Source organism: Amblyomma mixtum, chromosome 7 (assembly GCF_055824585.1).
Source record: "Amblyomma mixtum isolate Tamu chromosome 7, ASM5582458v1, whole genome shotgun sequence".
Classification (NCBI taxonomy): Eukaryota; Metazoa; Arthropoda; class Arachnida; order Ixodida; family Ixodidae; genus Amblyomma; species Amblyomma mixtum.
In genome coordinates this window covers 139,183,883-139,255,971 of record NC_143018.1, presented here as the reverse complement: position 1 = coordinate 139,255,971, position 72,089 = coordinate 139,183,883, and the positions used below count along the sequence as shown (strand labels likewise).

Below are 72,089 nucleotides of genomic sequence, written 5' to 3'. Positions count from 1 at the left end.
CTCCGCTTTCTCTACGCTTGCACTTCTATTGCATTAAACCTGGGGCCGCCAGGATCTGCTGATTCTTACAAGGGGCCCTAATGCGGTTGCTTCTCCATCAAAATAGGCGGCTCCGTTGCGAAATCAAAGAAACCACAGCAACTACACGACAAATGGGGAGGCGTGCCTAACCATGCCCTATTGCAATAGTCAGCAGCCAAGTTTTTATTGAAGATATAATTAACCGACGAATACAATAGAAATCATTGAAGAAGCGTAGCTTGTTGGGCCAGTTGGTGCATGTTACAAAGGAATAGAAAAACCAGCAAAACACAACGCGTTCACACAGCGAGTAAAAATGCATATGCAGCGCTGTCCATGTGTATTTCTTCGCCATGTGAAAGCGTCTTGTTTTTCTGGTTTTTCTATCACCTTGTAACAATAGGAAGCATTTCTGCCAATTATTTGGTTTTTTATCCCACGTTACTCTTAGACCAGAGATGAAGATTTAAACGAGTCGTTTAGTAGATCTTGGTTCTGGACTAAAATCTGAAATCGTGGTTCTTAGGGTGTTGTATGGGTGAAATTAATCCAGAAAATGCAACACAAACTAGAAAAAATGTATACAGGCCACGGAAGCTGCAGCAGTTGACCGGACCGAACACGTGTTCGGCAGCCGGCAGCCGAAGAAGAGATAAGATACAGCAGTGAGCGAGAAAAATAATGCGGGAAAAAGACAACCGTGAGAGGGTGAAATACACTAGAAGATGGTAGCGGTTCTCGGTGACGCGATTTTTAAACCCAGGTGCTGCGGTCCTCGAACCACAGGTGACCGCATACGGAACATGCAGTGCCGATATGAGCAGTGACTCCAGGGTAAATTTGTGAAAGACTGGTAAAGAAGAAGAAAAAAGAGGCTCCATCAGACAACCGAGGTGAATCGCGTAGAAACACTCTGGCCATCACGTACGTTCACGGCGGTTCACACCGCTTGAAGAAAATCGGGAAAAAATGTGATCTGAACGTGGTTTTCAAATCAGAAAATAGGTTAAAGAAGATTTTTTTCGGCGGTCAGTAACCGGGTGCTGAGCAATACGGAAAGCTACACCAGAAAGGGGTGCAGTGTTAACCATGATGAGGAATTTTTGCCATGTAGGGTGGGCGTAGTATATTGTAACCCCCTGTCCATGTGGTAAAACGTATATTGGGCAGACGAGGCGTAGTGTGAATACACGCCTTATTGAACACCGTGATTCACTGGAGAAACCGCCCAGTTCTAATCTTGTTCTGCACTGTCAGGCTTGTGGTGGTTGCCTTCCAGACCTCAAAGGCATGCGCTTATTATACGGGAATCGAAATCAACTATCACGCGAAGTGGTTAAAGCCTTCTATATTCTAGAAGAAGGGGACAAGTGCGTAGCAAAACTTTCGGTTAACCTTCACAAAAATGACATTGCGTTCTTGCTGACGGTGTTTCCGACACGACAGTGAATTTTTGAGTGTGCTTCTAACAAGCGTCACCTGCTTCTGTTTCTTGAGGGGGATGGGGCAAGTTCTCACCTCGAGCCGATATCTGGGTTTTGGCGTTTCTTCCATGAGTGCACACTTATCGTTTGTGCTATTTCTTATCTATAAAGGCAGTCCTTTCTAAATAAAAAATTCAAGTTGTTAGCCAGCGACGTGTTGTCCCCGCCATCCCACGTGCCTGTCTTTCGCGCTGTGCCACTATGGCTAGTAGAATTGAAAATCAACTCGCCCAGCTTTGCGTCCTACAGATGGCTCCAGACTTCGACTTGCACAGCGTGCACAGCGTTCCGCCGCCAGTGAGCCCTTGGATTTGGATAAATGGCCGTCGCATTCACAGCGTGCGCTGCTCTGGTGTGCTCACCAGTGGCGACATCGGCGAGCAGACGACGACGGCGGGCGCTCTTCTGGTACCACGGGCCGCCGGCGTGCAACCTGGCTTCAAGCTATTATCGATCCCTCCTCCTCCACCTTTCTTCTCGCATTATCATCGCTATCACCGCTTTCATCCTCCGCGCTGAGTTGCGCCATCGCGCCACGCCGCTGAACCCGTGAATAGTATAATTGCACGCTCTAAAATGTCACTTTATATAAACATGAGCCGATATACCTTGGTAAGAACAGAGCTGCGTAAATGTAAACATCATGTCACAAGATTACATTCGCCAGCACACTAAAAAAACTACACGATCGCACTTAAATATGCTTAAAGGTGCACTGGAGTGGAATCTGAACTCGTATTTTTACCGCTGGAACTCGATTTAAACGTTCCGAGCGTTCCTGGAAACTTCGATTTATTACCCTGTGCGGCCGATTTCCCTAATTTAAATCGAATTAACGTGGAGCTCCCGCTTTTTTTTTTAATTCCCCGCAAACAGTGGGAGGAGTCGACCAACCTTTCAGCCAGTCTCGTGGCGGCTTGCCGTTGTGCCATCGGTGGAGTGATACGTAGTGATCGGGGAAAGCAAAATATCCACGCGTATTTTTATTTCTGTGGGCCTAATTTGCGTCTATGTCGTCTCTGACTAGACCTATCTATTGACGGAATCCTAAAAGAAACAAAATAAAAGCGAAAGCAAAGTCGCCAGGTGACCGCCTAAAAGGCACTCCATGCGTTGGTCGCCTCCTGCCACCGTATGCGAGGAATTAAAAAAAAAAAGGCAGGAGCCGTACGTTAATCCGATTGTATTAAGGCAATCTGCCGCACAGGGCAATAAATCGAAGTTGCTAAGAATGCTGGGAACGTCTACCTACATGGAGTTCCCGCGGCAAACAGACGAGTTCAGATTGCTCTTCAGTGCACCTTTAAGAACAGAAATGAGCATGCCTTTCGCTATGCTTTCGCCCTGCGTTTTTTCAGTTTATTTTTTCTTTATTATTTTTGTTTTTGTTCTTTTTCTTTTTTATGATTAGGTTTCTAGACAGTCACAGTTTGATTTACGACTGACAGTTCGTGCAGACAACTTCCGTTCATGACTTCCGTTTGCAAATTCCGTCCGTGTCACTCTTGAGCCAAGGAAGGCTTACACCTTAATGTACTCGCAGAGGCCCTGGACACACACATGTTGCTTAGAGGTACAGGTCACACGCAATGGCTCATTGTTTCACAGCTGCGGGGGTTGAATACACCGGGAGTGCGCAATACACGGTACCGTGCAGTTCGCTCCCATTCTGTCCGTACTTCCCAGTGTGCACGCCAGTGAAAACAACATGCACAGTGGCAACGACGAAAACCCCTTACTTGCTTAATACGCAATTTAGTGCTTGCTTTCAAACTAGTATAGAGTTCCTTGTTGTTCCGAGAAAAGCTTGGACCTAACTCGTATTGACACTTTTACTTGTCATACATCTAGTTAGATGAATCGTCTTTTGATAGAGGCGTCCTTGGTGAGCAGTCGCTAACCTCTTAAATCAATAATACACGCGGCAGGGCGCTTTTAATTTTATAGTTGTGCGCCATTGTGTTGCGTTGATGTGTTTGAAAGAGGAGGCATAAATGAATGCGTCGTAACCATAAAATTTGCTCTATGGCGTTTTAATACCTAGGCTTCATGAACTCAGGTGGTTGGGCAGTCTCGTAAGAAGCAAAAATTTTATCAGCGCGGTAGACGCGATACGTGAGTTCTCTTTATGCACGAACAAGCGGAGAAAAGACTTAGTGCAGTTTTTAGGAGAACCGTACCTTCACGTTACTGGAAACAAGCACTGTACAAGTTACAGAGCATAACAATTAGACTCTCTCTGCGTGCTCTTGTGCACAAAAACAGAAAGTATTTTTATTAAAAATAGGTTCAAGGTTAATGCGCATTGTCACAATGCATTTGCCTTACAGCTCAGAATGTCTGTATTTATGATCAAGAATGTTTTTATTTCTGCTTATATTAGGCGATGCTGCGGATTATCAGCCGGTGTCGATTTTTAGAGTTTGTGCTTACTTTTCCTCCTTTTGTTTAGAAGACCAAGGCACATACTATACGAGTGCCGATCCGAAAAAACTGCTGCTTGTAAGGCAGTGCCGTGTAGCGCCCCGTGTTTGTTTTTTGTTGCTGTGCCGCGCCATTGTTTCACCAAGAAGAAACATTGCACTTGGGACTGTCCGGGTGATTGGTCTGAGAGAAGACGCACAGACTAGCGTAAGAGCACACAGGGACAATCAAGAATCCGCGCGCACTCTCGTGTGTTCCCTGTGGTGTTGCGCTATTTTGCACCTCAAGTGCTGTCGATAAGCCCAACAGAACGAAACACGTCACCCGCAGGAGAGCCGTTTGCGCTGTCTGTGTGAAGGTCATCACCACTACTTGACAACATGGTTACGTAATGAATATCTACAGCAGAGGCAATCTGCTAGGCAGAGGATTGGATGGCCTGGGACAGCCGTGCAGAACAGAAGTGCGCACCATAGCATCGTCGTCGCTCTAGACACTTCGTCGTCCTCCCAGCGTCTCCCCCCCCCCCCCTCCGCCCAACGCGGCAAAAGCAGTCACGGTGAGCACTACAAAGGCAAGGTAGAGTGCGAGTAGTATGGCTTGAAGCGTGACACATGTACGATGTCGGTGCCGGGTGTAGCTGGCGGGGACGGTGAATGTAGCGCGGAGTTCTCGTACGTCAGAGTCGAATGCTGAGAATCGTAATTCCATTTTAAGTCAGCAGATGGTCAGTTCTGTTGAAATATTCCTTGGAAATCTGTTACAGGAAGTGCTTGTTTCAATGTTTTCTGTATCACGAAGCTAAGTGTTCCTAATTGTTCATACGTTTTCTTGCTTTCTCACTGTGGAAACACATGATTTTATGTTTTGCTTCTCTGTGTTGATTTTGACCGCATTGATGAAAATGTCTGTACACCTTGTCTTCGAAAGACCAGCCCTAACTTCATTGCAAATGTACAGCTCTATTTACAGCACTCTTATGCCAGTGATGCACAGCACGGAAATAGCTTACCACACTCGGAGGCTGTCAATTTCGAACTTGTGTCGTGGGCTAGTTCAGCTACTTGTTGCGACACTATTCTGAGGTGGGTTGTGCACCGTGGTTTTCAAATGATAAAAGGTGACATAATGAAAACCTGCACTGCTGTTCGTTTCTATGTGACAAAAACTCGATGAGCAGGAATATACGACAGTCCATTGCTCGCTTTCTCATGTGCTCTAAAACATCGAGTAAATCACATATAAATGTAGGATTTGGATATTAAGAGAAATAGCTGGGTTTGTTGATACGGTCACAACTTTAAATTCAGCAATACACGCTAAGGAAAGACGGCGCAAGACTTAACGAGCGCTGACAATAAAAAAGTTGAGTTTATAGTCAGCGCCCGTCGTGGGTCCTTTTCTTGTACTTCTCTCACGTGTCCCCCTGAACGTTGAAACGTCCCAGCATTCCGCTTACGCGCCAAACGACTTGTATACCTGGACGACCCACTTTTATTTACTGTGATGTATTGTTGAGTTTTCTACTACTTTCACGGGAGAAGGCTTGTCCGCACCAGAAGCCACCAAGTTTTGAACATATACGGTTATAAGGAAGCTACACTATGACTATCAATGTACCTTGCATGAATGTACCTTTCCCCTCAAAAGATGTCCCCATGGTGAAATGCACACATGCGCAAGAAGGAGGTCGATGTGCTTTTGAACTTTTCTCTGCGTAAAAGTGAATAGTCCAAGAATACCTCAGCTCCATAGAGCTCGCTACCTACCGTATCTTGCATTTAATTCATGCTTTTGTATCCCTCTCCTCCACCTAACCCCACTATACTTTCATATGTTTCTATATATCCACAGGGCCGTCCTGCGACCCTTTCGCCCACGATGACTCTTGGCACTTACATAGAAATGACCGGAGTCAAGAATTCAGATGACTGGTAAGACACCTGCAGTACCCATTCGCATAAACAGCAATGCTCTTGCATTTGGATTATTAGCTATGCTAAGGTTGTGGTAGTTGCTGTTGTCCTCAAGAAGATTATGGCGTCTACCCACTGCCGGGGTTCTGCCAAGGCACAGGCGGTGACTGATAGGTGTAAAAACGGTAAAAAATAAGATAAAAATGCGAAAGCTAATAAAAGTAAGAAATACATAAAAATAATAAAAAGAAATGCAGATTTGCTGATGTAAATTACAAATCAAACGCTGTGAGATTGATAACTAAAAATGGGAATGAGGCTAAACGTGCCATGTGTGGGAAGCTTCGGTTAAAGACAAATTTTGAACATGAGTAGCCAGAACATGGCATTATAAAGATTTTAGAATTACAGCAGTTACCGGTTCAAAAAGGAAAGTTTGAATGGCAGGGAACCCATTCTCGGTGCTGCAAGGGAGGAAGCACCAAGAGACAGAACAGCCACAGCAGACAGACTTCGAATGAGCTGTCAACGATTGCTCTAGCAGGCGCCTCCGTAAAGAGGAGATGCGGTGGCAGGTCAGCAAGAATTCATCTATCGTTTCGGGTTCAGCGCTGAGCATTTAAAATGGGGAGACCGCCAGACGAGACCTACGTAGGTAGGAGTTTAATTGAGGCATGCGACAATGCAGACGGTTTAGAAGAACGTCAATTTGGGCTAGATGGTGCATTATTTCAGACAGAAATGGTAATAGCGCAACAGCAAGACGTACACAAGAAAGACTGACACAGGACATGCGCAGACTTCATGTGAGTTTATTTACTGAAAAGCCAGCAAATATATAGAAAATTTGAGGCATGCGCACAAAGCCGGTACAACAACGCATCAACAAAACTGTTCATAATATAATATCTCATTCTTCAAAAGGCGGACGGAAGTATCACTCAGACAATCTACTCCCTTATATATAATGTGGAATGCTTCCAAAAGCTCCCGTGCCTTCATGTCTCCACTCCTGCCCAGAATATTTATATCCAGAAGCCGTGGCTCACACTTCTTGCATTGGTGACATCTTTTTTGCCCCGGCCCATGTTCTGCTGCACGATCACCCACGAAGCACTCAGGGCAGTGCTGCGAAATATGTGCACCTTCTAGATTTGCTAGCGATCGTGCTCAGCCGCGCGGTCATTAACGCAGCGCCGGGTGAGGCCCACAGAGGCGCTTCCGCTGGTCAGTGGTATCTCGTACACCACACCTGTGCAGCACTTCACGTACTGCTTGCCATGCATTTTGTTGCAGGAGCTCTTTTTATCGCTCCCAAGTCGCGCGCATAGCTGGCCAAGCTTTCGCGAAGCAGAAAACACAACCGGGATGCCATGTCGCTTTGCCACCTTCTTCACATTGGGCGCGACCATGTGTACATAATGCACCACTTCTGGTCTCACGTACTGCTTGTTTGGCTCAGTCGACTTCTTAAACATTGCACACTTGATTTTTGTTACGACGGCTCCAGCAACTGCTGTGATAACCAAGCATGAGAACCTCGCCGACACCTCGCCGACACCGCCGACACCAACCGAGAGCTGACCCAAGGAAGAGGGGAGCAATGGCGCGTTTTAAAGTTTTTGAATGGGCTGATGTGATACTCCCCTCTGGGCTCGAGGGGAGTATCGCCAACAAACAAGATCTTCGTCCAGGGTAATGTTAAGATCCAAAAACTGTAAGCACCCGCTCTTAGGAAGTTCGTGAGTGAACACCAAACCCCTCCCTTCTTTTTCAAAGTTTCCTAAAACCGCGCTTACAGCAGCCGTGTAAGTCAAGCCTTTGTTTTTTTTAAAACAATTAGTAGTAGTAGTAGTAGAAGACCTTTATTCGGCCATAATTTACAGGCCAAGCATGTCGACCGCCTGGGCGACCAGAAGTTGTTGTTCTTCCTCACCTTCAGCGCCAAGCCAGTCAAGCCAGGTGGTGATGGATAAAGAAGGTGGGGGGTAGCAACCCGACTGCTGAGCAGCCGGGCAATAGAAGAGGCAATGGGCCATGTCCGCATATATACAGGGGCAGTTGGGACAGGAAGGGTGCGATCGATAGCGATAGAAAAAGAGGCGAGACGGGGTGATGACTGCTTTCATTTGGATATGCCGAAGAAGGCGAGCCTTCGGCACAGAGAATGATGGATGAGGGGGAGGGTAAAGGCGTTCGTCGAGGCGGAACTCGAGATAGACCTCTTTTATGGTGTGGCGAAGGGTGAGGCTTATACCGTAAGCGAGGGCTTGGGCCAGGGGATCAACGGTGGCCGGAAAAGTGTGTCGCGGGCGAGCTGATGGGCCGGCTCGTTGCCGTCAATCTCGGAATGCCCAGGGACCCAATGGAAAACAATGGAAGGCTGCAATGAGGAGACCGCTCGTTCGACCTCCTGAGGAGACAAGGGGTTAGGGTTCGTTTCTGTATGTGGTGTATAGCGGCTTGTGCGTCTGAATAGACTGTGTACTCTTGAAGATAGGGCACGAGGGCAAATGACTGGAAGGCATGAGCAACGGCGAGAACCTCGAGAGACAGTGCATCCGGAGGGCGTAGATACGGACTGCTGGTGTGGGTTTCAGGAGAGGGGAGGTGGGGATGGTACAGGGAGTAGCCGCAGGAACCTCGAGGAGCCACGAAGGAGGCATCTGTGTAAGCTGCACCCTGGGTAACAAATAGAGGCTAATGGTGCTGCGCGGCCGCATGACGACGGCCGGCGTGCAGTACGAGGGACATGTCGGTCGGGAGGGGGAGGATATGAACATTGGGAGCCGGGGAGGGGGGATAGGAGAGGTAAACGGGGTGATCGGAATGGGCGAGATACCCGCTTGAGTCAGCAACCACTGACCATGACGGGTAAGGGAAAGCCGGTCATGCTGCGAGTCAGGATGGAGAGAGAGAAGAGAACGGAGAGGATGAAGGAGGCCTGTGACAAAGATCTTAGCGATAGAGGTAGTGGTAGGGAGGTTGAGAGCTGCCTTGTAGGGGTCCGCAAGGGTAGTCTGGAGAGCGTTAAGTTGAGTCTGATCGAAGGAAACGTAGGGTACAAAGTACAAGACCTTGATGATGGCCAGCGCGTGGGCAACTCGGCACGCATGAGCCTCGTGGAGACCTGCGCGCCGAGTGACGACGCGCCGCAGGAGATGAGTTACCGCGTGGCAGGTGGTGACAGCGTGGTGCAGGGCTTGCACGTTCTGGACCGCATGCAAAGAGAAGCCAAGAACTTTGCACTGCGTGACGACAGGAATGGGAGGGCCAGAAAGGTGGAGAAAGACGAAGTGGTTGTTTGGGCGCTGGTATGAGGAATGGTTGAGAAGGAGAAACTCAAATTTTTCAGGAGCAGGAGAGAGGCCAGCGGTGGTGAGAAAGGAGTCGATGAGATCTAGGCCACGTTGCAGGGTGTCCTGTACATGACCGGGAGAGGCAGATGAACACCACAGACTGATGTCATCGGCGTAAAATATATGATGCAGGTCGGGAATTTAAGGTAGCTGGGAGGCGAGTGGGGCCATAGCAAGATTGAAAAGGGTAGAAGAGAGAACAGCACCTTGAGGAATGCCACGGGTAAGGTGGTGTTGGTTGGACACTTCGGTGTCCACTCGAAAGCGAGCCACACGTTTATTGAGGATGGAACGAATTTATACAAGAGTACATGCGGTAACCACAGTCTAGGGAGGAGCGTTGTGAAAGGTTGTGGCCGCAGCAAACACCGTCGAGGGCCCTGCGAACATCGACGGTCAAAAGTGCGTGAATTCGAGTGGGGGTAAGTGACAGGAAGGTGTGAAGGAGAATCATAAACATGTCCTGTGCACAGACGTGGCATCGGAAGCCGATGAGAGAAGGGGGAAGAACTCCCTCGCCTCGAGAAAATTAGAGAGGCGAGTCAGTGCCATTGGCTCAAGGGTCTTACCAACACACGATGTGAGGGAGATTGGCCGCAGGTTAGAGAGAGAGGGAGGTTTGCCCGGGTTTGGAGTCATAGAAATGAGGGAGGAGGTCCAGGAGCTCGGCAGGTAGCCATTGTCCCAGGCCTCATTGTAGGTTTGAAGGAAGAATTCTTTGGCACTTACAGGAAGGTTGCCTAGTGCGGTGTACGCAATGGCATCTTCACCGGGAGGCGGACGTGTAGCATTAGCAGCCAGAGCCGATTCAAGCTCTCAGAGAGTGAAGGAGTGGTCCAGATCGGGGTTAGGTCCGCCCGAGTACGCCGGGTATGAGGGCGCCAGAGGGGGCGGGAGGTAGAGAGAGGTGAGCTGAACAAGAACGCCGGAGGGAGTCCCCCGAGTGAGGGCTTTAGCTAAAGTGGGAGCAAGGGCATTCTTAGTGCCAAGGAGGGATTTGAAGAGAGACCATGTGGATCGCGAGTGCAATGCAGAGTCAAGACGGTCACAAAGAACAGTCCAACGAGAGTGCTCGAGTGAGCCGCAGTGGGCGACGATCTCGGCCCGCAGAGCAGTGATCCGGTAAGAAAGTTGGGCATTGTGGGGTTGGGAGCGTAGTGAGCGTTGAAGACGTTTGCGGCGACGCCATAAACGGAGATGAGAATCTGGGTCTGGGACTGGGTGACGAGAGCGAACGCGACGGCTGCTGGACGTGAGCACTGCAGTGATGCGCGACGTCCAGTCGTCGTAGGATTGAAAGTAGTCCAAAAGGGTTGAAAATTGGGCGAGTTGGTACGAAATCATACTGGTGTGGCACCACACCAGTAGTGAGCACTTGTGTTGTTGTCACTCTGTCTCTGTCCCTGTCCCTGTGGTGCCACACCAGTTTGAAAGTAGTCGGAGGCCAGATTAGCGCGGAAGGCGTGCCAGTCAGTGTGAGTGACCGGATGACATCGAGGGATGTGGGAAAGAGAGGTGGAAATATGGATGAGAGAGTGGTCACGGAGAAGAGTTTCGGCTGCCACCTGCCAGTGAAAGGAAAATGAACCCCGAGAGAAAGTGAGGTCAAGCGTCGTGGGGCGCTGTGAGGCAGTGCCCGCTCGAGTAGGGGAGCCAGGAGTATTGAGAAGGGTGAGGTGGCGTTCCTGGGCCAGACAGTGGAGGAGGCGGCTGGATTTGCGTGTAGCCCCAAAGTGTATGAGGGGCATTAAAGTAACCACCAAAGAGGAGATGGGAATTAGAAGGAAGACAGTAAAGGAACTTGCCCAGGACAGAGAAAAAAGAGGAGGTGACAGGGGGTTAAAGAAAGACAAAAGGGCGAGTGAGACGCAGTATGAAGGGTGGTACTAGACCACACCAACTAAATATTTGAGGAGGGTGGAGGGGATTTCCAGTGGCTCCACTAGCACGTCGCTGCGTTCATGAATAGACGCAAGTGGTGTCGCCGTAGTGGCATGGTAGGCGCTGTAGCCTGGAAAAGTGCGGGCCATCCGAGTCTTTTCTAGAAGGAGAAAATGGGGCAGGGAAGTGCGGGCGAGTAGATATTGGTGGAGGGGGGTCTTATTATTGCACGGATATCGGCAGTTCCACTGCACAATCTCGCGGTCCTCGCCAAAGGCCATTATGATAGGGCTGAGGTAGAGGCTCGGAGGGTATTTGGCCAGGGGCAGTGACTCATGCAGGGAGTGGAGTGGAGCGTTGAAGTGAAGGTTTCCAATTGTTTGGATTGTGCTTGGAGGGTGGTAAGAATCTTCAGAACCGATGTCTCTAGCTGAACCAAGCGAGTGTGGTGTGCGTGTGTGGTGGTTTCGACAAGATTAGCCAAAGGGGCGACCTGGGCGGTGGAGGAGGGAGTGGTGAACGTGGCAAAGTGCTCATTTAGCTTTGTAAGCTGGGAAGTAAGAGAGCAGGTGGTTGTCTGGAGGGTTTGGGTCAAGGCATGGATCTGCTGTTGTAGGTCGTGGGAAATGCGCTGCTGCTCTCGCTGCTGGCGTTCCAGCATAGCGAGCGGGAGGTCGAACGAGCGGCTCTCGTCAGTCAGAGATGGAGAGGGTGGTGTAGTAGGATAGAGGGACACTGGAATCGAGGATCCTTTAACTTTGGCGGCGTAGGAGCCTGGTGGTGACGTGATCGGTGCTGATGCATGTTCATGATTACAGGCCACGCCACCCCCTCTTCCTCCTGTAATCATGAACCTCCATCAACAATTAGAAAATTGTCAAAATGTCTAAATACGTTTAGTACTCCCTTCCCTGTTAAACTTTGTTCTAGGGTGCGGTCAAGAAATGCTAGAAAAATGTTAGTAAGCACTGGAGCTTACGCAAATCCCTTGTCTTGGGCGGTAAAATTTTTTGACAAAGGAGACAAACGTCACACTAAGATAAAGTTCAAGAAACTTGATAAAATCACAAACTCACACCCCTGAGGAGTCCCGGAATTCAACAGCACCGCTACTTTCTATAACACCCCTTACGGAATTGAACAAGGCATCGTGGGGCCCCGAATAAAACATCTACATCCACTGAAAATACCTAACCAATAGAGGTGTTCCCTCGAGAAGCCTAACAAGATGTTTCGAATTTTTTGGGCGCAAAAAGATCATGAACACTAAGTGAGCTCAGATGCTTCTGTAGAAATTTACTGAGAACAACCTGGAATGTACCATTCTCACTGACCACAGTTCTAAAAGGCATCGACGGATCCTTTGAAAGCTAGCGCAGCGAGGGTAAAAGGGAAGGCGATCTTGTTTTGTAACGACTTAGAAATAGGTAGGCTGCCCACGACATCAGTAAGAGTAAATGCAATGCGTTTTCTGTATTCTGTGCAGCAAAAACGCACAAACCGTCGATACCTTTTAGAAGTGTGGTCAGTGAGAATGGTACGTGGCAGGTTGTGCTCAGTAAATTCCTACAGAAGCATTTGAGCTCACTCAGTGTTCATGACCCTTTTGCTACAAAAAATTCTGAAGATGTTGTTAGGCTTCTGGAGGGAAACGCCTCTATTTATTATGCATTTTCAGCGGGTGTAGAAGACTTATTTTATTCGGTGCCGCACGATGCCTTGTTCACTTCCGTGAGGGATCTCATAGAAAGCAGCGGTGCTGTTGAATGCCAGAACTCTTCAGGTGTTTTAATTAGTGATTTTATCAAGTTGCCTGAATTTTATCTTAATGTGACGTTTGTCTCCTTTGACAACCAATTTTACCGCCAAGACAAGCCATTTGCATATGATCCTATGTAGCTCCAGTGCTTACTAGCATTTTTCTAGCATTTCTTCACCGCATCCTGGAACTAAGTTTCACAGAGAAACGATTACTACAAGTATTTAGCTATGTTGACGATTTTCTAATTGTTTTTCAAAAACAAAAAGACGACCTATACGGATGTTGTAAGCGACGTTTTAGCCAACTTTCAAAAAAAGGGGAGGGGGTTGGTGTTCACTCACGAACTTCCTAAGAGGGGGTGCTTACAGTTTTTGGATCTTAATATTACTCTGGGCGAGGATCTTGTTTGTTGGCGATACTCCCCTCGAGCCCAGGAGGAGTTATTGCTGAAGCAAGTCAGGTGGCTTTGCACCTCTAGGCTTTCACTCTCGGCAGAATATGGCATGTTCGTAGGTATCCTCATTTATCAGCCTTCTGTCCTGGCCAGCCAGCGAACCGTTAAAGCTTCTGCCGTGCCTTGAGAGCGCTCTCGGTACCGTCGGCTTCGCCATAGTGCCCCACAGCGGCACGCTCCAGTTTGTGCGGAATAACGGGCTTCAAACGCCCACCTCATACCCCTTCGCCTGGCACGCATTTTAGCAAAGCTCTGTCGTGGTCCAGTAGGAAGTTCTCTAATTAACTATTAGCAGTACCATCCACTCTGGATTTAGTATGAACAATACTATCAATGGTTTCACAGCACAATTTGGTCTGACTCGTCGGAGGCTCCGCCTCTTCCTTAACACTATTAAAAAAATCCTGCCAAGGTGAGTCTTGCTGTAGAGCGCTGAAAAGCTTTTCTCTGCTGAAAGCAACGTCGAGGGGGATCCCCGCTCTTAACTAAGTGCAAGTGCTCTCGGGGTTTCGAAAACGGGGCGCTCCCAGCTGCGATTTCCTTCCACGGAGAGGAGACAGGTGCCCCGCTACGTCTTCCTCATCTTGGCTCGCTGGTTGAGTGTGAGTGACCAAAGCCCGTGAGAGCGCGTCCGCTACTACACTGCCAGTCCCTCCAAATCGAAGCTTTGAAGTGTGAGGGCCCACCGCGCAAGCCTCTCGCTACGCTCTCGCAGGCGCTTCAGCCACGTTAAGGCCATCTGGTCGGTCTCGACCACGGACTTTGTTCCCTCTACGTTCGTCTCTACCCTTCGGAGTGCTTAGATGATGGCCAAGCATTTCTTTTCTGTCGCTGATCAATTGCTTTCTGCCGGCGTCAAAGCCCGGCTCGAAGATGCCACAGGTCGCGGTTGATCAAATTCGATCGGAAGCAGTACTACTGCACCCACTCCAATATTACAGGCGTCTGTATGGGGAACCAATGGGCTGCGCATGCCGGGAAGCTTCAAAGCGGCTGTTCCTGTTCTATATAATAGCCAAGCAAGCTCACATAATGCTAGCGGATTTGCGGTTTTACGGGATTAAGCACGATGCCGGCCGCCGTCAGCTTTCCCCGCACACCTCTCAGATGACCGAGGTGCTTCTCTAAAGTTTTAGAGCAGACGAGAGCATAGTCCTGGTATACAAGAGCATGATGCCATCTGGCATCCCTGAGTACATTGCACATCAGACTTTGTAATGTGCCCGCAGCTCCATGAACACTCTTATGACATAGTGACGAACCACCATGCGCTCTGTTGGCTTTTCTCCTTGAAAGACCTGTCCAGATTCCTCGCCCATGTGGGCTCTTCGTCTGCAGGAATATGACGTCCACGTCACGTTGTCTATCGTTACGGCCGCAATGATAAAGAATTTGATCCTCTCTTCGGCTGCCCACTTCCCTTCGAGATCGCAAACCTTTCCACTTATAACGCCCTCCCCCCGGCAACTTCACATCAGTGACCTGCCCTCAGCGCAACGTACAAACCCCTGGATCACTTTCTCGACTTTCTCTCCAACCCAATAGCTGCTTCCGCTTCACGTCATCTCTGCCTCCATGCTTCCCACTTAGCGATTCGTGCTCATTTACGCTATCGCCGGAGCTATATCTCCTACTGCCGCAAATGGTTGCTTCTTATTCCTCGTCACTTGCGCAAGCAAATGTGCGCCTATTTCCACGATGACTCAGAATGCGGCCACGCGGGAGTTTTGAAGACATGCACACGCATCTGGTTGCGCTACTACTGGTGCGGTGTGCTCACCTAGTCCGTGAATACAAGCGCACCTGCCTCGCCTGTCAACGTCGCAAGACGTCTCCTCACCGTTTGTTGGAGAAGGGTAGCTGCTCCCTTGCGCACCGCGCCATTTCCACTGCATTGGCATTGTTTCTACTGCACGCTTCTGTCCACTGCGGCCGGCAACCGTCGTGCTATAGTTGCAGTTATCATCTCACAAGGCCTGCAGTACTTCCGGTGCCACAGTGACAAATGTCGCCTACTTCCTTTTGCAGCGGTTCGTCTTTCATCACGGTGCACCTTGTGACCTGCTTAGTCAACGTGGCCGCGCTTATTTGTCCAATGTTGTTAAAGCCTAGCTCAGCCGGTTTCACATAACTAATCGAAAGACATTCGTCAATCATGGCAGACCAACGGCCTCACCGAGTGATTGAAGCGCACCCTCGAAGACACGACCTGTATGAATGTCGGTTCTAAGCACTCGAATTCGCATCTCGTTCTTCGTTATATGAGTTGTGCGTACAATAAATAAAAAAATAGAAAACGCCTTCCAATCACATTCCATCATCCGCGTAGATAACCTATACCAGTTTCGAGTTCATCAACTAATGTATTTTTCCACGACCCATGTTAAAAATCATTTATCTACTTTGGCCTCCTTAAAATTACGCCAGGCTTTAATGCACACACGAAATCAGGATGTACAGCTCACACCATTTTTTCGTAGCACTTATAAATTACAGCCTTTAGCTCATAACCTTCCACGTACCTTAAACGAATTTAAAAAAAATGGATGAGGATTAGGTAAGCTTAAGCCTAGTCAGATGTAAAGCATATTGATGGCTAGGCTTGGTAATACATGGCATTCCTTGGTTGACGTTCATCCCGCTCTTCATCGGTCTCTGTGGCACGCTGAAGCTTTCGCTTCTCGTTCAATTCAGCCCTGCTTTTAGGCGGCATCCCAACACCTGGCCGCCTCGTAAGTGCCCGGAGAGCGAGGCAAGCTCAGCTTTATACCGCTGCTGTAGCGCCACGTGGTCAGCTGCAGCGCCTCTGATGTGGAGCCTCCACCGCCGCGGCCGACCGCGCGAGGCGGCAGCCCATCTCTCCTCTGCTGTGACGTCATGTTGTCACGTGGTGTCACGTGGTCACGCTAAAGGTCAATGGTAGCCCCACCGCCGCGCTCGACGGGCTGTAGTGTAGCTCTAGTAATATGATTTGCATAAAACACCACTGCGTATAAAAGAAACTACGGAACTACTTTGTAAGGTTGTAAGCACTTGTGTACTAATGTCATTGTTATTTGCTGTGCTGTTTAGCTCGGCGTGCTACTTCTGTTTGCTTCGTTCCTTGAAAGTGTGTCATCGTCAGATGTCTGTTTGTTCTTCGCTTGCTTGTTTTTCTGTGTACAGCTAAGAGTTTCATGAAATTTCGTTATCACTGCCTGTGTTCTATGCTTTGTGTTTTTACCATTTATTGTTATAATATGCTTTATAGTTTCTGATGGTTTAAAGTTAGTTGTCACATGCTGTACGCTTTGCCTTGTATTGGTTTCCTGGACTTCTTCAAGCTGCGTTAGCAGCTTTTATCCAGAAAGCCATCCAGAAATGTCTGGTGAAAAAAGTGACTTGAATCGAATTGAATACCGCAACGCGGACCACTACCGGCTTCTCTCCATTTTTCTTCACTGTCGTCATTCGTCTGCTACACAGAGATCATTCTTCCTTACCAACCTGACGTCCGCGAATGTACTCCTGCTCCTGAGGCCGCGGAACACACAGACGGCTTTCTCAAATTGCCTGCTGACTCGCGGCTGACACACTGCATCGCCAGACATCCCGCCACGACAACGCTCACACTGTACCGGACTTCTGGCACGCTCGTGTGGCTCTCGCTACCGTCAAGTACTGCAGGACCGTTCTCACTATTTCTCGCCAAGTATCACGGCCCCTACCGTGTCCTGGAGAGCGAATATCCTGTTAACCCTCACGAGGAACCCCTCGTGCCATTTCCAGATCCCTGCCGCCGCGGCCGTGATGTAGTTAATTAGCAGCGTCTCAATCCTCACTATAACCCCTCCATCTTACTAGCGCCGTAAGTCGGCAGGACGGCCTCTCTTCTCCACGAGAGCGATTGTAAAGAAGACCCCCATTCGTGACTGAGACGAAGTCGAGCATGCGCTTCAGCCTTTCTCTGCGTGTGTCTGTGCTCGACCTGACTGACCTCGGTCTATTTTCCCCACTGCCCCCGCAATCCAGCGCCTTTAAATAAACCGCTGTCTTACACACACACACACACACACACACACACACACACACACACACACACACACACACACACACACACACACACACACACACACACACACACACACACACACACACACACACACACACACACACACACACACACACACACACACACACGCACGCACGCACACATCTACCTGGTAGCTTGCGTGGGAAGGTGGGCAGCCCGCCACATAACAGGCTTCAGACAAACAAGCACACAGACAAACAAGCAAACAAACAAAGACAAAACGGCTAAACGCGTGATATGGCTGCTATAAATACTGCCCTACTAAAACTGGAGGCGACACATTAGCTCCAACTGCTCCTTCCACCTCTAAAATCCCTCGTCCGATCTCCACTTCCCTGGCGGGTGGAGGGCGAAGGTAGTTGGAATGAGGTCTGGAGTCTGATGATGGGCTCTTTGATGGAGGGTGGTTTGTGCAGTCTCGAGGACGGAGATGGGTGAAAGGCGAATATGGGAGGGAAATGGCCAGAGGCTAGCAAATGCATCACCAATCAGACAGACATATTTTGCCAAAGAGAGAGTAGAAATGATAATGTATAAAAAAGCAAGTATGACGGCTATGGGATGCCACTACACCTGACAGCGCGCCCAACGGTTGAACCGAATCTGAAGGACATTTCTACGGCCTCTATCATAGCCTATGTAGAGATTCGGAAGTTATTACTCGTGTGGTACATACGGCCTTTATTTTTTCTATTATAAATTTCAACGCACCGAGGTGGCTCAGTGCCCTCGCCGATGGCTCCTGATCTCAAGGTCGAAAGTTCGATGCTGTCCGTAGGAGCTGCATTTTGTTGCAGGCGAAATACATAATCACGCGTGTTCTGTGCGCTGTTAGCGCACGTTAACGAATCCCAGGTGGTCTAAACAATTCCGATAACCTCCACTACTGCATTCCCTAAAGCCCATGTGTCCCGTCAGAACGCTAAACTCCACAACCCACAACATAAACCTAAGGCTCACGCAACACGACATTACCCGGATGTCAATCAGAAATCCGTTGTCCGGGCGTGCATTTAGTTTAGATGATTATAAGGATGAAAACTTTTTGTTTATTTGGGTCCTTAAAGTGCTGTGGATGGCACCGCACGCATTTCGTTGCTGTAAGCGCGGCGAATTCTCAAGAATTATTAAATATTCCATCATCTTGTGAGGTCGTACAAAAAGATGCTAACCGAACTCTACTCTTGTCGTGTTTTCCGCAATTTATCATTCGAACATAAGCTGTAAGTTTTCTGTCCACTCTCGCTTTTCTCAAAACCTTGCATTGAGAACACATTTCTTTCTACCCAATTTTATTGATCAAGAACGCCCTCCTTTTTCTTCCCCTAGGCCAGAAGTGGAGATTACCCAGTACCCGATTTTACCCGCGAACGTAACGAAGCCAAATGACTACAATAAGCAGGCTAGATTGGTTGTACATATAAAGCCGCCACCCTCCGCCAAAGCCGACGACGTGTTCGTGTGCTACATGAAGTACTACAAGAGTTATATAACGATGGACGCCGGAGCAGGCATCGACGTGATTTCCCATAAGTTTAACGAACCCAAGCGCTTCCACATTACCGGCGCAGATCTGCACAACATGACAGTGGTAAGTGTTTGGCGACAGTCGTTTTCAACCGAGTCGCTCAGAGACTTGCTGTGGGGCCGGCGGCATTAGAACTGAAAGCGTGCCATGTTTTTGGGAGTAAAATGCTTCGAGATTTCATCATGTAAATAGATGAAAACCGTAAACTGTTACGGGCTATAGCAAGTGCCACTAGAACCACTTTCCCTCACCGACCGCATAGAGAGATTTTCAAGCAACATTTGAAGGTCACAGTGCAGGCTTCTGTTTGTTATTTATTTGTTTCTATGACCCCATAAATATTCTCTAGTGGCGGGTATTATTTAAGGATCTGTAACAAAAACGTGCAATAGATAGCCAATGCAAACGCATTAAACAATGATAAATAATAAAAGAGAACAAGGGAAGAGAAAATGTTTCTAGACAAACAACATACAAAGACTGCATGCACAAATTGCGAAAAAGAGACCTAACGTCGTTAGTCTTTTCTGTCGCAGGGAAAGGCCTGTGGAAACTTTTGATATGCCCGCTTCGTTAGCGATGTGCGCTTACAAACGTTCCCTGTCAGCGATAATGCGTAAAAAATGAATGAATTGGAAAACAGGAGAGTTTAGGTTACGTATTCAACTCTGGAAAGGTGATCACATCGTGGACGCACCACATAGGGTGACAGAAAAAAATCATCTCTGAAGTTACGAACGGCAAGTGTTAACAGAAGTGTTAAAAATGAATGTTTTAGGCGACACTACAGACTTACTATTTCGACGCTTGCTTGTAAGCTAAATTTAAGAACACAGCCCTTTAACGATTCGATGTTAGTTAAGTGGTGCCCATGGTCACAGCTCCAAAAGGACGTGGCATACAGGCAAGCGCGTGAGAGCGAATATACCGAATGTAGCGATCTGAGTGCGAATGTGCGCTTAGCTGTACTACTTTGTCGAAAAAAATGGCAGTGGGTTACCTTAGCTAGGCCAGGATATACGCAGTGAAAGCAGTATCGCCTAATGACATTTCGGTAGCTACACGCCGTCGTTGTCGTTCAGCAGCTTGGCGGCGTCTCTTCGCGGGACGTTCCTCTCGTTCTTCGGGTGTCTTGGGCGCCCTCTTACCATTCCTCGCCTCGATCTCACGTTGTCGGCCGCCCCTGTGCCATGCGACGACTTCTGGATCGGAAGACTCAATTCCACGCAGCCTGTACTGCTGCCGTGACGAGCACGGCCGCTCACCTCCTTCCATGGTGCGCGCACAGAGAAGGATCGTCATAAAGAGTAGACATTGCCGTAGGGCCCAGCGGCGCAATTGACTGTAGCGCACCAAGCGCTACACAAACACGCTACGTAAACACAAAAACACACTGATACAGTAGCAGATACCACCTGGCAGGTCGCTAAGCTCGTTCCGCGCTTCTTGCGCGTGCACTGTAACTGCAACAAGTCTCACAGCAGTGGCTGTCGCTAAATGTAAATTACGAGATGGTTTCATTCTGATAAGCTTTACAAAAAAAAATTACGAGGAGCTTTAGCGGCTGAAGTGGTGAAAGGCGAAAGCCTGAGTCCTGCATTTTGCTACGCGATTGTTCACTTCACATTCTGTTCGTGCATTAATTAACTGCCAATTAAAGACGCTTAATCCTTGCCTTTAGGAGTGGAATGTGACAGCGTGTTGTAGCGCTGCCAGGGAGTCCACGGAACGCCACCACCCGTTCGGCGCGATGCGTTGCCCTTTGAACGCAACGCTTTTTGAGGCAAGGAAATGGCGCTGTAATTCTCTGTCATCTCGCTGGACACCTTAACCGCCGAGATGTTTGGGCGGAAGCCGAATTGAACGTTGGAGAGAAAGCCTGTGGTTTCTAGAAACGGTTTCAGGCGATTGAGAATGGCATGCTCGAAGAGCTTGCCGACACAGCTCGTTAAGGAGATGGGGCGCAAATTTTGAAGGGTGAGGGGTTTGCCCGGTTGCCCAAAAGGTTGCCCAGTTTGCGCGGGCTAGCGTGTTCGCGTATTCTTCTGCCTCGCGAGCGAGAGCGGCTATGCGGATTCTCTATTTGCGATTGTGTCGCTGGTGACGCCAGCGCTTGAGAAGTCCCTGTCGGGCCTCCCATAGATGAGCCAGGTGCGGATCGACCTGCGGTGCCTTAGGGGTATTTTTAGTGGTTTTACTGTTCGCCTGGATGACCTTCACCAGACGGTCTGTCCAGTCAATGACAGTACGTGGTTCTGTAGAATGAGCTGCCAAGTATGAGCGCAACTCATCCCAATCAGTGAAAAGCTGCGAATGAGGGTTGAAAATCTTGGAATCATATGCAGTAATAGTGGAGACTGGAAAGTGGTCACTTCCAAGGCTGTCTTGAAGCACCGTGTGAGATTTAGCGATTATGATTGGTGTGGACCATGTGAGATAGGGCGTGGTGTCGCGGGTGACACTAGTGCCAATGCGAGTGGGTACGGTGTGGTTTGTGATCAGGCTAAGGCTGTAATCAGCCATTGCGGTAGAAATGAGGTTACCTTTGGGGATATCCTAGGTGTATGCCCAGTGCATGTGACGTGCAATAAAATCACCCACCACAAGGAGCTTTGAGGAACGAAAGGAGCCCACGATGCCCGGAATAACTGTGCCTTTATCTTTAGGATTGCTGTGTATGTTTAAAATAGTGAGGCCATATGTGTGTCCCGGTGAGCTAAGCTCTATCGCGGTATATTGAGTAACCTTGCTGTCGGACGAGTTTGTCGCTGTGCGGTCTAGCACCTGCATGGATGCGAGTGTCAGGATTGCCGTACGTGGTGTGATAACTGTAGATATGAATGCGATTTGTTTCCGTCTCTTGCAGAGCAATGACACGGGGAGATTTGGGGAGTTTGCGATATATGCGGCTAGATGTGTTAGTTTTCGGCGTATGCTGCGACAGTTCCATTGCCATATAATTGTTTCGGTTGGTGTAGTTTATTGGCGTCGCCACCGACCTTTTTTTTTGCGTGCTATTGTTCTGCGCCATGTTGCTGGTCTAGAGATACTGGATGAGGACAGGCAGCGGGTTGAACTGCGCGCACTTCTTGCCCTTAAGACGCACTTCTTGCCCTTAAAGAGTCCCTCTTTTGCACCAAGCGCCGTACAGCCAGTACGCGAGCCATACTGACCCTGGATATTCATAAGGCTTTCGACACCATAAGCCATGACCATATCCTTACGGCATTAGACACCACGGGATGCGGCACCCGCATATGGCAATGTATTCGGTCCTTCCTTCAGGGACGCACGGCAGTACTACACCTTGGGGATATTGCCTCCCAGCCTTATCCCCTGCCTAACCGTGGCACCCCACAAGGGGCGGTCCTGTCACCTTTAATTTTTAACACTGCCGTAGTGTCACTGGCAAAGGCCCTTGCTGCTATCCCAGGGCTCCACACAGCCTTATACGCAGTTGATATAACCCTCTGGACAACGGGAGGATCCCTTGGAACAGCCCAGGATGTCCTGCAATCTGCAATAGACATCACCACCACTCATTTAGCAAACACAGGCCTCCGTTCCTCTCCAAATAAATCGGAACTCCTGCAGCTGAAGCCCCTTCCCAGTGTCCCCTAGATTGAACTGCACATGTAGGGGAATCCAGGGCCCATTGTGCCTCAGGTGAAGATTCTCGGCCTTCTCATTAACAACACACTCGATGCAACCGCCACCCTTCAGCTCTTGCAAAGACAGACCAAATAGGTCGCTGCACTTATCAGGCGGATGGCAGCACGCAATCATGGGCTGTCTGAACGAGAGACCCTCAATATGACAAATGCACTAATCATTAGCCGCATTACATACCACCTCCCATACCACATACTCACTCAGCTGCAAACACAACGGGCAGACATCCTAATACGCACGACTGTGAGCTCCGCCCTACGTCTTCCACGGATGGTTAGCACGAAACGTCTCCTGACCATTGGTACCCACAATACAGTGATCGAATTAATAGAGGCTCAACGCACCAAACAATTAGTCCGCCTGAGTCGCACAGAAACAGGACAACGCCTACTGCGACAGCTACATCTCAATCCACCCATTCCCACCCCAACAAGTCCTACACCTTACATGATTTCTCTGCGCACTCAGGATCGCATATATCAGAAGCCCCTACCGCGCAATATGAACGCTAGGCTCCATCAGGGTAGGCGGCAGGCACCAGCGAACTATTACACGAAAACATACAGCAACCGCTCCGATATCCTTTATGTCGACGCGGCAGAAAATTCGAAACCAGGATATTTCACGGCAGTCGCAGCCTATGAAGACGGCACAGTAGGCGCCGCCGCCACTATCAGGACAAATTCGTCTGCAGACGCGGAAGGAGCCGCCATCGCACTTGCCCTGGCCCACTCCACCATCGACAAAAACGTAACCGAAATTAGCACAGATTCCCAGGCTGCGTACCGCCCCTACCTAAATGGCATGGCGACGCCGGCAACACATCGTATTCTTGCTACAGTCACCTCTCTCGACCGAATGGTTACTCTCGTGGGTCCCTGGGCATGCCTCGATCCCCGGTAATGAGCGCGTTCATGCGCTGGCCCGAGAACTCTCCTCCTGGACCCCGGATGATCAGGCACCCAACCCTGCGAAAGAGGCCTCATCGGTCTTCTCAACATATCATCAAATCACAACAATCTACAAACTCAGTCGCATGACACTGCCACCACCCCACAGTACGTTGTCGCTCTCATCCAGCGCCACATGGCGACAATTACAGACAGGCTGTTTTATTTCCCCCCACCGTCTCTCATGCTTTCACCCCACCTTTATTCCTGATTGTACCACCTGTGGCGTGCCCAGATCCACACTTTTCAACTAGCTTTGGAAATGTTCTTCCCCAAAGACAGTAGCCCCCATCCCCAATCCCACTCATTCTTCCTGGGAGGCTGCTTTACGGACCGCTCAGCCCGCCGGCCAGAAATGGCTAGTGGATCGGGCTTTACGTGAAGCACAAGCCTATGGACTCCTGGACCAGTAGGGGACCACCCTGGAAGATTTTTGTTTGTGTAATAAAGTTTTTTTCATCCATTCATCCATCCACCTGAACCGCACCGTACAGGAAGGGAGGAAGTGGAGTGAAAGAAGAAAGAAAAGAGGGCCGTAATAAAGAAAATGAAAATTGTATTTGAGGAAAGGAAATTGCGCAGTAACTGTCACATATCTCGGTGGACACCAGTCGAAAATTGTGTTTAAACTGTCTCACATATATCGGTGGACACCCGGCAAAATGCGCGCGCAGTGACGTCACGACCATTTCGACCAGTATGAAATGCGGACAAATTTCCTAACACGTTTGGTCACGACAGTATGAGCCATTAAAGGATAGGATAGGATAACTTTATTTAGCTCTAGCACAAGTGCTTTTATGCGGTCAGATGAGTCCATCCACAATGGTCGGTTGCCCCTATTCCAGGGCTGCGCTGGATGCTACCGTCAGCTGAGCTCGCCGTATCAAACCGATCCGGTCATCTCGGCAGTCGCTGCAGAGCAGACCCTCCCATTGCTCCGCACTTGGGTTTGGTATACCTGGGACGACGTCGACTTTTTGACGAAAGGCTTTCGCCTTAAAATTTGTCGAACAGTCGAAACGCGTGAAAGCGGAAAGATTACGACCAAGAAAAACATGCTTTTACGAAGCTCGCACGCGTAATATTTGTGCACCATACGATACGATATGACTCCCAGTTATTTACAAGCATTCCTCGGTTCCCTGGAGTTTTTTTGTTTTTTTTATTCGAGCTGTTTGCCATCAGGCATAATGAAAAGGAAAGAGAGTTATAAATAGGAGTGCAAACAAGCCTCGCTTAAAAAGCGGCAAAAGTTCGTGATATAGCTGTTATCTAGAGTCCACTTGGTATAGTCGTCTGCAACGTCCCATCGCAGGCCAACCTTTCTTAGTAAACGTCGTCTCACGGAAGCTGTAACCGGGCAAGTCCACAGCAAGTGTTTTTCATCACACTGGTCGGGCGCAGCACCACAATGGGGACACTTGTCTGTCACTTCGTCTTCGGTGGCGTTCCCTGGAGTTATTCTCTGTCCACCTCTCTGTCCACGTTAGTCCTATTCCACGGTGACCTGTGCGTTTCGTTCGACGAATATTTGCCACCATGACGGCTACAACAAATCTCCCAACCAGTTGCTCACAGTGTGTTGAAGTACTGAGAACAAATGCGCGGCCACCATCTACATGTCTTCATAGGCGTAGAGTGAGTGAGTAGAAACTTTATTGATTTTTAAGATTTAGCTTGCGGTGGAGGTCGTCTTCAAGTCTTCAAGTCTTGAGGTTACCTCCTTAGCCTTGGGTGGTCCCCTAGTCCAGGGCTCCACTGAGTCTGGCCACCTCGCTTGCGTGTGCTATGAGTGCCCTTTGGGCCTCTAGCTCGCAGCTGGTGAGCCGGCTCTCCCATTGCTCCGCACTTGGTGTGTCGTGTTTGTGGAACGATATGTTTCTAACGCATTCCCATGTTATGTGGTATAGTGTTGGCCTCGCTTCGCACCAAGGGCATGTGGCGCGGTATTGTGTCGGGAACATCTTGCTTACTATATATAAGTTGGGGAAGGAGCCTGTCTGTAGCTTCCGCCATTTTGCGGCTTCTTCCTTGCTTATCTCTTTGTGTGGGGGGGGGGGGTATTTGTATCTTAGCCCCCTGTATAAACTTAGTGCTTCAGAGTACCCTGCCCCTAGGCTATTCCAGAGCTCCTCCGGGGCTTGTGACCCCCCAGCTCGGATAGTAAGCCCTCGAGCTAGTTCGTACACCGACGCCTCCCCGTACTATGGTGGCGGTAGCATAGGCGCAGAAAAAATTTTCGGCGCACCAGCCTCTTTTTTTTCTACGAGTTTACGTTTCCTTCTGATCGTTTCAAAAGCGCACTCCCGTGTTGTCACTATGCGGATGCAATGTGCGTTTTTACCCGAGCAGACGACGGAGTCTTCGTCGGACAGGTTTCTTGTTTTTGAGCTTTTCATGGATTACTGTTTTTCTTATCGTTCTTGAAAATTTCGCGCCCGTAGTAACAGCTGTAGTACGCTTGTTTTCGACGCGTTTGCCCATTTGTTTCAACCTGACCGCATATTTCACCCTACCGTCCGTAAATATCACTCGAAGGAAGTTGTGGGGCCATAAAAATCTTGGCAGTGGCTTAGCCCCTCTAGGACAGGATATAAGTAGAGAAAGCAGTTTCGTCTACTGACGTTTCGGTAGCGACAGGCCGTCGTCGGTCAGCAGTTCGGCGGCGTCTCTTCGCGAGACGTTTCTCTCGTTCTTCGGGCGTCTCGTCCGCTCGCTCAGCTTTTCTCGCCTCGTTTTCACGCCTTCGGCCAGCCTTGTACCATACGACTATTTCTGGATCGGAAGAGTCAATTTCACGCAGCCTGTACTGCTTTTCAAAACAAAGAGACTCCGACCAGTAAATTTAAAAAAATTGTATTGACGTCTCGGCGCCCAGAATGGGGGCCTTGTTCACAATGGAATCACACCAAGAGGTTTCGTCTTTAAAAGCTATAGTAATCGCCTGTACTGCTGTACTGCTGTACAGCCTGTACTGCTGCCGCGACGATCGCGCCCACTCTCCTTCTTGCATGTTGCGCGCTGGAGGAGCGAGCGCATCGGTTCCGGCTTATATCCCAGCGGCGCAGCGCGACTCTGCGCATGCCCAGTGCGGCGCAGCGGCTTCGGCGCCATGGTGGCCATGGTACTGGTTGCCCTGGTTACGGCGAATGCGCAGTAGCGGCCTTTGGCAGGCACCGCGAAACATGCTTCTGGTAGCCTAGGGTAGCTATCGCGACAAAATTTCACCTCCCCGTAAAGCTCAACGCGCAGCCATGCGAACCTAACCGTCAGACGAAGCGCGCAAGTCCAGAGCATGGGCGCGCCCTTCGCTAACTGCGCATCGACCGGTGTCATGGCTGGTGCCACGGTGCGACCAAGATGAGGTAGGAGAGCAAGCTGCCGGGCTAGTTGGTGATGCATTTTCTGAACAAGTTAGCGCAAAAAAAAACGGACCAGGGACAGAAAGAAAAAAAAGACATATAAGACATTCACGAGCACTCGTGAATTTCTCATTTGCCTTTTTTTGCTTTCTGTCCCTTGTCTGGTTTTTGCGCTAACTTCGGAAGATGAGGCAGGCATGGCTGCCAGAACTCCCCCATAATGCGCCGGCCGGCGTGCTCAGCGCAACTGCTTGAAATACAGCGTAGTTCGGCAAAAACTAGACGTTTCTTACTTTGCCGCTATCAGAAATACCAAGAGCGAGACGAACCGCGCAGACAGGCAAGCAGCGTGCATGCCTTTTCACGAACTGCGCAAGTAGAGGCACCGGCCGGCGTAGTCAGCGGAATTCTTGAAATGCACGGTAGTTCTGCGAAAAAAACAAAACATTTCTCACCATGTCGCCGTAAGAAACCCCACGACTTTCATGTCGAAGACGAAGGGACGCAAAAACACAAAGTCTGGATGCTAAGACAGACTTAATTGCACAGATCCTATTGGTGGGTTGCGTATTGTGCAAGTAGAAAAAAAGATCAAAGACTTCGGGTGAATGACATGAGGTTACATTTGTAAGGTTAAGAGTCATTAACCACTGGTCGCACCATTCTTGTACAATGTTGTCTGCCTTAAGAGCCTTTTGGTGTGAAATAAGTAGTTAGAGAGCAAAAGGAAGAACAATTGCATACAAACGGTGTGTACTATAACGAGCAGTATACTGACCAGCTGTATAAGCAGCTGTACACTATGCTGTATGTGGTTGTTTTTTCTTCTGCTTTTCTAATCAATTAGCTTTAAGCGATAACATATTCAGTGATCTTCTAAATCAAACAACAGCACAAAATAAATAAATGAATTAAATATCCCCTGAGCCCCTTGGTTTCTGTGGCTGTTGGCTTCTTGTATACTGAATGGTCCTGTAAGTGACGAAATGCCAGTCTGTGCGTCTGTACACGCCAATCGTCCGAAATTCCCTCCGGTGAATGACAAAGCTAATTTTGAAAACATAACCGATCAATGTTTCAGGCTTTTCAACAAAGACTAAGGCACGTACCTTGGACTGATGTTCTTGAACAAAACGGTCCTGATGCGTTTCGTAATACAATATTTGGTTAAAATATTTTGTTGCCTTAAGGAATACGTTGTTCACAGCGCCCGTAGACATCACAAAAATATTCGTAAGCCGTAGCTCTGAAGGGCACACCTCAAGAAGATCAAGAAACGCCAGGAGCTATAAGCAAAATTTATAAAGACTCGACAGCCGTCACATTTGAAGGAATTCAAAACGTCTCGTAATAGGCTAACCAAAGAAGTACAGAAAGCAAAAGACGCATGTTATTTTCAAATGTTTTCTCCTTCCACTGACAACACCGAGCAATTGCGGAAAAAACTCAATAGTATAATGAACGTCAACGGGATGTTGAACCAATTTGAAAAAAATTATTTCTTTGGATAGCTATTGACAACGCTTGACGTGGCTAATCGTTAATGAGTATTTTGTGTACGGGGATGCTTGCGCCAGCTTCAGCAAATGCAAATTACCTCTTGCATCAAATCGGAACACGGTATTATTTCGCCCAATGGGTAGAGCTTAGGTATGTTCAGTGTTCCGAAGCCTAAAAAATTCAAATAACCGTGATACTTTGGATGGAATGTCGATTGTATCGGTTAAATATGTCACCCAGGACATAGCTCTTGTTCTGAGAAATATATATAGCTTCACCATTCCCTCGCGCATTTATCCAGACAAAATGAAGGTATCCAAGATGATAGCTGTTTATAAACAACGAGATTAAGTTCACCAAAGGTACTATAGACCCATATCCCTGCTACTGATATTTTCAAAATGCCTTGAGAAGATTATCTTAAAGCTAATTTTTTGTCTATATTTCACCTTATAAGGAGTTCCCGATAAGGTTTTCAGAAAAATAAATTTACTGAGCTAGCTTTCTAGATCACAAAGAATACGTATTTCAAAATTTTGAGCATAAACTTTTGACTCTTGGTATTTTTCTTTGATTTTACTGACATTTCTGTGATTTTACTGACATGATTTTGATGACATTAATCACACACTCCTTATGTACAAACATGAGCAAAATCACATCCAGGGCCCCGCTCTTCAATTGATAGCCGTACCTACAGCCCGTCGGTAGTTTGTCTTTATAAATGGCTTTTTATCGAGAAGTAATCGCCGGTTTGCCGGAAAGGAGTTTATTGGGTCCCGTTGTCAGCATAAACGACATTACACTTACGTATAAAGAGGCAAAACTAATATTGTATGACGATGATACTAGTATATGTCTGTCATCCACTTCGCCCCCTCCCCCGACCTTTTTATCGAATTACTGTTAAGGTAAAGGTTACGCAAAGACGGGACGATCCACAACGAAGAGACTCAAAGACACACAAAGACGCTACTAACAATTGGTTTATTCTGCAATTCCCGAGGCCCTGTTTATGAAGATGAAGATCGGTACGCTAAGTATGGGGGGGGGGAGTGAACGTGAACCGTTCAGGTCTTTGGTGGTGCCTTCTCTGCGTAAGGAGTGTCATCACCCCAAGAGAGTTGCAGGCAGTCACGGCGTCCCTCTGTCGTTCTGCGCACGCGCGGTGACAAAAGGAGTGGCTGCCTTATCAGGCACGGAACATCATACCTCCCTTGTGGGATGTGCACACCACACTGAGGCAGTGGTGCGTCGGACAGCGGAGCGCCGTACGTGCCAGCTCCGCGTTGCGCGTGTGCGCGTGCTAGTGGTGTGCGCGAGGCAGGCACGAGGAGCGTAGAGCTACGTGTCAGCAAACCGTGGTGTTGAGGAGGACACCGCAGCACAAGTTTGGGGGTTCAAGCGTGGAAGTGGCAGCTGTCGGACGTTGGCTTCGAGCTGCCAATGACTTCCCTTGGATCACCGACGCTAGACCATTAAGCCTCATTGAAGCGTGGCGGTGGCAGCCGTCAGACTTCGGGTCTGTGCTGCCATGGACCTCCCTGAATCAACGACGCAGGCCTTCTGCATCCATTTCGAGGTCAGAAGAGGCAGCAGCCAGGGCTTCCTGGGATAGGCTGCACAAGCCTATGGTGTTTGCGGAACGCCGTCGACGGGACCTGGCTACAGCTTTCCTGCTGAGGCTGCCCATTTCTTGGGGGCGGCTGACAGGAGTTCGTCAGCGTCTCCCGTATCCATCTCCGTTCCTCATCTCCTGGCTTTCTACCACCGCCTCCCAGGACGCAACGCCAGCGACGCATCGCAACTCGCCAACCCGTGTCTGTGCTACCTGCAAGGCATTCCCGCACCACCTGGGACGCTTTCTTGCCGGTGAACTCTCTCCTTTTTATCTGTTGTGTTTTCCTTGGTGTTTTCGCTTCTTTTATTGGCTCCTTTCCTTTAAAATATAAACACGGCTTCGTTTTGTTTCGTTTGATTTCTTTGTTCTTTTCCTCGAACCTGCACGCGAAAGCGTTCCCCTCCAGCAGTCGGGGACGCGTCACCCAGATTCGCGACACCTTGTACCAGGCCTCTCATCTATAGTGGTGAACACACTATAGATTAGAGGCCTGGCGATGGTGTACTTGCGAGACGTCAGCTGAGCCAAAGAGCAGAAAGCGCGCCAGGATTTCGGTAATGGCTTGGTGCAGAGTGGAAGCGGAAATGGGAATGTTCGGGCCAGCAATTTTAGTCTCAGTAAAATGCTGTCATCCTCTTTTTTTCTAGCGCGATGCCTTCGTGGCATTGCTCTTCATAAGGGTCGACGACAACTTCACACTTTCACTTACCAGCGGGAGTTGAATACACGAACCAAGATATTTGAGGCAGTTCTGTCTTATATAACCTCAGCGATGACACCATCACCTCGCTGGTGGAATGCTTCAACGAACAGCATTGGGCTACAGGAACGTTACCAATATCCTGGAAGACAGTCGAGGTTCGGTTCATTCCGAAGCCAAACAAACGCCTTAAACTGGATAATCTAAGACCGATATCGCTGACCTCGTGTTTGGGGAAGCTCATAGAGAGGGTCATCAACACGAGACTGAGTAGATAGAAGAAAACAACCTCCTACCTAATACTGAATTCGGCTTTCGCCCTCACCTATCGACACAGGACGCCCTCTTGTACCTGTACAAAGACCTCCTTGAGACACCTCCGTTCTACATAAAAACATCCTGCAAAGCCTCGCCGATACCAACTGTGGCGCAAGAACTTACAACTATATCAAAAACTTCTTATCAGCCAGGCAAGCCACAATAAACTTTGGTGGAATAAAATCTGATCCCATCACTCTAGGCCGAGAAGAACTCCGCAAGGGGCGGTACTGTCACCCCTCTTGTTCAATTTGGCTATGAAAGATCTACCAGGCCTTCTTTCCGAAATCCCCGGCATCAAACACACATAGTATGCGGATGATATCACTGTCTGGTGCAACTCGGGAAGTGACGCCGAGATCGAGGAGCGTCTTCAAGCAGCAGCCGACACGGTGGACCGGTAAGCCAGGGAGAGCGGCCTCCAGTGTGCGCCTGGAAAGTCCGAGTTGCTAATCCTGAAGAACCCAAGGACACCCCTAGTGCAGAACATCTCGGTGTATATAGAGAACCACCCAGTTCAGAAAACCACGGAGATCAAGATCCTAGGGCAGTATCTCCCGCAGGGGCGACAGAACACCACCACTATGAAGAAGCTTAGAACATCCACCACCGTGCATATCCTCCGGATGATACATCGTATCCGAAATAAACACCATGGCATGAAGGAAAGGGACATCATCCGCTTAGTGCAAGCTTTCGTGATCTCTCGGATAAGGTACGGGACGGCATTCCTTAACCTCTCCAGGTCGGAAATTGAAAAGTTGGAGGTACTCATCAGGAAAGCCTACAAGATGGCACTGGGGCTACCGAACTCCACGCCAACGGCAAAGCTCATGGCTCTACATAATACCCTCAAAGAGATGTGGTAAGCACAATGGCTCGCACAACTCAATAGGCTCGCACTTACAAAACCGGGCAGAGAACTGCTCGAAAAAATCCACGTTAATCAGCCCTATACAATTGCCCAAAGGGAAGAGGTCCCACGCGATATGAGAAGACGCATCAACGTGCACCCCATTCCGCGGAATATGCATCCCGCATATAACATCGAGAGGAGGAAAGCAAGAGGGGAAGCCCTGCAGAAGAAATAGGACAAGCAAAATAACACCCTTTACGTGGACGCAGCAGAACCAAAGAATGGAGTCATGACCATTGCGGTCTCAACGCCTTCAGGGTCGATGGTGAACTGCGCCTCGGTGAAAACATATAAACCCATTCACGCAGAGGAGGCAGCTATTGCATTAGCTGTAGCATCTAACCCCAACGCCGTTGTGCTCACTGATTCCCAGAACGCCTGTCGCAACTTCAATAACGGATTAATACACAAGTCAGGGTTGTCATTGCTGAATAAGCATCCACCCAGCCATGCCTCAGTCATCTGGTTTCCCGGTTACCTGGAACTACCAGGAGGAAACGAAGCCGCCCACAGGCATGCCCAAGCTCTTGTATACCGGGCGTCTCCCCCTGATGACCATGAAGTGTGCCGCGACCTAATAGGTTTAGCAGTGTATGCTTACAATCTCGCGCCATACAGAACAGCCAGAAAGGAGTACCCAACACCACACAAATCCCTCAAGAAGTTAGAAGAGAACACCCTTAGGAGACTACAAACCAACACACACCCAACACCAGCTAAATTGCACCAGTGGTACCCTACACTATACTCTCCGCAGTGTCCACATTGTGGAGAGGTAGCTAACCTCTACCATATGGTGTGGGCATGCCAATATAATCCCTTAGTTGACCCCATTCCCAACCCCTCGGAGGAGCAGTGGGAGGCTATTCTGCTCAGCGATGATCCTGATCGTCAGCACTGGCTGGTGGGGAGGACCAGCGCAGCAGCAGCAGCCAGTGGACTACCGGACTAGGCGGCCCACCCACATGTTCTGAGAATATTGAAGAAATAATGATGTTTGTAATCAATCAATCAATTGGCAAATAAATTACCTCGGCCCGTGTAATGTGCGGTGTAAGTACACGTTAAAGAACCTCAGGTGGTCGAAATTGCCCGAGCCCTTCTCTACGGCGTCTCTCACAGCATTAGTCGGTTTGGGTAGTTAAACCCAATAAATCGAGCCAAACAAATTTTCTAGCTAGGGCCAGAAAAAATTACGAGGAACTTTAGCGGCTAAAGTGGTGAAAGGCGAAAGCCTGAGTGCTGCACCCTGCTACGCTATTGTTCACTGCACATTTTGTTGGTGCATTAATTAACTGCCAATTAATGACGGTCAAGCTTCGCCTTTAGGAGTGGAACGCGACAGCGCGTTGTAGCGCTGCCACGAAGTTCAAGTAACGCCACCGCCCGTTCAGCGCGATGCATTGCCCTTTGAATGCAACTCTTTTTGAGGAAAGGAAATGGCGCTGTAATTCTGTCATCTCGGTGGACACCTGAGCCGCAACGTATAGGAAGGGAGGAAGTGTGAGTGAAAGAAGAAAGAGGGGCCGTAATGAAGAAAATCAAAACTGCATTTGAGGAAAGGAAGTTTCGCAGTAACTGTCTCACATATTTTGGTGGACACCCGTCAAAATTCGCGCGCGGTGTCGTTACGACAATTTGGACCAATCTGAAACGCGGACAAATACGCCTTGCTAGTCGGTAAATTGGTTTTTGAGGAAATGAAATGTATCTGTCTTTCATATCTCGGTGAACACCTAAGCCTCGCCGTAACGGGAAGAGAGGAAGATGGGAGTGAACGGACACGCCGTATTTACTAGACGCACCTTTGTTCATTCCAAACCATTGAGCTGCCATGGCGGACGAGAACCGGCGTATTACCGTGGGGATCGAACTGCTTAATTTGTAAACAACCTGAAACAATAGAGCATGTTTTTTTGCATTGCTGGGAAGGGGTTTATTTTTGGGACGTGTTACAAAGGACCATAAAGAAAGAGCTACCGCTTGATGCGCACGGAATTCGCTATTTAAGCACTGATAATGAGGATGGGGCACCTTTTGATTTCATAATGCTCTTGGGCCTCCACTGTATATGGCGCTCCAGAATGGCAGGCTACCATTGTTTCAAAGACGCACGACCGGCCCGAATTTATTTTCGGGAAAGCATGGACTGGTTTCTTGCAATCCAAAAAGCAGCTGCGGAGCCTCCCGAGTGGCTCTCAAGACTAGAGCCGTTGTGTATGTTGCGGGAATTTTAAGCTGACGAATCCAGTCTCGTGCTGGCTGACCACAACAGTGTCGTATGTATATAGCGTTCTGTGTATTTTTGTTGTGCAATGTCATGAGCCAAAGACAGGCAATAAAGAAAAAAAAAAGCTGGCATGGCGGAGTGGTAGCGTGCTCGACTCGCACTCCGGAGGCCGGGGTTCGATTCCCAAGCTCGGCCAATTTCTTCCTCGGATTTATTTATCTGGTCTGACTAGATAGGTTAATTACACTAATTGGTTAAGTAAGCAATTAACTAAACTCAGTCAAACTTACTTGGAGCATCACTATACGATCCCTTTAATTGGTTGCATGGTTAGTAGCCAAAGTACAATTGGCCCCGTTTGAAATTCGCGCACTGGGACGTCACGACCGTTTCGACCAATTGAAAAGCGTGACATTTCTGTCGACAGCTCCTGCTTACAACGATGAGGCATTAAAGGCTTCCGCCTTAAAAAGAAATCGGCTCGCAAATTTTGTGTGGTGCGGCTACTGGCGAACAGGCGACTGAATATGCGCAGGCCTGCAGTCTCTGTTCGAGGACAACACTCGCATTTTCAAAGTATGATTGGCGTTGTCAATGGTCTGCGGCTTCGCAATAGTCTCGGGCCAGCAGCCGAGCGCCGTAACCACTGAGCCACCGCGGGGGGGCGAAAATAGCGTGAAGAAGGACTAAGCTGGGAGCGCGTATTCTTAGTTTTCAAAACTTTAAAATCCCAAGTAAATAAAATAGCATCCTTTCTAGCATCAGCGCATAGGGCTTTACCCAGTGAGTATATCGCGCTGAAATCCATGCTTATAATGAACGCCAATGTGCAGATTTTGGTACCCGGTTCAATCAGACTAAGTTGTTTGCATGTATCCGCAAACTAAAGGCAACTGCGAAACGTGAAATGTCCGAGAAAATAGCGTGATGATTTGGTTATTGGGGTTTAACGTCCCAAAACAACTCAGGCTATGAGGGACGCCGCACTGAAGGGCTCCGGAAATTTCGACCACCTGGGGTTCTTGAACGTGCACTGACATCGCACAGGACACGAGCCTCTAAAATTTCGCCTTCATCGAAATTCAGCCGCCGCGGCCGGGATCGAACCGAAGTCTCTCGGGCCAGCAGCCGAGCGCGGTAACCACTGAGCCACCGCGGCGGGGCGAAAGTAGCGTGAAGAAAGACTAAGCTGGGAGCGCGTATTCTTAGTTTTCAAAACTTTAAAATCCCAAGTAAATAAAATAGCATCTTTTCTAGCAGTAATTTAAAAATGCGAGCACACCGAAACGTTCAACTAAATAAGCTGAACACAGCCTACCCTCATAACATGTTGTCAAGGGCTGGTATTTTACAGAACGTGAACTCCCTCGCGACCACCGTCGCTTAGCCAGTTACACAGAAAGGCCCTATGTCTCGCATACACTCCTGATCTGTTGGCCACCTGAGTGAATCTAGTGTGGTGACGGATGGCGTCTCGTCTACTATCGAAACCACACTGCGGTGACACGTGGCGTACGTCAACGGTAGTGTCAGAGCAGATCTCGAGACTTATTAAAAAATTATTAAGTTATTAAAAAATTTCGACATGCTGAAACGCCTGCTGTCCTGCCTGGTCGTTGACACATTCAGAGCTGCTGTTCTAAGCGTCTCTGTCCACTGTTACCATCTAGGAGCCACCTTGACATCCTTGGAGACTCCTCAGGCGCCATCCGTAGTCTACGGTGGGTTCTGAACATCCACTTATTGCCACAGATATTTCAGGACATAACTGAAAAAAAAATGGCTGAGGCTTAGCTAAGGTTAAGCCTAGTCAGACGCGAAGCATATTGATGGCTAGGCTTGGTAAAGTTCCTCGCTTTGTTCTTCAGTTGTTGTAGAACGTTGTCGCCGAGCAGCATATAGAGCACGCCGCTTAGCCAGACGTTCATCCCGCTCTTCATCGGTCTCTGTGGCACGCTGAAGCTTTCGCTTCTCGTTCAAATCAGCCCTGCTTCTAGGCGGCATCCCAACACCTGGCCGCCTCGTAAGTGCCCGGAGAGCGAGGCAAGCTCAGCTTTATACCGCTGCTGTAGCGTCACGTGGTCAGCTGCAGCGCCTCTGATGTGGAGCCTCCACCGTCGCGGCCGACCGCGCGAGCCGGCAGCCCATCTCTCCTCTGCTGTGACGTCATGTTGTCACGTGGTCAGCCGCCGCGCCTCTGATGTGGACCCTCCACCGCCGCGGCCGACCGCGCGAGCCGGCAGTCCATCTCTCCTCTGCTGCGACGTCAAGTTGTCACGTGGTGTCACGTGGTCACGCTAAAGGTCAATGGTAGCTCCACCGCCGCGCTCTACGGGCTGTAGTGTAGCTCTAGTATATGCTTCGCATAAAAAAAATCTCTAACTGCATGTGTGCGATGGATTCATCGTGAAGCCGACCCCACTGAATATTTGGTGAATGGAGCAAGTTACGAACCAGCTCCTCCACGTCCCCTTCAAGTGACCTGAAATTCTCCCGAGGGAATACTCTTCAAGACAAAGAAAACCTTCGGCACGCCACACGAGCACTGCTCCCTCCATGCGGCACCCACTTCCCTAGCGGTATTGCACGCTCGCTTCGAAGTTACGTCTCCGTGTAGCCCTCACCACAGTGGTAACCTAATCTTTTATTGAGTGCTGCCCCTTGTGGCCGTGCTCCTGCCTGCGAGGCCGACACTAAACCCTTCCTTTGGAACTGCCCTTGTTTGAGAGCTACCGGGTGGAAATCACTGCTCTATTCCTTACGAAAATACATGTTGACTTTGTGTTGAAGTTCAAGCAACCCGTGTCAACATATACTGTTGAATGTATCTTGAAAAGGTGGAGAGTTTCGGATGATGCATTGTTGACAGCATGCTGAGCTTATGTTGAAAATTGGCACATGAGTTTCTCTTGAGCAAGTGTTGAACTAAGACAACATAGAACGAAAGAAATACTAGAAATACATTCGTATTGCGCCAGATAGACGGACTACCGATGCAGTCTTTTGCGGTATATTCCCATTTATTGCTGCAATTTCTGCTTAACGTGACGCTGACAGCCACCAGTCGTGTAGTGCTCCACACATACGCACCAACACACGCGTGTACACGGATACAGACTTGCTGAAGATAAGTTTATTTGGACCCAGGAGCATGAAAGGGACAGCCATCCCTCCCATCAGATAAACAAATGGAACACTATTTCACACAAGCGCAACCGGTTGTTGTTTTTGCGACTGAGAGAAGGATGAAAAGGAAATTTCACGGGCCTGCCGATTGGCTCCAGCCGAGCCGCCACCGCTGTCACCTGCAGATAGAGGAGAGGTAAAAGATCAGAGGAAAGAAAAAAGGAGAGAAGACTCTCGTCGCAGCAACAACCGGGTCCGCCGAAACGGACGCTGGCTGAAAAAACAGATGTGTTTAGAAAAAATTTTATTTACATATGTACACATGCCAAGGTTACAAGATACATTCACATTTACAAAAACACATGACATTAAGCATGTAAGGTGAGCCAATTAAAGAGGTACCATAAACATTTCTAAGTAACTAACAGGAATGGGCAATGTAAAATAGGAATGCATATATACCGATTGACAGAAGAGCGAAAAGACGATAATTAGACATTGAAACATTGAAAAGGAGACCGTAGTGCCAGTTTGGCCTAAAAACCAAGACAATACGACCGTTATTTACAGAAATAAATGGGCATGACCACTGTCGGAGAAACTCTTCCTCACCCAAGAAAAAGAGTTCCTCGGACAAAAAACTGATCAGCTCCCGTCGGAGACGGCCGTGAATTGGCCACACAGCGCGGCGTCGAAAGCCACTAGCGACCGCGGCGCATCGACTGCGCCATAAACTAAAAAGACCTGCAACTATTAACAGGCGAGCAAAACGGCCGCTGGGGAAGCGGCCGCGGGAGACGAAGCACGAAATGCCCTGCCCACGAAATCCCGCATGAACCGCGCTCCAAAAGACACGCGCTACAACACAGGTGACTGTAGCGTGGCGATTAGATTCCGGGAGCGGGCAATTCGGACAGGTACTGGAGCGTAACACACTCCACCGTTCTAACCGATTACAAGTAGGGAGCACTGCCCAGCCAAGTTTCCAGACAAAGTCACGTAGATGATCTGGGAGAGGTGTCGACGCTAAACGCGCCCACTGAACCCGGCGCATAGGTGAGCGGCGAGACGCCGGCACAACAGGTAACAATAGCGTGCCCATAATGTCCACCACACGGTCTGCAACGATGTTGACAGCAGGTTCTACTGCTCTAACATGCCTGTAAAAGGCCGCTGATGAAGCGTAGAAAGCTGTCTGGGGTCCATGATTAACAGGGGCCGCCGGATCCAAAAAGCGTAAAGAAGGGCCCAAAAAGTACCGAGCCAGGATTCGCGCCGGAGACGCGTTTCCTAGCAGGATACGCAAAATACTCTTCAACGCTAACAGCGAGGACGTGACGGACAAATTTGGAAAGGCAAACCCTCCTCTCTCCCGTGGTTGTCCAAGAACAGCACGGGCCACAAGCTCGGTTCCGCCTGACCAAAAGAACGAAGAAAAAACTGTAGTCTGCACTCGCCTTATGACACGGAGGGGTGGTTTAACAGTGTAGCAGAGGTACCAGAAGGCACCGAGCATGACGGACTGAACCAGGTAGCGCCTCTCAAGCAGAGGCAAATCGAATGTCTGCGCCCTTCGCACACAAGCTGTAATGTCTTCGACGACCGAAGACCACACACCATTCCATATTCCAGCACAGTCGTAGGTCACACCTAAAATGCGCATCTGCGCGCACCACTGCAAAGGTATTGAAGATGTAATACGAGTCTAGGTAGACCCCACAAAAAAGTAACAACTCTTCGAGTAATTAAGAGCAGCCCCAGACAAGGAGGCGTACTCACGGAAAACATTTAAAGTTTCAAGCAGGCTGCGTTCATCAGCTAAGTACAGAGTGATGTCGTCTGCATAAGCAGTGACGCGTACCGCTTCGCTGCCTGGCAAAGCCAGACCTCTAATAAAGGAGTGGCGATTGACTGCCAAGAGGAAAGGCTCTAATGCTAAGACAAACAAAAGGGGGGAGAGCGGACAACCTTGACGGACGCCGCGGCGAACATCAAATGCGGTACTTTCCCGGCCATCGAGGAACAGAGTGCTTGAAATATCTCTGTACATCTCTTTAATGAGAAGCACGAAAGAAGGTGGGAAGCCGAAAGCATCCAGCATCCCGTAAATGTACTCGTGCTCTAAGAAGTCGAACGCCTTTTCCTGATCAAGGGAAACAAGAAGACCCTGTGCGCGCCGTCGTAAAGTATATGCTAGGATGTCTCGCGTTACAGAAGATAAACTGTGTATTTCACGGCCTGGGATGGAGCAAACCTGGCGGCAAGAAATAAGTGACGGGAGGAGAGCTCGTAGACGACGAACGAGTAATTTTGCTAATACTTTGTAATCTGAATTTAGTAGGGTGATAGGGCGCCAATCTGCCGGACATGTCGACATAGGAGACTTTTTATGAATAAGGACAATGCGGCCTCTTTCGAATGATTCAGGAAATACGTGGTCAGTAAAGCATATTTTTAATACTTCCGAGAAAATAGGGCCCACAATATCCCAAAATTCTAAATAGAACTCCACAGGAAGGCCGTCTGGACCAGGCGCTGAGCCTCGTTTCATAGAGTCCAACGTTCCTTGATTTCATCTGTTGTTGGCACAGCCATAAGGCCGTCATGGAGTTCAGTTGAAACCTGCGGCAAGCCTGCTAAAAATGGGGCTGCGGAAACGACATTGCGATCAACTAGAATGACCGACTGAGCAATACCCCTGAAATGGCTAAAAAACGCACTGAAATTCCTGCTACCTGGTTGGGACGTAGCCCCGGCGGAAGATGTAAACGCAGCGGCACCTTGAGTGTACAACAGCTCTTGGCGGGCCAACCGAAGCACCTCAGGATGAGCAGTTGGACTGCGTCGACAACGCCATGCAGCCGCTGTCAAAGAGGAGGCACGTAAAAGACGCTGTAGGCGCTCCGAAAGCTCCTCTTTCCATGCGCACATCAGCGACGAAGGCGACGGGGTGCGTTGAGCAATACGTAGCTTCGCCGTCACCACACGCACCTCATCTGACACGCGAGCCCTAAGGGCTCGACCAGATGCGGCGCAATGGTGACGCCACTGCTCCTTCAGACGGTCCCAGTCACCAGGCACCGCCCCAAGAACCGAAAAACGCAAGACCCGTGTGAGCCCCTCTTTAGTGCTGGCGTCGTGAAGTATGCGTACATCCAACCGCCATGGTCTATGGGGTAATACTGCAGGCGCCGGAACCGTGAGTGATAGAAGAAAAGGGCGGTGGTCTGATGTGTGCACCGGCGAGGATGGCAGCGTCAGTACATTAGCTACACACACTGACCGCGAAAGGCTCGCCGGAACGTACGCCCTGTCTAGCCTACTCGACGATAACCCGCGACGCCAAGTCCACACAAAGACGTTGCCATAGAGGAGCTCATACGCGTCCGTGAGCGTGAAATGGTTCACTAAGCGGCGCAACTCACGCGCATTCCAGCCTGGCCTACCCCTACCAGGGCCTTGCACATCGGCGACCGTATCGAGCACGCAGTTGAAATCGCCCAACATCACAACATTACGCCCTCCAAGAAAATACACATCTAAATCTTTAAAGAATGCGTTTACCAAATTGGAATGCGCAGGCGCATAAATACAAAGAATTCTCAGGTGAAGTGCGTTAAACGTGCAGTCGAACGCCAACACGCGTCCAAGCGCATCGTAGGTAACATGATGATTGCGCAACAGTGAGCGGTTCAAAACAAGAACGCCAACGCCGCTAGAACGCGTGCTGGCGTACGAAAAGAAGGCATCGACGCCAAACCTACGCTTGAATTTCAACACGTCACTGAGACGAAAAAAATTGGTTTCTTGCAGGCAGACGATATCGCAACCCGAGGAACGAGCGAATGCGACCACCGTTGCCTGCTTCAAAACACTGCGGAACCCCTGCACGTTAAGAGTAATAATTTGAAGGTTAGTCATTTTGGAAATGAAAAATGAAACCTGAACAGTCGTGATGCTTAGGCAATACAAAGCGCGCCGCGAACGGCGCTAAACCACCTCACTTTTTGCAGAGGGTCGGACCAGAGGAGGCACGAGGCCTCCTTGGCCAACCGGCAGAATTGTCCGAGTCCGTAGTCGACGCATGTGGACGCTTTAAGCTCGAACTTAAAGCGACCATCTCAATATCCGACGACTCTTCGCTAGAAGTGCTAGCGCTGATCCTCGATGTTGAAGAGGACAGCGACTGCACAGGGTCAGCGTCTGGAGATGATCTTGGCTCTCGTACAAGCGATGACGAAGACGACGATGGCGGCGTCGGGTCCTCCTCAGGCGTGATGACAGTCTCGTCAATGACGAGGTTGACTGAAGAGGCCGAGGACGTCAAGCTGCTGTCGTCACCGTCGACCTCAGCTATGTCGGCGTCCCTGCTCAAAACCGCAACGCTGGCCGCGGGCTCTAGCGCGGGCTCCAAGGGTGGCACGTTCTCAGCATCAGATTTTTCCAGGGACACAGTAGGCTCGGCCCCTGTCTCATCAGGGACGCTCGGAGAGACTGAGGCTGACGCAGCAGGAACCTTTACTGTCTGCTCGCTTGGTGCAGCACTGGACGCATCAACAGCAGACTCCGGCTCTTCCACGCAGCGACGCTGAGACGCAGTGGAAGCACCCGTAACGGCGGCGGTATTGGATACGCCGGTCTCCTTGATGGCTTCAACCGCTCCCTGAGCGGCCTGCGGGGGCGCAGGGCGGGCCGCAGCCTCCGAGTACGAGGGCTTGATAGCGCACGCCACAGTAGCGTGCGGATCACCACAACGACGACATGGCAGCACGCAACCCTGGCCTTGGTGCCCAAAGACCCCACAGCGGGCGCAGAAAGGAGCCGTGCACTGTGTCCTGAAGTGCGCAGTGGACCCGGAACGCCGGCAAACGCGCTGCATGCCCCTGTAGTCGCACGTCACGCGGTGGCCCGCGACCTTGATGTAGTTGGGTACGGGTGACTCTGGTTTCATTTCAATCCGCACGTAGCGGGTCCCGGTGGTGACAGTGGGACGCGATCCCATGACGCCGCGACTAATGTGCAGCACCTTGCCAAAAGGGGAGAGAGCCTTGGCAAGGGCGTCACTGGGTACACGTGCGGGCAGAAAAAGAACAGTCACCTGGGTCACTTGCGGGCTCAGGGGAATGATGGCAACGCGTTTCTTGCCGATGATGAGGCAGGAAGCTTCAACGATTTTAGCCATGGCGGCTTCACTTTTCACAGTGACTTGGTAGTTGCGTCCACCGAATTGCTGGACGCAGTACACTTCCTCCAATCCAACAACGGAGGCTGTCGCATCGACGATATCCTCCGGACTAGCCCCCTCAGGGACGACAACATCAAAGGCCAGAGCCTTTGTAGGTGGCTGGCTCACCATAATGAGGCGCCCGCCAGCCGAAGGACACCTTAACAAAACAGTACGTCGAAAGGTCACACACCGGCCACCGACGCAAGCCGGCGGCCGGAACACACACCGAAGCGTCCACCAGCTACCGCACGCTCCCTAACTCCCTAAACAGATAAGCGGCCGTAGCCGCGTTTCGTGACCACCTCAGCGCAACCTCTGCTTAATCCTTTTATGTAGTCCTACCCTAGGGTGTGTGTATCTGCGCAGGTGGTGGCCTGCCGATAAGCAAAGTTATGTCAATTATTACTATTAATATTTATTTACTGTATGTGTGGCAGAAGTAATGGAGTTCACATGCAACGTTCTATTCGTTGAATACCTTGATTCATTCATAAAGAACAGAAATAAAGCACTAATTAAGCGCCCTCTTTTATGAGCGCACAAACGAATCTTCCGAAGTAGGTATGCTTGATAGCGCATATTGCGCTATAAGCACTTTTCTCTATGAAAGAAAATAACTTTCAGCTGTTTGTGAGAATTTTAACAGGTGCTACATTGGTTCTTGATATGTATAATGTGATAAAGTAGCAGCTCCACTCGTGGCGCTGGTATAGTGTCGTGTATGTTTCGCTTTTGTTCCCGTTTTCGCGCCGTTTTCTTCATGCATGAATGAAGAGTAACAGCTGATTTCTAACGCAGCATTACATTCTCCTGCCACAACAGCTCATAAAATTGCACAGAGGGCCACGAATGGTTGCAAAGCACTTACTGTTAAAAATTTTTCTGGTGGGCGCTCAAAGACAGAAAATCAACAGAGATTATGCACCATATTTGTGTTGAATTCTTTGACACAGAAATTCTGTTGAGTGAGTGTTGTGTAAATTCAACACAAATTGAATTTTCATTGCATTTCTGTTGGCTCAACACAAGCTCAAAACTCCGTCAAGAGAAATTGAAAGCTCATTTCAATAAGGGTTATACCGGATGAATATGAATGGACTTTTGGGCCGCACCACCCGATGTTGCTGGGCTTCGAGTGTTCAGTGTAGTTAAATTTGTAAATAATACTTTATGCCAGCAGGCGCAGACGCTGTCCCACTAAAAAAAGACATTGATATACAAGAGGGTCGCCTACATAAAACCCCAGTTGGTGTTCCTCAATACAACGGCAGTTTTCCTGACTACACTGGTACCAAAATTGTGAGCGATTGTTTGTTGTACAGCGGTCCGTGTGGTGTCGTACGATATTTCGTTGCATATACCGCATGTGCTAGTCAAGTTCAAGGCAAGCGTGCGCGAAAGAGTCGAACCGGCGACATATGCACCTTCAAGTGTGCGCCTTCTTAGACCCTTTACCTCTTTCCTGGGCGCTTCCTTTTCCGTGCGCCGCCGCGGGGGCTCAGTGGCTATGGTGCTCGGCTGCTGACCCGCGGGTTCCATCTCGGCCGCGGTATTATAGTTTCGATAGAGGCAAAATTACAGTGCCCGGATTGGGACCCGACCGCGGCGGCAATAGTTCGATGGGGGCGAAACGTAAAAGGCGCCCGTGTGCTGTGCGATGCCAGTGCACATTAAAGATCCCCAGGTGGTCAGAAATTATTCCAGAGACCGCTACAGCGGCCTCTTCCTCTCTTTCTTCTTTCACTACCGTCTTCCTTTCTTCCCATACGCCACGGTTCAGGAGTCCACCGAGATATGTGAGACAAATACTGGGCCATTTCCTTTCCTCAATCATCCCCCCTCCCCCCAAGAGAAGAAAAAAATTCTAAAGGCCTGCATACTGTGCGATGTCAGTACCCATATAAAGAACCCGACCTGGTCGAAATTTCTGGGCCCCTTCACTACGGCCTCTCTCTTAGCCTGAGTCGCTTTGGGGCGTAAAACCCCATGAACCAACCAAAAAACCTTAAAGTCCGGTTGATATTTGCTCCCCGTCGTCAGACATTTACTGCGTCATATCCTTTCCTCAAAAACCAATTTTCATTTCAAAATGATGACTGAACCGTTCACCGTGCACCGTTGCGGGGGCTGTCATACGGTTTCTCTTTGTATATAGCATGCGTCTCTTCATCAGGTTTGAGGCTAGCTCGCGAGAGGTATTCGAACCGAGTGTCCAAGTGGTTCACACGGATGTTTGTGAATTGAGTGTTTTTGCAATCAGCGATCGTAGGCGCATCTGGGTTTCATTTCTCAGTGCGCAGCCTACGTCATGGTCGCATGCTTACGATGACACTTTAATGCTTTCGCCTTCGCAAAGCGTAACAGTCTGAAGTGCTATCTGAATTTTTTTTTCTTTGCAGGTGACCAGCCCTTAACTGTTGTGAACAGCAACAGCGCCCCTCGTCGATTGTGGTTACGTCTTTTGCTTGACGTTGTTGGGTCAGTTTTCATTTTTAGGCAATAAAAGTTGAACCTCGTACAACCGCTGCTTTACTAATGCTTAAGATGTCTCAGGGTTATTTGGAAGTTTCATCCAGCAGCCATGCTTCTGGACGTGCTTTGAACGATTTCCCAATGCTTTATATGCATCAAGTTTGACCATCTCCATTATATGGGTGATCTGCTTCGTCAATTTCACAGATATGTAGCACAAATGCAAGCTAAGCAGTTAGCGACAACTGGGCGGTATTTGTCCGCAGGAGGCATTAGACAGTTATAGCATATCGTACCGTGTTTACGTTACCGTTTACCAAGCTCGGCTAGCGACATCTCTGCATCTGCGCCCATTACCGGGCCGGCAACACTTTACGGAATCTCTTTAGCGTTGCGGAGAGAGTTAGCGTTCGATCGTAAACAAACATGGCGGCGCCCTGCACGGCCGCTTCGGACCAAATCCAACATCGCCGCCGCTTTCTTCGGCGCCATTTCTAGCTCTAAATGAAGGCATTCGCTCTTAATTCGCGTACTCTCACGCATACGTCGAGGTTTAAGTAACAGCTAGCCCATGTTGTTAAGATAATTGAGCGATTTTCGAGACGTTAGGCGTAGCTATCCGCGTGCATAGCCAAAGTAGCAACGACAACACTGTAGTATTTGTTCCAGCTATGAGACGGGCTGCAAGACGGCCGTAGCCGAGCCAAGCCAAGATAGCTAGCTCGGAGAACGGAAGCATGGCGGCGCATACAATGTGTGCAACCTAGCATGGTACGTATATCCACCCGAGAAAGGAGGAAATGGATCATGCCAGTAGCAGTGGCAGGATAAGAAATAACGTGCTGCTGCGCAGGGTGCGCTACCATATCAGCGACGACCTCGCTCTTCTTCGCGAGGTCCTCAATTTGAATTTGTTTGCGGACCCGTCGAAATTGGGGACTATTGCAGAGACTGTGTGCGTTGCCACTGCACGAGATTTCTTTGCTAGAAGCGTGAAGGAGCGACTGCTGCTCATGGTGAGAAGGTTCCTCCACAACGAACGGCAGGTGCTGGAGCAGTAAGTGTTTGTAAATTCATGACTGACTTTTTTTGTTCTTATTGCCTGAAGCTGCACGAAAAACTGACTGGTCATTTCAAGCCAGGTCCGGCACCGAAGACGAATATACGGAGCGGGACCTGCTTGCAGAGCGCCGGCACGATCCACAGCTTGCGCCTCAATACTGGACGGCACAGTGAGTGCATCCATGCGCTATTACGAACAGCCTGCAGTACAGGCGGCAGAGGAAAACGAGAGCATTCCCTCTTATCATAAGTGAGCTACATAGCCTTGTGTTGTGTTCTCAGAGACAGTGTTTATTAAGTATGTGCGTGCGCTTCTGCGGCATTTCATGAACGGCTACGCGCAAGAGAGATATTTTGTGCAATATTACACAATTATACACTACAGTAGAGTTAGTTCTTGGGCAAGTTGGTATGCTTGATTTAAACTCATAGTTTTTCAGCGCAACGGCACACGGCCAAAGAAAAGAAGCAGTAAGAGAAGAAGGACGTACACAGCAATGACTGACAACTGTTTATTTATAGACGCACATACAGCTTATACTTAGACCAGCGCAGGCGCACACCGTGCAAGGTAAACTAGAAAAAAGAGAGAAAAGACTGAAATCACATCTTTATCGCAAACTTCGAAAGGAACAACTTTTCTGCACTATGCAAAAGAACTAAAGAATCGCTGACACATTCTGATCCCGCTCTCTGAATATAATAAGCCTCTGTGGTTTCACATGTTGTTTTTAATTTGTGTCTGCTCAGAACCCTCACTCCCGAAAACATTGGTGTACAATCCTTGAAAGTAGCGCAATGCTGGACAGCGTTAGCACCTTCCCCATTCATTAGGTCTCTTGCGTGCTCTCTCAGCATATTATATTCGATAAAGGCATATTATATTCAGAGTGAAGGGTCAGAATGTATCAGCGGCGATACTCCAGTTCTCTTGTACACTGCAGAAAAGGTGTTCCTTTCAATGTTTTTGCGATAAAAATGGGATGCGAGTCTTGTTTTCTCTTTTTTCTGGTTTACCTTGCGCAATGTGCGCCTGCGCTGGTCTGAGTGTATTTAAGCTGTGTGTGCGTCTCTAAATAAACAGTTGTCTGAAATCGCTGTGTGCGTCCTTCTCTTCCTGCTTCTTCTCTTTGGCCGTGCGCCGCTGCGCTGAAAAGCTATGAGTTTAAATTGTACACTAAGTAGAACTCGCTACCCACAAGGGCCCAAGGTACTCAGTAAGGAAAAAGTGCTGCTTAAACAGTTACAAGTCGCCGCCTTTCCACACCCAAATAGATCTATGTAATATGGTCTGAGCATGCCAAAAGAATGAACACATCCCCTGAATAGAAAACCCAACACTTAAGCAGTGGCAAGGGAGCTGCCCAGCTTGTAACCCAAAAGCCAGAAACTACCGGTCAGTATAACACTGCTGGTGGCCAAGTCCAAGGGGGTCTTGTAGTAAGGGACTCCACTCGCAAATTATTTGTTCTTAATAAATGGTCTTCAGCTCCTCATGCCCCTGCATGCGTTAAGTGCAATTGTAGAATGTGCCGCTCATCGCTTTTGCGCTGTGCCACATGCTGGGGGCATGGCGTGATGGTGCGGGAGGGAGCCGCGATTAACAAACTGATCACCTCCGCCTTGAACTTGAAAGGAGGCGGCTTGATTTTGAAATTAAGCAACACGAAGATTTGATGAAGGTGCGCATGTAGGAAAGAGAGGAGCGCCCGCAAGAGCGACAAGCTCTCCTTGCCTCTCAAAACGCCCATGTTCGCTTTAATGGAAAACTTATTGAAAACCTCCAGTAATAATGTTTGCCTGTGCTGCCGTTGGCAGCCATGTATGAATTGAAGTGGTTGAATTCCACCTTCATTTTTTTATGTTTGCATTCGGAAAACAGCAATAGGGCTCATGTAAGATGGGATAAATGATTAATGCATTCCACTGTTATGTACCAAACAATCACGATTCCATTGCAGTTGCAAAGCACCCGAACAGGTATGACCATCACCTTAAATTTATGGGAATAACAAGCCTTCCAAAGTGAAACGACAGGATTTGAGAGTCCGACTGTCACTCGATTCATTGGTAACCCAAATTGCTCTGTACACCATGACAAAAACACATAGAAGCATGCCAGCTATCCATTCATATCTCTCGTATCTTATACAGTTAAGTAGGCAGTGCACTCCTTCACTTTATTGCGAACACAAAACCTGTTCCAAAACAGAAGCAGTACCCCAACTACCTTTTTCATTACCAACGTCAAGCACCAGTGTGAAATGCACAAACATGCAACACCCCCGAAAACCGAGTTACATTCACTACAGGACAAAGGCTTCTCCCATATGCCTCCAAGTTCCTACGAGTTCCATTTCATAGTTTGCTGTGCTGTCCTCGTTCAATTTCAAGTCTTTTGCTTTATTTTTCCTCCGAAGCCGTACACTGGAAAGACAAGTGTTATAACTCTGTTGCTTGGCATGAGCATTCAACCACGTTTTTATTCTCCCTGCAGTTTGCCGCCACTGTGGCTCAGTAGTTATGATGCTCGGCTCCTGACCCAAAAGGCGTAGATTTGATCGTGGACACGCCGGTCCAATTTCAATGGAGGCGAAATGCTAGCGGCAGGTGTACTATGCAATGGTAGTGCATGTTAAAGAACCCCAGGTGTCTGAAATAATCCCGAGCTCTTACTAGGACTTCTCTCATAGCCCGAGTCGCTTTGGGACATTAATCCCCATACAACCTAATGCCTGAACCATTTCCCACAAATTTCACTTTCATGGCGTGATCTGCACTTCCTGTTTGCCCTAGACCCCTTACCAATAGCATCACCTCACTGTGTATCGGAAACTGTTGTGACTTCGCAGACTGTTGAACATGATTTTCTTCACATTAAAGGACTAAAATACTCCAAATTTGCTTGCATGTGTTCCTTCAAAGGATGTGCTAGGCATTGACATACATAAATCACCATGTGGTATTTGCCAACGACCGCTAAATAAGTCATACTTAAATATATAATTGAAACCATATGTCCTTTGTTTTAATCATAACTCTTAAACCAAGATGGTTTAAGTGCCGCAGTGAGTTGCAGTTTTCCCTTGCATAACGTGACCTAAAATTGAACTACACGTGACAGCCATCACTAAGTTGATGAAACTGGAATGGCATGAGAGAAGAAATCCAATTATAAATTATTTAGCGATGGTAGGAGAATACCACACGGTGATTCATGTACTATAATCACTAACGCATGATTTCAAAGAAGAAAATATGCAATAAAATTAGGAGAACTTCCAGGGATCTATGAATATAAAGTTGAGAATGTCCGATCTCTGCTGTGGTGGCCTACCGGTTTTGAGCGAGGTTTGATCCTCAGTTCCACCGGGTACCCAATGGTGATACAATGGGTACAAGCTTTCTCCTTTCTGGTGCTCGGCTTCTTTAGGACGAAACGCTTGGGAAACGGAAGAAGAAAACACCTTGTGCCACGGCGCTCTTTGGCCACCCTTGCACCCAAGTTCAGACTTCGTAGCGAGGCGCTGGAAGCGGTCTGGATTAGGTCTATGTAGGGCCCGTGGTGACAGCAGACCCAAATTGGGAGTGCAAAATGACTGGAGCAAGGATGCGATGTAAGCATCTGGTTTATTTTCTAAGACGATGAGCAGAAATTTACCGTTATTCCTCAGGATAAAAGTACAGATCAAGTGTATCTACCTATAATCGCCTATGAGCCAGAAATTCGGAGGCCAAAGAAAAGGGTTTAGCACATTATAAGGGCAATTAGAGGGCAAAAGATATAGAAAGAAAAATGATAGATGTAACGTTAAGAGACATGATGAGGGCAAGGGGGTCAAGGAACAAAGGTGGCTTAATGACATCCTAGTCAAAATCGAGAGAAAGAAATGGGCGTAGGCAGTGCACGCGATGCGAAGGCAAGAAATAGAGGGCCCTTAAGGGTAGGGAACTGGATTCCAAGAGAATGCAAGCGTAGCAGAGGGCGGCAGAAAGTTAGGTGGGCGGATGACATTAATATGTTAAAAGACAGGGTGACCGCAGCTTTGAAAGGACCGGGTTAATTCGTGAGACAAGGGCCGACTACGCCCTTTGTCCTGCAATGGGCGTAGTCAGGCCGATAATAATGACGTCTATCTCTCGACCAATAATATCTCACGCTGAGTTCCACAGTGGGCAGTTGGCAACTGCGGTGGCATTATTTGAATTTCATTGCCACCTGACATGGCAACATGGTAGAGAGGTTGCAGGCTACCCGGTGAAGAGGTTGCTAGCTTCACACCGTGCCAGGTGGACCTAATGTCCCTTTGTGCGCTTTTCTAAAAAAAGCTGAGTACCGAAAACGTTTGCGGCACCGCCGACGCACACTACTGGACAGCGCCCACTTCCGGTTGGGAACTGGTTCCGTACCGCCATGTTCTTCCTAAGTCGTCCGGCTGCATAGTTCGACGGCGCTTGCACGCTACTCGTACAGTTGTGCTGGCGACGGACATTAAACGGAGGTGGCTTTTTTATATTTGTCGCTGTGTGCTGGAAGTAACTTTCGCTATGTGCTGGAAGTAACTTGAGTTTTTTGGGCGCTTTTTTGTGCTCGCAGCAGCAGCCCAAATGCCGGGTTGCTGCGCCTTCGGGTGCTGAACCCTGTCAGGAAAAGGGCTGGCGTTGTTTTCAGTGCCGCTTGCAAAAAATGACATTGTGCGACAGAAAGCGTGGCTCCACAGGATTGGGAGAAAAAATTTGAAGCCGACAAAGTCAAGGAAGCTATGCGAGGTAAGTTCAATTCCGGCTTTCCATCGTTGAGGTTCAATGCTCTAGTAGCAAACTTCGGCTGGTGTGTAAGAGTTGGTAAAGCTCCCAGCTCGCACTGTGTTTTCCGATTCTTTGATTACGCGCTGCTGTCCGCCTTTGTCATTTCGTAAACATGCATGTCAGTGCAAGCACGCGCGCGTATTTCAGCCTACGGCCCTGTAAGGTCGTCGCTTGCACCCGCTTGTACGCGTTTCTTTTGCTTGTGTTTTTTTTATACAGTTACGCCCCGAGCCGCTTCGCCGGGATGCCGGGCGTCCCGGGCGGGGAGGAAACTTTTGCCTTTTGTATGCTGTTTCGAGTTCTGTTTCGTACAGCGGTACCCCCGAGCCGTGTCGGCGGGGTGCCGCGGGCCTTCGGGGGCGGACCTTTTGTTTGTCTGTTGTTTGTCGTGCGGAGCGGGCCCCCTGGACGGACCGCGCGTTCATCACCCGCATTTGAGATGTTTGTTCCCGCGGGTGAACTCGCACTTTGCGTGGAGTGAGCATTGAGTGTGCAACTGGTTTAGTTGGGTCTCGTTCTAGCACCGACATGTAAGGCGTCGTGTGTCCCCGTAGACGGCGCCGCTTCGCGCATGTGCGGGGCTCCGGACGCCTTCGACAGACCACACCTCGCACATCTGTTAGGTGCCTGGGTTTGCGTTGTTTTTCTTTGCCGTATGTCGCAGCCACCGGTCGTAAATTTGCGCTTCTCCGCGGGGACGGACCAAGAGCCAGACGCGCTGGCGCCCAGCCCCGTCCGCTGTACATGGATTCCCCGAAACCGGGGGAAAGCGTCCTCGGTAATATGAGAGCGCTGAACGAAGACATGGTTTTTGTGGAAGCCCAGCCACGGCCGCGGGCTCTGAGCGGGCGGCAGTTGAGGTCGGAGCTGGGTAGGAGACGGACTTCCTCCCGCATGCTCGCTTAGGACGACGGATTGTCTTAAGTCCAGGGGCGGCCCAGCTCATTTATTCTTTTCAATGCTGCTGTCATCATTATAACTGTACTGTACATTTTTGCTGTAATCTAGTGTTAATTAAATAAGTGTTCTCAGTTCATCCGGCTAATTCGAGAGGTTCTTTGGGCGAAGCAGGGAAACGGGACCTACTAAGAAGAAAGAAGAAACAACGAGCAACAACGAGTGAAGAAGGAAAGAAGATCAAGAAAACAAACAGAACAACAACATCATAATTGTTTTACTGGCGCAGCCTGCGACAGGATCGCCGTTTCCTGTCAGACTTCGGCGAACATCAGGCCTTTCGAGGACGAAGACATTCGGGCCGACGGACCGTGCCTGAGAAACGTCTCCGCCGGAAAGAGGACAGCAGCTGAAGAATTATCACAGCATAGTGGCCAATGGACCGAGCCAGCTGTGCTTGCCGTGCCGACGGACCGGCACATGGACTGCTGAACTACTAGCGACGCAGCAACAAGAGGCGTCCAGGACTGCGGCCAACGGACCGAGCCAGCGGTACTGAGCGCTTCAAGGTTCAAGGGAAAAACAGATCAGCGCTGAGCGACTGACGACGCAGGAGCCATCGACTCCCAGCGCAGCGGTCGACGGGCGGAACAACCGGCTCTGGGTGTGTCAACGGACCGACACATTAGCGCTGACGGACTAGCACTACAGTAGCCGCAGAGTTCCGGCTCGTCGGACAACGGATTGAGCCAGCGGTGCCATTAAACCACAAGGTGCACATCGGCCGCTGACGGACTAGCGGTGTACGTACTTTCGCGTTCGCCCTGCTTAACATCGAGCAGCGGCAGCGGAAAGCAGCGAGAGCTACGGGCGGCAAGGGACGGAGACTGTGCCTAAACTCGACCAGACGGAGAGACGCAAGATCAACAGACGCGGGTGTCTCGGGGACGACAGGGCATGCAATTCCTGTAGGAAGGTGAGTGGTCTTTCTGCTGGTCCTCGGAACCCACTGACGCGGAGTTGAGGCGTTAAGGCGAGTCACAGGTCCTTTGTATGATCCTATGTAGCGGTGCAGTGGTTGCAAAAATGAATACAGATGAAAGTGGTAGTAACACCACAGAGTCTAGCATAGATCAATTGACGGGGACAGAAAGTGTGATGGGAGTAGCGAAGGGGGCAGGTAATTCATCAGATTCGGATGTGGCCATGCGGCGGCTGGAGATGGAGATGGAATTGGAGTTGAGAGAAACTACGCTGCTTATCGAGCGAGAGAGAACCCGGCAGTTGGAGCTGCAAACCGGTTCAGCACAGGGCTCGCAAGCGGGCGGGCGGCAAACGCGCGAAGAGACGCTTGCATATTTTGCTAAGCGTCTAAAGAGTTTGCTGACCCAGATTCCAAAAGATCCAGAAGTGCCGGTATGGCTTGACGGGATCGAGGGCATTTTTCGCTCATATAAGGTGCCGGACGAGGTTAAGAGCCACTTACTTTTGCCTCTTGTAAGTGGGCGGATCCCACACCTTTTCTCCAAGCTCTCTACCGAAGAGCTCGACAGCTACGATCGGGTAAAACAGACCGTTCTGTCCGAGCTCCGACTGTCCCCAGGTGACTACCTCAGGCAGTTCCGTAGTGCGCTGCCGGCGCCAAACGAGACTTGGCAACACTTTGCTTCGCGAATTGAGAGCTACCACGCCTTTTACATGTCGGCGCGGGGAATTAAGACTCTCGAGGACCTCGCTGCCCTGAACGTGGCAGATCAGATAAAGCAGGCGTTGAGCACCGCGGCATACAAATATGTCAAGCGTGAGGAAGGAGACAGCTGGGTTAAGCCTCACGAAGTAGCGAAGCTAGTGGAGGCCTTCGAGGACTGTGAGGGAAAAGGATCGGGAAAGAGGCAAACATTCGCTGCCGAAAGCCCCTCCGGGGTCCACAAACCATCGTGTCCGCAAAATTCCGCCCCAGCTTCCCGGGAAAAGTCGCCTGCTTCGAAACCCTTGGCATGCTTCATTTGCAACGGCCCACATTTCGCGCGGTCATGTCCTATGAACCAGGGAGCTGGCAGTACGCAGCAGAAAAACGTGAACAGGGTAGCGCAGGCTGATTATAACGTCGCTGGCAGCTGTAGCGGCGGAGCTACGGTTATTGCCGAGCAGAGAGCTAATGTTGATGTTCAGTCCGGTGCGGAGACACCCAGGACAGAAGAACTAAATTCGCCAAAGTACGTTGACTTGAAATGCGGCGACGTGGTTGTGAGAGCGCTAATCGACACGGGCGCCGAAATCACAGTGATCAAAGAGGGCGCTATACCTAGCAACCTGACGGAGGATGTTGGCAACATCACACTTGTTGCCGCGTTTGGTGCTAAAGTAGTAGCAAAACTAGCTCGGGTACCACTTGTCTTAACAGCAGGTGACAGTCGGCAGGTGAGAGGAGCTGCACAGCTGCTATGCGCCGTAACGAAGGAGCTGGCGTCGAAAGACGCAGACTGCTTGCTCTCCAAAGGGGCTTGGCACCTGCTTGAACGGACACGAAGCAGCGCTTGCAGAATGCCCGACAATAGAAGTAAGGTGGCGAACACCTTAGATGCAGGCAGCTGGCAGGTTGAAGAGTCTCCGTCGTCGGAGAACATCGAGACAGGTCTGAGTACAGATGAGGTACGCGTAGCGGTAAACGAGACGCTCGCCGAGGAAACGAGACCGCCACAGAATCGGGTATCCTGCGAGGCGCGGCGATTGGACCAAAGCCTGGCAGATGCTTTGCCTGTGGTGACTGGAACCAAAAACAAGAGCCGCCATCGCCACCTGTGGTTTCCGAGGGCTGGTATAGGGACCACTTCAGTGGTTGTTGTCATGTAAGATGCATCTGCACGGTGCCATGGTATACGCCTTGCATGTGGCGACTACCTTTTTGTATCACGTAACACGGCACCGCATAGTTTTTTTGAAACAGTTGCATTCTGAGCATTGTGGTAGAGTTGACGACGACCTTTAGTATGTTACTTATCGTGTGCAACAACCAGTGAGGTTGTTGCAACGATCTTAGAAGGGGCATGTAAGGTCGTCGCTTGCACCCGCTTGTACGCGTTTCTTTTGCTTGTGTTTTTTTTATACAGTTACGCCCCGAGCCGCTTCGCCGGGATGCCGGGCGTCCCGGGCGGGGAGGAAACTTTTGCCTTTTGTATGCTGTTTCGAGTTCTGTTTCGTACAGCGGTACCCCCGAGCCGTGTCGGCGGGGTGCCGCGGGCCTTCGGGGGCGGACCTTTTGTTTGTCTGTTGTTTGTCGTGCGGAGCGGGCCCCCTGGACGGACCGCGCGTTCATCACCCGCATTTGAGATGTTTGTTCCCGCGGGTGAACTCGCACTTTGCGTGGAGTGAGCATTGAGTGTGCAACTGGTTTAGTTGGGTCTCGTTCTAGCACCGACATGTAAGGCGTCGTGTGTCCCCGTAGACGGCGCCGCTTCGCGCATGTGCGGGGCTCCGGACGCCTTCGACAGACCACACCTCGCACATCTGTTAGGTGCCTGGGTTTGCGTTGTTTTTCTTTGCCGTATGTCGCAGCCACCGGTCGTAAATTTGCGCTTCTCCGCGGGGACGGACCAAGAGCCAGACGCGCTGGCGCCCAGCCCCGTCCGCTGTACATGGATTCCCCGAAACCGGGGGAAAGCGTCCTCGGTAATATGAGAGCGCTGAACGAAGACATGGTTTTTGTGGAAGCCCAGCCACGGCCGCGGGCTCTGAGCGGGCGGCAGTTGAGGTCGGAGCTGGGTAGGAGACGGACTTCCTCCCGCATGCTCGCTTAGGACGACGGATTGTCTTAAGTCCAGGGGCGGCCCAGCTCATTTATTCTTTTCAATGCTGCTGTCATCATTATAACTGTACTGTACATTTTTGCTGTAATCTAGTGTTAATTAAATAAGTGTTCTCAGTTCATCCGGCTAATTCGAGAGGTTCTTTGGGCGAAGCAGGGAAACGGGACCTACTAAGAAGAAAGAAGAAACAACGAGCAACAACGAGTGAAGAAGGAAAGAAGATCAAGAAAACAAACAGAACAACAACATCATAATTGTTTTACTGGCCCCACCCGGGCACCCACTGCAGCGGGTCCATTGAGATCAAGTAGCCAAAACCTTTTCGCTCAGTAATGCTCACTGAAACCGTAGCCTCTTGCGAAGTGTTCTGCAGTACGCCCAGCCAATTCTTTAACAGTATCGCGCGACTGTCAACCAGCCTGCTTGTCAGCGCCCGATGACGGCGCAGAGCGGAAAACGAGCGAGAATCAATGCATCTGAAACTAATGCACATATTCTTACTTGATTCGCCGTCTTGATTCGCCGTCGACCAGCCGTCGGCTGGCCGATACTGCGACGGTCGCGCGATACTGCCAAAGAATTGGCGGTGTATACATAACTCACGCTCAATTAGATGAATTTACATGTGTTCGCGCTCGCACATAGCATGTGTGAATTCTTGGAGTATTAGCTGCGCAAGTGCGCTACGTGCCAAACGTTTATGTGACGCGGACGCAAAGGAACTTTTTGCTGTGCAAAACCATCGGCAAGCCTCAGCGTGCATTGCCCATAATATTCCTTTCATTATTTTCCCGCCATACAAATAATCCACAAGGCAGCACAATAATTATTTCGTGCATACCGGCCACCCGCAGACATCAGCTTCCCGGTCTGTCCTAGAAACTCATCAAGGGACTTCAGTGTGTTCACCTGCTCAGCTGGTTTTTTGTATTTTTCATGTTCATATATATTACTAATACGACTACCCTTATTTACAGCTCCATTTTACTGAAGATCAATTCGAGCCCATAATTTTGAGGAAGCTTGGCATAAAGAAACTAAAATGCACTGCTGTCCTATCAATATTCTCTCACCGGCCAGCAAAGCTGCAACGCAAACCACCACATCCTCGTGGTACTGTCCACGCCTCGGGTAGGTGGGGCTTCATTGTTAAGCGTTTTAAAAAAATGACACCTAGCATGTTACCGAATTTCTTCATTTTTTTTTTTATTCTGAGTACTGCATTACCTTATTTAACAAGGCCAACATTACATGACACCTAAACTAGAGTGCACTTTTTGTTGCCGACACACAGCTATTCCTGCTTCTTGTTCTTCAGGGCCACTTACTGAAGTTGTGCCGAATGCACCAGGTAAGAGAGCTGTGCATTATCAGTGTCCCGTCAAAACATGTTTAATTCAATGCTTCATTCTTTAATGAGTTTAGAGTTGTATGTGAATGCCAAAACTTAGCAGCGCATTTTGCCTTTCCTTGTAGCACTGCAAAACATTCCCAGCTGTTCTGAGCTAGGCTCTACAACTGAGCGCGCTCCTGAACCTCCACAGCATGTTCTACCTTCCCTGCAGTCATGCTCAAAAAGTATGCCAATCTTTATGCCAGTATCATCATAATCATCATCATCAGCCTGACTACGACCACTGCAGGGCACATGCCTCTCCCATGTCTCTCCAATTAACCCTGTCCTTCGCCAGCCGCGGCCACCATATTCCCGCAAATTTCCTAATCTCATCCGCCCACCTAATTTTCTACCACCCCATGCTACGCTTGCTTTCTCTTGGAATCCACTCCGTTACCCTTAAGGACCAGCGGTTATCTTGCCTTCGCATTACATGCCCTGCCCAAGCCCACTTCCTCCTCTTGATTTCAACTAGGATATCATTAACGCACGTTTGTTCTCTCACCCACTCCGCCCGCTTCCGATCTCTTAACGTTACGCCTATCATTTATCTTTCCATAGCTCGCTGCGTTGTCCTTAAGCTGAACCCTGTTTGTTAACCTCCACGTTTCTGCCCCATAGGTGAGTACCGGTAAGATACAGCTGTTGTATACTTTTCTCTTGAGGGATAATGGTAAACGGCCATTCATGATCCGAGAGAGCCTGCCATATGCGCTCCATCCTATTCTTATTCTTCTAGTTATTTCCCTCTCATGATCTGGATCAGCTGTCGCTACCTGCCCTAAATAGACATATTCACTTACTACTTCCAGCACCTCGCTACCAGTTGCGAACTGCTGTTCCCTTGCTAGGCTGTTGAATATTACTTTGGTTTTCTGCATGTTAATTCTTAGCCCCATCGTTCTGATCTGCCTGTCTAACCGATTGATCATGCTTTGCAGTTCACGTCTTGAGTGACTTAGCAAGGGAATGTCATCAGCGAATTGCAAATTACTTAGGTATTCTCCATTAGCTCTTATCCGCAACTGTTCCCATTTCTGGCCCAGGAATACCTCCTGTAAACAGGCAGTGAACAGCATATGCGAGATCGTGTTTCCCTGCCTGTCACCTTTACTTATTGAAATTTTATTAGTGATTTTATGGAGAACTATGGTAGCTGTGCAATCGTTATAAATATCTTCCAATATTTTCACATAGCACTCTTCTACACCCTGTTTCCGCAATGCCTGCATGACTGCTGAGGTTTCTACTGAGTCGAATGCATTTTCGTAATCAATGAACGCTATATATAGGGGCTGGTTATATTCTGCGAATTTCTCTATTACCTGATTGACTGCGTGATTATGGTTTATTGTCGAGTATCCTTTACCGAAGCCTGCCTGGTCCTTTGGTTGATTGAAGTCTAAGGTTGTCCTGACCGAATTAGCGATTACCTTAGTAAATACCTTGTAGGCAACAGACAGTAAGCTGATCAGTCTGTAATTCTTCAAGTCCTTGGCGTCTTCATTCTTATGAATTAAGATAATGTTAGTATTTTTCCAAGCTCTAAGTACGCTTGAGGTCACAAGGCATTGCGTATACAGGGTGGCTATTATTTCTTGCACAATCTCTCCTCCGTCCTTCAGCAAATCTGCTGTTATCTGATCCTCACCAGCTGCTTTCCCCTTCTGCATTGCTCCTAAGGCTTTCTTCACTTCCTCCTTCGTTACTAGCGGGATGCCCCATTGCTGTGCCTTACTGCCTCTATCCGTAACATTCTGATTGCAATCGCTGCTGTACAGATTTGTGTAAAACTCTTCGGCTACATTTACTATCTTATCCATATTGCTAATGAGATTGCCCTCTTTATCTCTTATCGCATACATCTGGTTTTTACCGATGCCTAGTTTTCTCTTCGCTGCTTTTAGGCTACCTCCACTCTTTAGAGCATGCTGATGGCGGCTATATTCCTGATGGCGGCTAACTTGCGCTTATTTATTAACTTCGACAGCTCTACTATCTCTATTCTATCTATGGAGTTAGGCGTCCTCATGCTTTGCCGTTTCTTAATCAGATCCTTAGTCTCCTGAGGTAGCTTGCAGGTATCCTGTCGAACCATCCTACCGCCTACTTCTACGGCACACTCCGTTATATCTGTGAGACGATTGTTCATTGTTTCAACATTACGGTCGTAATGTTCAGTTAAAGCGGAAAATCTGTTGTGCAGCAAAATCCTGAATTCCTCTACTTTCCCTCTTACTGCTAACTCGTTAATAGACTTCCCCTTCACTAATTTCTTGCGCTCCCTTCTCAAATCTAAGCTAATGCGAGACCTTACCATTCTGTGGTCTCTACAACGGACCTTTCCGAGGACCTCGACATCCTCTACGATGCCAGGCTGAGCGCACAGTATGAAGTCTATTTCATTTTTAGTCTCAGCATTGGGGCTCTTCCACGTACACTTCCTGTTTGCTCGTTTGCGGAAGAAGGTATTCTTAATCCGTAAATTATTTCTATCTGCGAACTCTACTAATAACTCTCCCCTACTATTCCTAGAACCTCTGCCATAGTCACCTACCTCCTTGTCTCCAGCCTGCTTTTTACCTACCTTTGCATTGAAGTTGCCCATCAGTACAGTTTACTGTGATTTTACTTTGACCATCGGCAATTCCACGTCTGCGTAGAAGGTTTCAGCGATCTGGTCATCATGGCTCGATGTGGGCGCGTAGGCCTGCACCACCTTCAGCTTATACCTCTTATTAAGTCTAATTACGATAGCTGCCACCTTCTCGTTAATGCTATAAAACTCCTCTACGTTGCCAGCTATATCCAGATTGATGAGGAATCCCACGCCTAGTTCTCGTCTATCTGCTAATACACTTTAGCACAGTACGTGCCCGCCCTTTAATACTGTATGCGCCTCATCTGTCATCCTAACCTCACTGAGCTCTATGACATCCCAATTAATACCAGCTAATTCCTCCAACAGCACTGCTAAACTAGCTTCACTGGATAAGGTTCTTACGTTAAACTTTGCTAGGTTCAGTTTCCAATGGCCGCCTGTCCGGAGCCAATGATTCTTAGCATCGTCCGCTGCGTTACAAGTCTGACCGACACCCCGGCCAGCTGCTCCGCAGCCAATGGGGAGTGAGGGCCGAGGGTTAAAGAGTTGTTCATAGAAGGTTGCGGCCATGTACTACACCAGGGTGGCCAAATCCTGCTCTGGTGAGGAAGTACGTTGTCGGTTCTGTTCACCGAAATCAGGCCGCACCCCAGGCCTGTTCGGATAGATCCATCGACACATGGAGTGTCCTCTTTCTAAAATAAAACCCGGTGGAGAATTGCAAACACCGTCTTGCTAGGGCTAAGCCTAAGCGCGATGGCCAGAGACCGAGCGTAACTAAAAATGCGGCCAAAAAAGGCCAGCGCCCCAGAAAAGGGAGCCGGCGAGGACCGCGACCGGGGGAGGCGTGTTCGTCAAATGCAGCCGGTACAGCCAGCGATGACAGCGCCGCCCACCGGCAGGTAGCAGCCACATTAAGGCTGGTTATAAATATTCATTCAGAACGAGGGGTTGACATCGCCGCTATGGCGCAGTGGATTAGAGGCGCGTGTTGCGTATGGAAGGTCGGCCGTTCGACTCCGCTCTCTGTACTGTAACTTTATTGTTTTTTTTAATTTCATTTTTTTTCCATTTTTTCCCTTTTAGGTCGCAAATCGTGATGCTTAGTGGCATATAACGCCGTTTAAGAGGATTTATTATCCCTTTTAGGTAAGCCTTTGTGACAATCTTCAGTCACCGTGATCAATTCACCGTGGTTTCAAGCCATGTGGCTGTACAGGCTGCAGTTGGCGAATACGCGACCGGGAGAGCGATGAAGCGGCCCAACTGAGTGTCCCAGCACCGCAGGCCAGACAAACTGAGTGTTTTCTCGGTGAGGGCAGGCGCCGCGGCCAACTGTAGCAGGGGATAGATGGAGTATCCCAAGCTGTAGAAATAGTCGAAAAACCGCCGACCGGCAGCGGTGGTCACAGGAACGGCAGCGGTGACCGCAGGAACAGCCGGGACCGCCGGCCGCAGCTGAAAATAGACAATACCTAGTCAAATTGCGGAGCTGAGGAGACAACAGATCAAGCAAGTATCAACTTCATGCTATACAGAGGGTATTGTATTGCAAATAATGTTTGTTGAACTTGAATTAATTAGAAAACAGCAAATAATATCGGTCTTGCACTGGTTTAAAATTAGCTGTCATTACTGGTTTTCAGCAGAAAGACACTATTGACCAGGGCCGAGAGTTTAAATCTAGCACTCTAATCTTTCACCGTATCGTGTTGTGTGCTTTTTCCAAAGTTATAACACTAGCTTCTGCATACATGAAGAGACAGCCTTGGTGATGACATGTTTTTCTTTTGTGTTGAGGTAAACACATCACAGGAGGCTCCAACAGAATTTACGCACTAATGCTCTCGCTGTGCAGCGTGTTATAATTGAGCATCCCAGGAAGGCGGTACTGCTCTGTACATCTGAAAACGCAACATTGACAGTCGAGAAGTCTCCTTCACAAATGCAAGGTACATACTTATTACATTTAGTGTGCATTTCCACACATGGGAAGACTCACGAGTGGGTAGAACAGTCATAACTTGCTACTATTTGCAGGTACAGTCAGCCGTTCTTGTCTGAAATTCCAGGAGAAACCTACCATGAGTAAGTACATTTTCCTCGGTCGGCCATTCTTCTCAGTTATCAGTAGAGGATGGGCCTGCTTTGCAGCGTAAGATAACCGCATAGTGCTATTTTCTTCACAGAAAAAAGCTGTAATCTATCACCACAACTGCTAACCCCGAATGGCTGCAATATATTTCTACTTTGCAGAAACTGACATTCATACGGAATCCAGTGACAAGCAGGCATGCGATGATAGAGAAGAGATGCCTAGCGCTGGTGCATGCGCCCAGAACTGCATCAGTCAGCCACCAATCAAGAAGCGACGTATGGATACCCCTGGCAGCACAACAATGGCATCCACGGATATTTGTTCCTGCACGCTTGGTTACTGTTGATGAATTTTGTTAAAATTATATGTGCAATGTAGAGCCCTTGCCGTGTGGCTCATGCAGTCAAGCTATCTGTGTATCAATATGAAAAACAGCATCTTAACAACCTTCACAGGACCCACTCAAATATCAGTTCCACAGCAATGTGTTGCAAGCAATGTTTGTCTTTTGCATAATGATCTTTAAATTCACATGAAATATAACCCTTTGACACCAAGGATTTCACATTGCTCCATGAACTGACAACTTCCGTTGTGAATGCCAGTGTATATGCCACTAAAAATTGGCTAAATTTGCAACTGTACAATAAGACGGTTCTACTGGGGTGTTTTTCTTCCAGTTGCACGCTCAGAAGCCAGGAATAATATATTTGTAGCTGTACAGTGTTGTATTTTAACGTTCATTTGCTGCTCACATTTATTATCGCTCTGTGATAGTTGGCCAACCTTCCTCATTCATGTTTCTTAATAAAAAAGTAAGACGTGCCGTCTCCTTCTACGTTATGATGTTCGGAGGAGCTGCGAACACATGTGAAAGATTTCAAATGAGGTAATATTTAAGAAATATATTCAGTTGTCGTTCGTGTGAAATGTTTGGCTTTAATGCGTTAATGACTGTTGTAAAGGTGATGAATTTCTAATTTTGTTTCAGATGGTGCTCACCCTGAGGTTGAAAGTGTGCGGAAGAAGATGGAGACCTTGAAAAGAAACCGTGCTGGATGTCAGAAGCGAGCAAGAACACTGGAAAGACAGAACCAGAAACTTGTGAAATGTAATATCATTCCAATGGAGACTTTAATGTCAGTACACATAAAAGGAAGGAGATTGCTAAAGGAATGCAAAATTTTTCCTTGCATGTTTTCTTCTTTCAAATGATGCATCAGACATTCGTATACACAGATCACAGCGTAACATTTGCGTACGACCGATAAATAATTTGATTGAATTCTTTGTTGATGCTGTTGCGGTTTCATCTTACCGACCGATGGCTGTGGCATGTAGTTGACCTTGTGATCACACAAGGCACAAAAAAGCAGCAATATAATTGCTGACATATCATTTGTTGTCATTCCAGCTTCTGAAGCAAGCTCGTATCAGTGCTGTAGTGATGGTTTGGTTTATTAGGGTTTAACGTCTCAAAGCGACTGAGGTTATGAGGGACGCCGTAGTGAAGGGCTCCGGAAATTTCGACCACCTGGGGTTCTTTAACGTGCACTGACATCGCACAGTACACGGGCCTCTAGAATTTCGGCTTCATCGAAATTCAGCCGCCGCAGCCGGGATCGAACCCGCGTCTTTCGGGCCAGTAGCCGAGCGCCGTAACCACTAAGCCACCGCGGCGGGGCTGTAGTGCTGTAGTGAATTGAAACTATATAGTAGTGTTTATATCGCAGGTTTTTTCGTACCTCACTTAACCTAAAGGTCAACTACACGTCACAGCCATCGTTCAGTTCATGAAACTAAAATAGCATGTGAGTAAACATTCGGCTATAAATTATTTAATGGTCGTAGGTGAATACCACGTGATGTTCCATCTATTCTAATATATAACGCATGATTTGAAGGAAGCACGCTACCAAAATTAGGTTTCTATAGTCCTTTAATACCACAGGATGTCTCCTGCATGGAAAACCTTCACTGACGCACTTTGGTCTGTACTTAAAGAACTGAAAATTCATATGTGGCAATTTTTAAAGCTGCCTTGATTATTTCATATCTGTTCAAAGTGAGCTGTTCATATAAAGGCCTGTTATCCATTCGAAACAAAGCTTCGCTTACTATTGAATGCGTGTACAGTGTTGAATGATAAATGAGCAGGACGATTAGCAAGGCTAAGTAGCGGAATATCATGCAGTAGCACTAGTTACTGTGGGCACCTAAGGTCCATACGCACTGAAGGCATTTGACCTAGCCCTTTACCTAAAGTTATTCGCCCTCAAAGCATTTACCTTGAAGGCCTTCGCCTAGGCGAAGGCATGCAAGGTGTGCACACCTGGCAGGTTGCCCACAAACCAGTGGGCAGGTGGGCCCCCTCATAAAGCCCAAAATCAGAAAATGTGCCCAGTAGTGCTGTCACACAAAAAGCAGACTGTTTTTATTATTTTGTACTTTCACATTTGATCTGCAATGGCAGTGGTGGAAGCTAGTGGTGAAAATTGAGAGTACAGGCTATGCGATGTTTGTTTCAAACCCTCGTTGAGCATCCAACCGTATAGATACACCATCGACTTTGCTCTGCCTTATATTCCCAATTATTGTTCTGTTGACATGCAGGCATCAGCAAATGCTTCAATCAAGACCAGCTTCGAAGCCTCCAGATGAGCACGATGCAAGGCTCAACATTGAGCAGTGATACTCTGGTGAAGGCCTTGAAACTGAGGTTGGCCTGTGGTTGGCGGGGCTACGATGTTTTACGGGAGCTGGCCAGCCCGCTTCCCACAGAACGGACTTTACAGCGAAGGATCTAAAGCTTCAAATTCAAGCCTGTGATCCTTATGGAAATGATGGACCTGCTGAAAATAAAGGTTTGCAAACAAAAAAAAAAATGGGCAGGCCAGCAGCAGTATCGGCAACATGCTCAGCAACCATTTTTGTCTTGCTCTACAGATTTTGGCGGCCCTTCTGTGCGGACCAGTTCCACCGCGTGGCTGCGACCCAGTGGCTACGTCGTTTGACCTGGTCAACGAGCCCTCGCATCGCGGGAATGAATGGCGGCCCAGCGCCTACGCATCAAGGGCAATCGACGTGGATGTGTTCAGTGAGCCGGCATAGGAAAATCTGGCTCGTGCCAGGTGCCCGGCGATTACATTGCTTTCCGTTCCGCAACTGACAGCGCATCGCTTCATCTCGACAACTGTGACGTCATATCACATGGCTCAGCAAGCCCCTTTAAAAGAGCGAGCAACATCGACTTTCTTCAGTGGGCAGGCCAGCAGCAGTATCGGCAACATGCTCAGCAACATGGAGGAAGAAAAACTAGGAGGCACCATGACGTCACAATCTTGAAGCCTAGTCATAAAAAATATAATGCAAAGCATCATGGGAAATAGGCCCTCACGTGACAAGGCAGTGGTAGCTCTTAGCTGGATTTCGGTTTCGGTTTCGCTCTCTCGCTGTACGAGCAACTAGGCGACCATCTGCTTGCGTTCACTGACGGCTCCGTGGTGAGCGCAAACTGCTCGCTCGCCGCAGCGGCCACCATCCCCGAGCGACGCGTGCGCTGACTGCGGCGCAGTGGAGACACTTGGAGCACATGTTCCTTCGCTGTGCCGCTTCTGCAGTGCCGCGTCGCGAGATTCTCGCGGCCTGCAGGGCGCTGGGAATCATCCCGGACAGTCTCGAAGCGCTCCTGTGGCCGCGCGGCACTGCGCGCACCCGTGATATTCTAGCCTCTATACCCGTGACAGAACAGTGGTGAGCCTCTGTGCGTTCATCGAACAGGCGGGCTTGACTTCCCGCTCGCTCTTCGCCAGGTAGTGCACGCGTGACACGAACGCACCGTGGGTGCTACCTCCGACGGTATACGCGGCCGGGCGCCCCACCCCGGCCGCTAGTGCAGTATGCCGCGCGCGCGATTAGTCCGAGACAGGACGCTACGAGCGCGCGGCTATGTATACATACAGTTTACTTCTTTTTGTAAGTGATTGTGCGCAGTGGCCGGGAGACTCCGCGCAGGGGCAGACGTAAAGCCGCCGGCACTCTCTCTCGACAGCGAGAGAGAGAGAAATACTTCACTGCTGAATTTCACGTCGGAACCGCCTATGTGCGCGCGCGTATTCGGCACGACTTGTGCCTTGAGAATAGCGGAGAACGGAGGGCCCATGGGCGGGCCGAAGTCCGCCTGCCCGAGAAATAGAATCTTGCGCAGCGCGTCGGAGCGCTCGTTCAACACGTCCGTCCGCCGTGAGCGCTCTGGAAGCCACTGCGCCCTTTTTTAGAGGCTCGTTTCTTCGCCTACTCTCGAGTTCTCCGCTCATAGCATGCGCTGAAATAAACGCTCTGTATTCGTGTATAACGACGAAAGGAATTCCTCTCCATTCTCTTTATGAACCACAGTTGAACAGTGACGAGGTCGCGGCCGCACCCTTTGATGAAAAGTTTACCCGCAGTTTTCTACAGTGCACCCAAAAACTCAAGAGTGTAATCAACAGAGAAGCGGAGCCTGCAGACAACCTCGAGCTCGGTACGCATTCCGCCAAAGCGCTGCGCTGCGCTACTTCGGAGCACGGATGTTCACTAAAAAGCACCGCTGGCTGGCAGTCTGGTAACTGTGGAGGAGGGCCTATTTCCCATGAGTCAGTGCGCAAAAGGGCCCTCGGCAGCGGCGTCAGAGGAGGATGGCTTGCAGAGGCTGAGCGCACTCCCTCCTAGTTTTTTTACCTCCATGCTCAGCAACCATTTTTGTCTTGCTCTACAGGTTAGTAAAAACGTTTCCATGTACTGTTATCGTAGTGACAACCGGTTTCTGTTGCTGCTGCCCTGCCCACAGTGTTTCAAATGTATTCTGGCGCACATTGCTTTATTGCCTACTAACCTACTTCTTTCGGGCGATATTGAGACAAACCCGGGACCAACTGAGAAGCAATTGCTGTCGGAACTGCTAGACGGCCAAAATAAAGTGCAAGGAACTATTGAAGGAATTATCGACGGTCAGAACGAAATAAAAGAGCAAATGGTTACACTAAACAACAGAATAGATAGCATTGAACAACAGTTGTCCAAACTAGGCACGCTGACAAAACAAGTAAGCGAAATAGAAAAAACAATAGCAGATTTTGACAGCCAGTTGTCCTTTCTGATGAATAAGGTGGACGACTTAGAAAACAGAAGCCGTCGCAATAATCTTATAATTTACGGTTTAGAAGAGTCAGAAAACGAGACGCTTGAAGAACTTGAGAACACAGTGAAAGACGACATAATAAAAGAGAAGATAGGTATAACACCTACAGGTATAGAAAGATTTCATAGGCTTGGGCGTAAATCCAGTGAGAAATCTAGACCGGTTATCATAACATTTCTTGACTATCGGGAAAAGGCATCCATTTTACAAGCAGCCTACAAACTAAAAGGATCGTCGTACTCTATCTCGGAAGACTTCTCAAAGCGCGTGCGTGACTTTAGTAAACTTTTATGGGACAGCGCAGCGGAAGAAAAAGCAAATGGCGCTAAGGTAAAGCTGGTCTTTGATAAAATTAGCATTGATAGTGTTATGTTTGCTTGGGATGCCCAGAAAGGAGAGCGTGTCAGATTGGTCAATAAGAAAAAAAACTGACAGAAAAAGCATGATCCTACATCCTTGAAAATCTTAAACATTAATGCAGAAGTGTAATCAATAAAGTAACCGAGCTTGAAGGGCTCCTTTTTACTCACGATTCAGACATTGCTGTGCTAACCGAAACATGGTTACATGATGCAATTTTCGACAGTGAATTCGTGCCTACTGGTTACAATGTACTCCGGAAAGACCGTACTGGAAGAGGTGGCGGCGTCTGTATGATATACAAGAAATCATTACGAGTTTTAAGGATGCCTGATATGCCTAATGTAGAGTGCATTTTCAGTAAAACATATTGTGGTACAATCAGGTACATTATAGGTGTGTTGTACAGGCCCCCTTCTTCTTCCATATCGGTTTTAAATGATTTGAAAACTTACATGAACACATATTTAAAACCTGGCGATCGGATAATTCTAGCTGGCGACTTTAATCTGCCTAATATTGACTGGCGCACGATGTCCCTCAAAAACCATAACGACAAAACAGGTGATGCCATGTTGGACATAGCATTTGCATTTGATTTATCCCAACTTGTTGACGAGTACACCAGGGTACACGATGGCGCTAAATCTATACTGGACCTTTTCTTCGTAAGCGGATCTATTAGTACTAAAACAAAATGCGAAATAATCCCAGGAATCTCCGATCACCAGGCCGTGTTCCTTACCTTATCTGATGCCGCTATTGACAGGCATCCAAAGCAGTCATGTTTTCCTAACTTCTCACGCGCTGATGACACATCAATAATCGATACCTTATCCTTTTATTTTGATAGTTTTTCGAAGTCTACCGCAAATGTAGACGATCTGTGGATTTCTTTCAAGGATCTGGTTATGATGTGTATTAACCGTTTTGTGCCAAGCATTGTTAAAAAGACAAAACGTGACAATCCCTGGATTTCCCGCACTTCAATACAAATGCGTAGAAAATTAAAAAAGTTGAAAAAGAAAAGGCAAGCAGTTGTCCAACCTGAAGGCCTGCTGGATAAAATTTCCGCTCTGTCAAGTCAACTACGAGGACAAGTAGCACTTGATAAAGAAAATTATTTTGGCGATTTGTTGCCTAATTATATAACTAGTTCACCTGAAAAATTTTGGCGTACAATCTCACCAGTATCTAGGGATTCTCATGCATTTGAAATCAATGGCACATTAACACATGACGGAAAGGTAATATCAACCGCCTTTAACGAATACTTCAAATCCGTTTTTACTAAGGATAATGGCATACAACCTGTGTTCGAAACATGCTTACCTCCGATGCCTGATCTTGTCATCAGTGAACAGGGTATAACTAAAATGCTTTTGAATCTTAACGTAAAAAAATCCCTTGGGCCTGATAAAATACCCAATGCATTCCTAACGAGGTATGCAGAATGGGTGTCCAAGTATTTGTTCATAATTTTTTCTAGGTCTCTAAACGAAGGACAGGTTCCGGGCGACTGGAGGACAGCCAGAGTCCAACCAATTCATAAAAATGGAAACAAACAGTACATTAATAATTACCGACCGATTTCATTAACATCGACAGTTTGCAAAATTATGGAACACATAATACACACCCACATTTCCCATTTTCTTGAACAACACAATTTTATTACAAATTTCCAACACGGATTCCGGAAAGGTTATTCTACTTGTACCCAATTAGTTCAGACTATACACGATTTTGCGAATGCTATTAACAATAGTAGCCAAACAGATGCCATTTTTATGGATTTCGCCAAAGCATTTGATAAGGTCTCTCACAAAAAACTGCTTTCCAAAATTAATAGCACACTCAGAAATAACGAAATCATTAATTGGATTTCAGCATATTTGAATAACCGTCAGCAATATGTCTCTTTTGGGGAACATTCCTCTCAAACTGTTTTTGTTGACTCTGGCGTCCCTCAGGGCTCAGTGCTTGGGCCACTCTTGTTTATCATTTACATTAACGACATCGTGAAAGACATTCCTGTTAATATTAAACTATATGCGGATGATTGTGTGCTATACTCCGAAATTAAAAACATGTTAGATCAGGTAAAACTTAATGAGGCTTTTCAGAAAATTAATGCCTGGTGTGATGCATGGCAGATGCCTATCAACTTTCAAAAAACCGTGTATATGAGAATCACTCACAAGAAAAGTCCACTGATGTTCCAATATTCATTTGATAACAACATTCTTTCCGAAGTCTCACACTACAAATATCTAGGGCTATGGATTACTAACAACCTTGACTGGACTAAACACATTGATCAAACTGTAAATAATGCAAACCGTAAACTTTTCTTTCTTAGGCGTGCATTGAGACTTTCCACACCACGAGTTCGGCTTTTAGCGTATAAATCGATTGTCCTTCCAATACTAGATTATGCGGCAATAATCTGGGATCCATTCACCAAAACAAACGTAAATAAAATTGAAAAAATACAAAAGAAAGCAGTACGTTTTGTTTACAATAGCTATGGACGCACATCAGTAAGTGACCTCTTAAACAGGGCTGCTTTAATATCTATAACCGAAAGGAATCGCGTTGCTCGACTAAAGTTCTCATACCAATTGGTCAAAGGTCATTTTAAAATTAACATTGATGGACTAATATCCTTCTCTTCAGGTTATTCTAGAAGACAACGTCACAATCTTACAATCACCCCTTTCACCCAGCGTAATAACTGCTTTAAATATTCTTTTTTTCCGCGAACAGTAACGGAGTGGAATCAACTTACTAACGACGAAGTCCTACAGCTATCTGTAACATCATTTATCGGCAACCTCAGTACACAATAATGTCCTCTGTCATGCATTCCCGTTTCCAATTTTTTATGACCTGACTTTAATATTGTGATCGTTTTGGTGCTCTTTCTTCATTTAATTAATTCCCTGTTGACCATGTTCACTGATGACTTGATAGTAGTGTATTTATATGCCCCAAACCTTATTGTACTTTTTTGCTGTGTTACGTCATTGAGCCTTTCATTTTTGCTGTTGTGTTTTTGTTGCTTATTATTAATTTGTGGCCTTTGTACTTTTTTTTTCTTAATATTTGTACTTACCTATTTTCTGTATGCTCACCCTGCGAAAATCCCTTCCTGGGATTGCAGTAATAATAAATAAAAAAAATAAAAATTGTTCACTAGATCAAAGGTGTATGTCTATCTTATATGAAAGTAGATAAGGGAACGGAAAAGAGGGGCTTGTTATCACATTTATGATGGAATCCAACACTTACCAAAACGAAGGAGCTTAGGGAATATATATTTTTAATAATTTGTGATGGTCATGAATGGAAGGCCAATACGGTGTTTATTTTTTTATTTTTGAAATATAATTGATTACAAACTAGACAAAAAAACAAGCACATGCCACTGGTGGGATGCAAACCAGTCATACTAGGCGTACTACTTCTGCCACTACACATAAAGTGTCCCGAAAGCAGCAGATTAGACAGCAGATCACTAGACGTGGAATTCGGAAGTTGTGGGTTCAGATCACACTGGCAACGTGTTTTTTTCTTTTTCTTTTGCTTTGTAATCAGTGATCTTTAAAAAAAATCATCTCATTGACCTCCCTTTGCAAAAAAAGAACATCTCCTTGGTTTCGACGACTGCTGGCTTCCGTCCTTATTTAAAAGTAGCCTTTTATTGTAGCCATGGGCAGAAAATGTGTATATGGGTTCTAGTACCCCTTCTTTGTTCAGTGATTGGCTTTCTAGACATTCTTTCTATTGCTACTTTTAAGATCGGTCTTCTTTCTGAGGAAGAGAGGCATGGCGTACTCATGATTGATGAGCTCCAAATCACCAAAGGTCTGGACTTCGACCCATCGACCGGCTGTATCATCGGTGTGCCATCAGTTCCGCTTGAGAATGGTAAACTTCTTGAAGACTGTGTGGCAACAGACGGCCTTGTAATGATGCTCGGAGGGCTGTCAACACGATGGAAGCAGACAATCGCATATGAAATTACAGAAAACAGCTTTCATGCTCCTACCATCAAAATGAAGATTGAAGCTGTGATAGCAGCATGTGAAAACATCTGCAGAAAAGTGCATTGTATTGTTGGCGACATGGAACCCTGCAAGCAGGCCCTATGGCGGTGCTTTGGCCTTTCAGTGGGCAAATGCACTCCGCGGAAGTGTTATATCAGTCAACCGCAGGATACTGCACGGCGCCTGTATTTCAAAACTTGAGAAGTCATCTCACAAGAGGCCAGAATATATATCTCGAAGTAACAGCGCAAAAACATAGACAGGACACATAGAATAAAAAGACAGCACGAGCGCTGGCTTACAACAAGTTTATTTCGAGGTAATTATTGCCTGGTATTCTGCCGACACCCAGCACGTGACACAGATACGTGACTTCTGCCGCCCGTGTCATCACATCCCCCCAGAGTCATCGCGCGTACTGCAGCTCCAGTTCTTTTGTTGTCAAAAGTACAGATGGGCTGCTGATACAGTCGTCTCCAAGCTTCATTATCTCGGCTGCCTCAATTATCTCACGAACGAGCTGATCGGTGTGCTTTTCTATCACATTGCACTGTGCACACTCAGCCGAGCAGGTGTTTGATTGGCAATACCTTACATGAATTTCAATATGCCGGCGTGCTTGTTCGACGTTACTTTTATGTTCTTTCAGCCTTCCGTTGGTGGATCTGCCTGTCTGGCCTATGTACTTCTTCCCACATTTCACCGGAAGGGAATAAACAACGCCTTCCGCGCATTCCACGAAGCGGGTCTGGTGGTTTGTTGTGCACCCGCGCAGTTTTTCTGGCTCTTCGTCGTTCACTTGAGAAGTCATCTCACAAGAGGCCAGAATA

General features: G+C 48.4%; 1 pseudogene; it reads left to right on the top strand.

Moving 5' to 3' along the window:
- The first annotated feature begins 53,464 nt into the window (after positions 1 to 53,464).
- On the top strand, positions 53,465 to 71,531 carry LOC149337701 (uncharacterized; annotated as a pseudogene).
- Positions 71,532 to 72,089: the final 558 nt, after the last annotated feature.